This window comes from Sander lucioperca, chromosome 4 (assembly GCF_008315115.2).
Source record: "Sander lucioperca isolate FBNREF2018 chromosome 4, SLUC_FBN_1.2, whole genome shotgun sequence".
In the NCBI taxonomy this organism is placed as follows: Eukaryota; Metazoa; Chordata; class Actinopteri; order Perciformes; family Percidae; genus Sander; species Sander lucioperca.
The window spans coordinates 28,879,261-28,950,699 of NC_050176.1; the positions used below are offsets into that span (position 1 = coordinate 28,879,261).

At 41.8% G+C, this 71,439-nt stretch overlaps 3 protein-coding genes and 2 long non-coding RNA genes across 8 annotated transcripts; 1 reads left to right on the forward strand and 4 right to left on the reverse strand.

Annotated features, from left to right (window-relative positions):
• Positions 1-5,890: 5,890 nt before the first annotated feature.
• zgc:66455 (uncharacterized protein LOC393502 homolog) lies at positions 5,891-17,598 on the reverse strand. Of its 2 annotated transcripts, none has more exons than XM_031302686.2 (10): positions 17,390-17,598; positions 17,270-17,300; positions 15,669-16,258; positions 13,971-14,412; positions 12,319-12,360; positions 12,030-12,130; positions 11,880-11,941; positions 10,021-10,181; positions 8,923-9,078; positions 5,891-6,397 (listed from the first exon to the last, which is right to left on the reverse strand). In XM_031302686.2, exons 1-10 carry the CDS (start codon positions 17,465-17,467, stop codon positions 5,991-5,993), a joined length of 2,070 nt encoding a protein of 689 aa, XP_031158546.1. In that variant the 5' UTR covers positions 17,468-17,598; the 3' UTR covers positions 5,891-5,990. The 2 variants fall into 2 exon arrangements, with proteins under 2 accessions (XP_031158546.1, XP_031158545.1); XM_031302685.2 differs by having other exon boundaries at positions 17,252-17,300.
• Positions 17,599-20,825: 3,227 nt separating this feature from the next.
• On the reverse strand, positions 20,826-33,093 carry LOC116052164 (N-acetyllactosaminide beta-1,3-N-acetylglucosaminyltransferase 2-like). Of its 2 annotated transcripts, XM_036000010.1 has the most exons (5): positions 32,677-33,093; positions 29,616-29,749; positions 26,884-27,004; positions 24,304-24,557; positions 20,826-22,623 (listed from the first exon to the last, which is right to left on the reverse strand). In XM_036000010.1, the coding sequence occupies exons 4-5, from the start codon at positions 24,555-24,557 to the stop codon at positions 21,657-21,659; spliced, it is 1,221 nt and encodes a 406-aa protein (XP_035855903.1). In that variant the 5' UTR covers positions 26,884-27,004; positions 29,616-29,749; positions 32,677-33,093; the 3' UTR covers positions 20,826-21,656. The 2 variants fall into 2 exon arrangements, with proteins under 2 accessions (XP_035855903.1, XP_035855904.1); XM_036000011.1 differs by lacking the exon at positions 29,616-29,749.
• commd1 (copper metabolism (Murr1) domain containing 1) lies at positions 26,356-49,697 on the reverse strand. Of its 2 annotated transcripts, XM_036000012.1 has the most exons (4): positions 49,488-49,697; positions 42,569-42,859; positions 37,587-37,699; positions 26,356-26,420 (listed from the first exon to the last, which is right to left on the reverse strand). In XM_036000012.1, the coding sequence occupies exons 1-3, from the start codon at positions 49,659-49,661 to the stop codon at positions 37,592-37,594; spliced, it is 573 nt and encodes a 190-aa protein (XP_035855905.1). In that variant the 5' UTR covers positions 49,662-49,697; the 3' UTR covers positions 26,356-26,420; positions 37,587-37,591. The 2 variants fall into 2 exon arrangements, with proteins under 2 accessions (XP_035855905.1, XP_031158557.1); XM_031302697.1 differs by lacking the exon at positions 26,356-26,420 and having other exon boundaries at positions 36,965-37,699.
• A 3,222-nt stretch (positions 49,698-52,919) lies between these two features.
• Positions 52,920-53,576, reverse strand: LOC116052173. The gene is made up of 3 exons (XR_004897000.1): positions 53,508-53,576; positions 53,129-53,359; positions 52,920-53,020 (listed from the first exon to the last, which is right to left on the reverse strand). It is a non-coding gene; the product is annotated as an uncharacterized LOC116052173 (long non-coding RNA).
• Positions 53,577-63,170: 9,594 nt separating this feature from the next.
• Positions 63,171-67,331, forward strand: LOC118494807. Its single transcript, XR_004897002.1, has 3 exons — positions 63,171-63,183; positions 64,015-64,019; positions 67,196-67,331. It is a non-coding gene; the product is annotated as an uncharacterized LOC118494807 (long non-coding RNA).
• The last annotated feature ends 4,108 nt before the right edge of the window (positions 67,332-71,439 follow it).

Consider the following 71,439-nt stretch of genomic DNA (forward strand, 5'->3'; position numbering starts at 1 on the left):
GGCTAATGGACAAGAGTCTGGTAGGACCAGGCTAATGGACCAGAGTCTGGTAGGACCAGGCTATATCAATGTAGGTTTACATTACGAAATAAGTTTTTGTCGCTTTTTCGGACGTTTTTGTCACTTTTTCCGACCTTTTGGGCTCTTTTTTTCTAGGGTGGCTGAGGAACTTTTTTGCTGACTTTTTTACGACTTTATTTCGACCAAACTGTAAGTGAGAAGACTATATGAGACAAGCAATAATACAGTCAAAGATATTTGTCTTAAAAGCATGTAGCCAATAGTGAAATTGAGTTTGCCACCCATGCTTTAAATCCTCTGCCTCAATGTTTTTGTTTGAATTCCAGTTTTTATTGGTATTGTAGAGAATTAAATGGTTAAATACTTTTCTTTTAAAAGCTGAGTTGACATTTTCCTGCTGGTCTCAGGGTGTCTGAGGGAACTGTAAGCGGCTGTAGGGTCGGTGCACCGGTCAGTCCTCAGCTTCATATCTTCCCCCCCAATCACTGCAGAGTGTCGCAGTGCTGAGCACGATCTCTGGCCATCCTCTTATCAGGCCGAGCAGCTCCTCCACCAACCTGCACCTCGCCGCCCAATCATACTTCACACGGCTCCGCTAATAGAAAAATAAATTACCGGGGAGCCAATTCCAGAAACCCAGAGCCTGATTCCTCTAAAATAATGAAGCCATAACACTCGGATCAGGTTATTAAACACTGATGGGATTACTGACCAGCTCAGCCTGATGGGAGATGCAAGCTCAGCGATCCTCAGCTGTTCCGACAGAACAGGCCAAACAGACACACACACACACACACACACACAAACACACACACGCATTTTAACCATTTATTTATGTCCATGCAGCAAGTCTTCCCAATATCACTTAATAAGCACAATACTCAGTTCTTAAGGGTATAAGTAGCAACGTCTCCGCCATATGTGGCGGCTGCCAATAATAGCAGATATGGCACAGTACTTTGCAAGGTGTTTAGCCCTCTTTTTGGCCATCCCAAGTTGTTGCTGCCTTCTTACCAACCTGTGTGTGTGTCCTAGGCTACCAAATATGAAAACGAGTAATCTGCACCTATAGCCTAGTTCTGAGATGGTGTTTAGGAGGGGTTGGTATTTAACTACCTTGGTGTAGAAAGCCTCCTACATGCTGGAATCAAAGGTGCAGCCTATCTCCAAAATGTACACCTCACTGGACTCACAGACACACACACATACACACACGTTATATTTTGTGGACTAAATGTAACCGTAATGTCCGCCAGAACGACTGGCAGCTCGCGGTGCTCCGTACCCAGCTCAAAGTCACCTGTTTTCGGATAACTGAACCACCAACTACCGCTGATACAACGGAGGTCTGTAGCCGGCGTCACGAAGCTCTGTAGCGGCTTAAACAACTATCCACTGCCGCTCGGCGTCATGGAGCTCGTAGCCAGCCTGCATCACGGACCACCCGGCGTCACGTGACCGGCCGACGGTCTCCTAATTTCGTAGGATATCATACGTTTTGTTGTGCATACATTTTCGTACAAAATCATACAGACCCGTTCATGAGAGTCTTGCCTTGAATTCTTGAAGAAAAATTGCATGCCTCCACGGTGTAGGAAAAACGGAGAAAATTCTTGATAATTGGACGTGTCCCTCCGAATACTTCACTTCAAAACAGTACTGTAGCCTTCCCCTTGTGGGGTAAATGCACATTTGTAGTTCTATAAGTCCAAGTTCAGTAGCAGAATACACTTAGTTTTGCACTCCTGCTTTCCAGACAGCACGTGTTTTAAAAACCCTGGCATGGTGACTTATTGGTGACAAATTTTCTCCTTAGCCTACTTACTTTACTACTTACCTGTGTGTCTTTGTCCGTAATTGCCATACACATTCTAATCTGAGGTCACTTTCAGCTGCTATAGTTGCAGTTATTTGTGGCCACCCAGGTGTGCCAGATATAACTGCCTATGATGTTGGATTATTGGTTCATAAATAGGCTACATATTAAGCCTTTGAGTAAAAGTAACATGTAAAGCTGAACAGAGGCCTGTTGGCCACCCACACTGCTGCTGCTGCTGCAGGTTCAGCAGGTCCTCATTAGGCTCCGACGCTTTGGCGACCGGTCCTTCTGTCTGTGTGGCGTTCATGTGGCTCTAACGGAGCAGATCGCTGCTCTTCAGCCTCTGTGGTCCACAACACACACTGCTGATGGAGACAACAGGACAAAGAGAGACCTGAAAGACCTACAACAACCGTCAGATCTCTGGGTTGTTAGTTTAGAAACCCTAACCCTAACCCGTGAACCCCGCTCTCCTGGGTGAAAGTCCTGTGTTTGACCCATCCACCCCCCCAACCAACCTCCTTACATACTACTCTCTAAATCCTCTCTAACTGCTGCTCTCCCCGGTGCGTTACACAAACACGCTGAAAGACGCCTTTTTCTGGGGACAGAAAGCAGACCTGTCCCAGACGACCTGAGAGGTCTGGGTGGGTCATACTGTAGCAGCAGATCAGAAATGTATTTTGGCCCTAAACCGTTTAGTGATTTATAAACCAGCAAAAGTATTTTGAAATCAATTCTTTGAGGCACAGGAAGCCAGTGTAGAGACTTCAGTACTGGAGTGATGTGATCCACTTTCTTGGTCTTAGTGAGGACTCAAGCAGCAGCGTTCTGAATCAGCTGCAGCTGTCTGATTGATTTTTTAGGGAGACCTGTGAAGACTCCGTTACAGTAGTCTAGTCTACTGAAGATAAAAGCACGGACAAGTTACTACGACTACTAGAGGGCGCCGCCACTATAGACCTAAATATAAGTTGTAATTTTAGTTGTAATAATTGCTTGAGTTGTCTTCCCGTCCACCATGAATTTGTTGTCCTTCCGGGTCAAAACTGATAACAAACTTTTTTTACAATGTTTTTGACACTTCACGCACTTCACGTTTTTGACAATTTTCTCAACGCTTTTTTTTTTTTTTTTAATTCATGGCTATTAAACCTAATTTAAATGACATTATACTTAATTTTTAAGTTAAAAAAAGCTGAAATTATGAATTGTTTTGACTAATAGTTAAGATCAGAGTATATTGAATGAATCACAGACTGTTTTATATCAAACTTTAGTCAGGATATACTGTTTTGAAAAATAAAATGCTATAAAATGTAATAAAACACCCCAAATTCAATGAAAGTAATCATTCATTGTACCTGCGAAGATTGTTATATGGGTTCCATACAACATACATCATGCATCCATGTTATTTTTAGGCAATTTGGTTGTAAGAAACCTACATTTCTGATGTAAAGAACTTTGAAAATGGGTCAAATGTGACAACACAAGGGTTAACATGAGAGATGCATTGTACCAGGTTTTAGCACAATTGCTACAGTATATCCTTCTCAAAGTCCCTGGGCAGGTAGGCATCCTTCATGGATAAGTGACAGGAACAAGAGCTGGGGGGGAGCAGGGGATTATGGGAGGAGGATGCTGCCTGGCAGGTGACGCTCAGCGTGGGAGCATCGAAGGAGGAGCGCCCTCCTTGACCTCCGACTGCCAGCAGAGGAAGGAGGCTGAGCGTGGACCACCCCCTCCTCACGCCGTGGACAGCAAGAAGTCTTCTAACACTGTTTTATGTGTTTTTTTTATTATTATTGCTATCTTATATCATTGTTGGGTTTTGTTAATCACTTTTATTTTTATATTAATTTAATTGTCTGAGTTTATTTGTCCCATGACTGTACACTCTGTCCCTCATCGAGCTGAATGCCCCGTTGCACTGCCAAATCCACACATCTGTTTTCACTTCACTAATCATCTCTTTTAGGCATTTATGATGCCTATGTATTTATATATTTTATCTCACACAGCATTTTTAGTTTATTACGGTCTTTGGTGTACCACTGTACTGTCCTGTTGTCTACGATTCGTTTTAAGTTGATTGCATTGTGTAGAACTATTGCCCAAGCAAAATTTCTTGGTGACAATAAAGTTTTTTCATCTTAAACATATCTGTGTGTATATCTTATCTGTATTGTTGATTGTCTGAGCTGTAACACTCCTGTGAGGGTGGAGGCATGAAGGAAATGTAGATGGTGAAAGAAAAGCCTTGTTTGTTTGTTTTTCAGCAGAGAAAAGGCTGAAGGAACAAGTACGGCGTAATAAAGCAGAGTAAGATCAGCAGACTGGCCATGTGATGGCACACCGGCCTGGATTAGCTGCTGTAAGCCTATTAAAGTGGTTTGGACTAGGTGGGCCAGCGCAGACTACACTTCATTCCTTGCACACACACACACACGCACACACTGACGCAGGGTGGCCACAACAGGCCAGGGTGGCCTGCTGGCAGTGGCGGAATGTAACTAAGTACATTTACTCAAGTACTTAAGTAAAAAATATTGAGCTTCTTGTACTTGTCTTTTCAGGCCACTTTCTACTTCTACTGCGCTACATTTCAGAGAGAAATATTGTACTTTTTACTCCACTACATTCATCTGACAGCTTTAGTTACTAGTTACTTTACACATTCAGATTCCTGCACACAGAACACATGTAGTTTATAAAATCTGATGTTTTATAATAAATTTAACTAACCAAAAATACAATGGCCTACAAGTTCAGCTGAAATGATTAGACCATTAAATACAAAATGCTTTAAAAGCTCCAATGTGTGGGAATTTCTCCCATCTAGCGTTGAGATCATATATCGCAATCAACTCTGTCGCGTCACGCAGTTCAAAGTACGTATTACAGCTACGGTAGCCTTCACACTTCAAAAAGCCGGTCTCTTGCTCTTTTCCTGAAATTTGGATTTTGAATATGTGTGGTCCTCCATGTTTCCTTGCCGGGGCCGGGAAGCTACGATACCCATTAGCAGCATTAGCAGCAGCTGTGAGTTTATCATATGACAGCGAAAACGCGAAAGGCGGAGCAGTATGTCCTGTATGTCCCTTACCGGCTAACGTATTTTAAGATGGAGCATGAATATGGAGCGTCTACCCCAGTTCATGCAAACGCAAATGTAAAATTTCAAGCCAATAGGAATACTTGGAATTGATGGTGGAGGTAAATATTCATGCTTCAAAGCTTTTTTTGACGCTGTTGCCACCGTTTTTATTCTTTGTAAATCATTACAATTATTCCGGCAAAGAACCAAGCAGGCATGTTGTTGTCATTGTTGCACGATTCAAATTTTCTTCAATAATTTCTACAGCGTGTAGCTTGTCGTTTCCCCAAACGGAACAGAGTTTGAGAACAGCAACACACAGAGAGAGGAAGGCGTGGCTTTATCCTGGAAATGTACTTCAATTGATTCAGACTAGAGCAGCTTAAATTTGTATTTTAACATTACAGTACTGTAGCCTTCCCCTTGTGGGGGTTAATGCACATTTGTAGTTCTAAAAGTCCAAGTTCAGCAGCAGAACACACAGTTTTGCACTCCTGCTTTCCAGACAGTTTTAAAAACCCTGGCATGGTGACTTATTTAGCAGTTTTATGATATATTATTATGATACATATAATATTTAATACTATTGATAATACTGTGCAATTCCATTACTGTGCAATATCTGTATATTGTGCAATATCATTACTCTCATTGTCTCACAGTATCTAATACTCACTGAATTTGATCACCAATACTGGGCAATATACAAATAATGTGCAATAACCCACACTGCATATCACACTGTATATAAAACACTTAACTTAGTCTCAACTGTGCACCTTACACCCCCCCCCCCTCCTTTCCTGCACTTATTTTTTTACGTACATGTTGGCACTGGGAAAGGAGTTGCTTTTAATCTCATTGTACGTGTGTATAGTGACAATAAAAGACATTCTATTCTATTTTCTGTTGTCGTTTGGGGCAAGAAAAATGTCAAGACAGCAAGCAAATGCTGTTGTGTTGCAATTTTATTTCAAACTGAATATCTGACAAATGAAACTAACTGAAAAGAGGTTTTCAACGAGTTCAGATTCTCTGTTATCACTGCGTTCACTTCTTCCCGCCCTCCTGCGGCTCTGTGTAGGCGTCGGGCCGCAGCAGCTGGCTGAAGCGTAGCAGTTGCAGGTCCAGGGCCGGGCTGCGCTCCTTCGCCGGGGGCCAGCCCTCCCTGAAGCTCCGGGCTGGTGGAGGGGGCGGGGGCAGGTCAGAGTCCGGGGGGCTGGAGTAGGTGTCGTCATGGTGATGGCGGTGATGGCAGCGGTGGTGGTGGTTGTTGTTGTTGGGGTCCGGAGGAGCGATGCTGCTGCCGCTGCTGTGGCACCGGACCAGGAAGGCCCCGCGGCGGTGCCGGTGGTACAGCAGGCCGGCCGCCGCCAACAGCAGCAGAATGAGCGAGCTGAGCAGGAAGAAAAGCCCGTAGACGCCCTTCGTCTCAGGCGACAGGTCCGAGCTGCAACCTGCAGGCGGACAACATAAGTTTATATATAAAAATAAAAAAATGAAAGAGCACAAAACGACAGGCTTTAAGCGATTGTCACACGTTTTTTAGGCTACAACTTTTTTTGTCACATACAGCAAACATCTTACTATCCGCGAGCTGCCTGTCCCCTGAACACACTGTAAAAAACATCTCACTATCCGCTAGCTGCCTGTCCCCTGAACACACTGTAAAAAACATCTCACTATCCGCTAGCTGCCTGTCCCCTGAACACACTGTAAAAAAACATCTCACTATCCGCTAGCTGCCTGTCCCCTGAACACAGTGTAAAAAAACATCTCACTAGCCGCTAGCTGCCTGTCCCCTGAACACACTGTAAAAAAACATCTCACTATCCGCTAGCTGCCTGTCCCCTGAACACACTGTAAAAAAACATCTCACTATCCGCTAGCTGCCTGTCCCCTGAACACACTGTAAAAAAACATCTCACTATCCACTAGCTGCCTGTCCCCTGAACACACTGTAAAAAAAACGCGGTCTCTGTAGACAGCCCAGGCTCCACAAACGGCAACAAAAACAAACTGGCCAACCTACACCACTAAACAAAACAAACTTCTTCCAGCGTTCCAGCCAATAACCGACAAGAAGGATTTGGGGAGTGGGGGTTGGGGGGTTAGTGCACAGAAGGCAAGGCAGCTTTATTTGTATAGCACATTTCAGCAACAGGGCAAGTCAAAGTGCTTTACATGAAAACAGATTAAAAAATTTAAAACGAATAAAATACAAGAATAAAAGTTACAGTGCAGTATAAGAAATGAAACATTGAAGAGCAGTTAAATATAAGTTAAACTGCTAGAAAATAAAGTGAAATATATAAAAGCAGATAAAATAGGAATTTCTCTTTATATGCTTATATAGATTGTCATACAGTGTCAACAATGCAACTTCAGTATAAGAAATGAACAGTTATTTAAAGAAAGGCAACATCAAAAAGAAAGGTCTTCAGCCTTGATTTAAAAGAACAGAGTTGCGGCAGAACTGCAGTTTTCTGGGAGTCTTTTCCAGATATGTGGAGCATGAAAACTAAAGGGAGGGGACGGGATGAGGAGGAGGGAGGGGCGAGCTAGCCTCCGTTTAGTTTGACAATACTTTGAACGTCAACAAGAAGTGCCGTCACCCAACATCGGAATCCTCTACAGTCAAACAGTCACACTTTAAACCCATTTAGCTGGCAGCATTTTAACCGTGTTTACTCCAGCTGCTAGCTAACGGTAGACTAACGTTACCTGCTGCCAAGTGTAGTGGTAACTAGCGTCACATGCAGTCCGTTTCGGAGCGTCAGAGAGAAGTGCAGGCATTTAAGTGGCACTGAAATGAGGCACTGAAATCCGCGTTGCTATTTGGTCTGGTAGATACTGGTTGTTAAACCTACATTGTGACATTTCTTTTGTTGATTCTTAGCAAAAACCCCTTTGTTCTTCCACAAATATGTGCTCATTCATGTGTAATTACTTCCACCAACTAATCAAAGTATTCTCGTAAGCGTAGAATCTGCCATTTAGAATCATTCACAATGCATACAGGCGAATCGCTCGAATGACGGCCGGCATGTTGTGCCTCCATCTTTAAAATACATTAGCCAAAGAGGGAAATACCTCTGCCTTTCGCCCTTTTACACTCAGTGGCACCGTGACGAATGCCAGGGGGAGATTATTCGCCAGAGAAGTGAAAAAGAGAATTATAACGACAACGCGACAGGCAAAGCAACAAGACCAAAGTTAATACTGAAGTGGCTAGAACAGCTGCGTGTAAACGATGGAGATACTAAGAGCTAATTTCGGGTTTGGCCACCATAGCAATTAAAACGCGATTGGAATGGGAGGGGCTAGAAAGTAATATTCAGTTGGTTGTCATATACAATTTCACCTCTAGATGGGAGAAATTCTTACACAATGTAGCTTTAAGGCACCGGTGCCGTATTAGCACCAACCCTAGTCACCTCTGGGGGTTGTTCCGTTTGGTTTATCTTAAATAAAAGCAGCGTGGCCGAGAGTTTAGTTAACCTGCAGGCTGCTTGCGAGATTGAGCTAGGGTGAGACAGAATCTTTAGGAATACTAAAACTATGTCACGTGATGTGAGGGTGCACCTCATCCAGTTCAAAATTATGTACCGCTGCTATTGGACTCCCTCCAGATTGTTTAGAGTTGGTCTGAAAGACACACCAAATTGTTGGAAATGTAAGACAGAGGACGGCCAACTACTTCATGTCCTATGGTCCTGTGATAAGGTCCAGGAATTTTGGACCGTGATACATGATAACCTATGTGGGACTGCAGGGACCAGGGTTCTATTAGCCAAGATTATTTGCACTGGGAGATGGGTCAGTCCTAAGCGGGATGGATAAGCACATAAGAAGCTGGGTCCAGACTAGTTTAATGAGGATGGAAGAATGAAGGGGTGCCGTCAATCCGGGAGTGGGCTTGTGAGATGGCTCATGTTGCAAATTGTATGTTGGTAAAATAGTTAAATCACAAAAAATTAACCTGCAGGCTTCTCATCAACACAAGCAGTCCCTCCCGACCCCAGGCGGGACTCGTCCCGGAAGCCCGGCCTGCAGTGGCACGAGTACGAACCAAACCGGTTCACACAGTATGCGTTAACGTCACACAGCACCATCTGGGTCCCGCACTCGTTTACATCTGAAACACACACACAGAAAGTAAGACAGAGAGGACTCCTGACTCGCATTGCCAGTTCTATACCCACAGATCTGTGTAGGAAGTTATGGCTACAGCACAGATGCATTCTGGGATAGGAGGGAAAAAAAAAAAAAAACGCTCTGGGTTTTTGGGGCATTTTGGGCCTTTATTTTTATAGGACAGATAAAGACATGAAAGGGGAGAGCGAGGGGGAATGACATGCAGCTTGTGTACTTTAGGATGCGTATTGTCAGCTGGCCATAATTAGCTGTAGAGGCTAAAGCTGCATCTTTTACTACACAGTGAATTAAGGGGGAACTGTCCACAGTACTATAAACTAAATTTAATTGGAGAAAAGTTTGCTGTGTGTTGAGGAATTGATGCATTCATACCATCACCACCGATCATAACATAGGTGCGAGGTCATTGCTAAGTATCTCCAAATTAGTCTATAGCCACGACGTTCCACTTTCGGGATTGCTCTGTTGCTGCTGGAAATTCCACCGGATGTCCTTTTTTCGGCCGGATGTCCGTCACCTTCCTCTTTCTTTGTGTTGGCGTTCTAACCTCCGGTGGATTTCTGAGGACTATGGTTAACTGCTCCTCAGATCTCTGCAGGGTAAATCCAGACAGCTAGCTAAACTATCTGTCCAATCTGAAAAGTAGTTTTAGTCGTGCAACAGAAAACTCAATGTACACATGTTCCACCAAAACAAGTTCCTTCCCGAGGCTGTTTTGCAGCGGCACCGTGACTCCGTACGGCACTTAGCGCCGCCCAAGACGATTGTGATTGGTTTAAAGAAATGTCAATAACCAGAGCATGTTTTTCTCCCACCCCAGAATGCTGTGTGGACTAGCCAGACCTTCCTCCGCAGCGCTGTGGAGGAAGAGACAACTCCACATTTTCTGTGTCACACTGAAGGCTCGGCCCCCGTGCTGTACCTGCAATCGACACCGAGGAGATCACAGCTTCCCATTGGCTGCCGCCGACGGCCATGGCAGCGAGGCCGTGCAGGTTGGAGTGGACGGTCTGGTGGACCTGCAGATACTCCGGCCCCTGTCCAATCTGCAGCCAGATGATGTACAGCCCTCCTGCACTCAGTCTATACACACACACACACACACACACACACAGTAAGTGCCCCTTGAGTTAATATCGTTTTCTTTTTTGAGCCATTTTATACAATCGTTTTCCAAAACATTTACGCTAAAAATTGATGTTGCTTCACTTAACGAGAAAAAAAAGCCTCGTTTCTCATTTAACAAAAACAGGTTTCCTTTTTTCTTGTATCTCTTCACATCTTTGAGAGGAACTAAGATGCGAGTGTAGAGCTGCAACCAACCACTCTTTTCATTGTCGATTAACGCACAGATTATTTTCTTGAATAATCGATTAGTTGTTTTGTTCTCTAACATGTGGATCAGTGTTTCCCAAAAAGCCCAAGATGACGTCCTCAAATGTCTCGTTTTGTCCACAACTCAAAGATATTCAGATTACTGTCTCAGAGGAGAGAAGAAACTAGAACGATATTCACATTTAACAAGCTGACATCAGAGAATTTGTAAAAAGAAAAAACTGACTATCAAAAAGCTGGCAATTTTTTAATAGTCGACAACTAATCTGTGCAGCTCTATGAAAGTGAAGGAAACAAGGATGCAATCAAGAGACTTGAGACTTTAGTGGACTTTGATTTCTTTCTGCCTGCACAGGTTAAACTTTGAGTGCTCTCTTTAAAAAAGGAACACGCCGACTTATTGGGACTGTCTTATTCCCCGTATCCCCCAGAGTTAGATAAGTCCATACATACCCTTCTCATCTCCGTGCGTGTCGTAACTCTGTCTGACGCCCCCACCACTAGCCTAGCTTAGCACAGATCCTGGAGGTAACCGGCTCCATCTAGCCTAGCTTAGCACAGATCCTGGAGGTAACTGGCTCCATCTAGCCTAGCTTAGCACAGATCCTGGAGGTAACCGGCTCCATCTAGCCTACTGCTCCCAATAAGTGACAAAATAACGCCAACATGTTCCTGTTTACAGGTTGTGATTTGTATAGTCACAGCGTGTACAAATAAGGTCATATGAGACACAGCCATCTAACTGTATACATACTGGGAACTATATTCTCAGAAAGGCGAAGCACTGCTACTTGGGCGGAGTGATTAGCGCAATACCTGAAAAGCACCGTTGTTAGTCTCTGTTCCTCACCACGGAGCTTCTCAGGTGCTGCGAGCAAATCACTCCGCCCAAGTAGCAGAAGTAGCAGTGCTTCACCTTCTGAGAATATAGTTCCCAGTATGTATACGGTTAGAAGATGGCTGTGTCTCATGTGACCTTGTTACTTGTACATGCTGTGACTATACAAATCACAACCTGTAAACAGGAACATGTTAGCGTTATTTTGTCACTTATTGGGAGCAGTAGGCTAGATGGAGCTGGTTACCTCAGGGTCTGTGCTAAGCTAGGCTAGATGGAGCCGGTTACCTCCAGGATCTGTGCTAAGCTAGGCTAGATGGAGCCGGTTACCTCCAGGATCTGTGCTAAGCTAGGCTAGATGGAGCCGGTTACCTCCAGGATCTGTGCTAAGCTAGGCTAGATGGAGCCGGTTACCTCCAGGATCTGTGCTAAGCTAGGCTAGCGGTGGGTGCGTCAGACAGAGTTACGACACGCACGGAGATGAGAAGGGTACGTATGGACTTATCTAACTCTGGGTGATACGGTAAATACGTTAAAGTCTCAATAAGTTGGCGTGTTCCTTTAAAGTTAAATGTTTCAGCAGTTTTAGGAGTCTGTTGTGTACCAACCTTTTTTTTCTTTTAGTCTTTATGGACAGCGGCATATGCAGAGGCTTCAGCTGCTTGCTGATCTACAGAAACACAAATCATTTTGTGATGCTTCACAAACGCTCTACACGGAGCACCTTCAACGTATTTGCTTTGTTGTCGTCAACATACCAACTCTTTTACCGACGGCAGCAGTGATAGGAACATGTTGTCCCAGGACTCCTTTACATCCAGAATGAATTTCACTTCAACCGTCACTTCAAACAGGTGATCTGTGGAAGGACCCAAACGTAGCGCCAACAGCGCGATAATGCTAAAGCAAGCTGCACAGTGTTCACTACAGTCGGACACTTTGACACCGTGCAGATAAATATATCTTACGTTTGATCCGAGTCAAAACAGGAAATACAATCAAATTAAATTTGATCCCAACGACACAGTTCATCAGTCCGATACTCACCGCCAGGAAGATGTGGAACTTCAGAGTGATTTCTGATGTGGACTACAAGAGAAACACAAAGTCAAACAGATTTAGTTACATTGCAGATGCAGATTAATACAAAATATAAATCGACTAATAAATGATCTATTGTTATGAATAGTGTTGGATTGATTGATCATTCCATCTTTTAGCTTTATATCCTTCTCAGACAATTTGCCTCGTGTTTAACCATCGGGCAGTAAAGTTTTTTTATCAATTCAATTTGATTTAGCATGTCAAATCACAACAGTTATCTCAGGACACTTTACTGGTAGAGTAGGTCTAGACTAGACTGGGTAAACCCAGCCCCATCTGCCGGTGATTTGATTTCTCCCTGCAGCTCAGGCTGGAAACCTTTACATTTAGCTCTCCTGCTTCTGTTACAAATCTGTGGGGACCAATAACAAACTGGCTTATCCACCTGGCGCGCTATTGGCTGGTTTAACACGATGACAATAGAGAATCAACGGCAAGCAGCTTTTTGTTTACATTCAACATGGCGGCCACCGAAGTGCAGCAACCCGTTGATGCCGCTGTCGCTGCTGTTTTAAAAGATTTCAAAAGCAAGTTTTCTCTGAAAAGGGAACAGAAACTTGCACTGGAACAATTCCTACAAAAGAAGGATGTGTTTGCCTTACTACCGACCAGCTTTTGGTAAAAGCCTAATTTACCAGCTAGCCCCGCTGGTGGCCAAAAGAATGGAGCTCAGATCAAACCCCATTGTTGCGCTCATGTCACCGCTCTGCAAAGTACGTCACTCGGATCGTTGGTCTGATTGGTTGAAGGACTATCCAATAGCGTACAGAGTCATGTGAACTATGCCCGTTGATCACGCCTCTTGTGCAGTAGAAAATACAGAGCAGACTCTCCAGACTAATGTTCAATCTTAAAATATTGAGCTTGGTCTGGTGATAGCCAGACTATGTCTAGACCACTCTGTAATTTACAGAGGTTCAACAATTTTCCACGAGCAAGCATTTGGTGCAACAGTGGCGAGGAAAAACTTGCTTTTTACAGGCCAAAACCTCTGACAGACCCTGACTCTTGGTTGGCGGCCATCTGCCAGTTGGGACACAGAGACACCGATACCGATATACAGAAATATGATTCATAATAATGATAGCAGTTGACATGATGCGCCGTGGTACTTATAGTCACAATAAAAATAATTGAACTATGACTAGATCCATTTCATCCATTTTATCGATATATTATCTTTATTGTGACTGTTATTGCCATTGTTCATCACACCCCCAACCGGCACCGTCAGACACCGCCTACCAAGAGCCTGGGTCTGTCTGAGGTTTCGTCCTAAAAGGGAGTTTTTCCTCGCCGCTGTCACACTAAATGCTTGCTCTTGGGGAAATTACTAGAATTGTTGGGTCTTTGTAAATTATAGAGTGTGGTCTAGACCTACTCTATCTGTAAAGTGTCCTGAGATAACTGTTATGATTTGATACTATAAATAAAATTGAATCCATTTTAAAAATCTGGCAGATGTAAAAAAAAAAAAAAAACCAGAAGGACATTTTAAGTTACACGCACAACAGTTATCCGACAGTACTTTTGAGCATACATTAAAAGCTCATGTAAAACATCTCGGTGACTGAATGTAAAACAAATGGACTCACGGTTTCCTCGGTGGTCCGACAGCGGCTCCACCATGTTGGGCTGAGGAAGAGCCGGCTCAGTCTCCTCTGGTTCTGCTGCTTCAGAGAGAGAAGGAAGCCGGTTTGGCATTTCCTCCACCAAAAGCCTTTCTTCCTCCGACAGCCTCTCTTCCTCTGCACGTACAGCTTCTTTTGGATCTGACGAGGCTTTCTCTAGATGCGTCGAAGCTCTCTCTGGATGTGTCGAAGCTCTCTCTGGATGTGTCGAAGCTTCTTCCACATTAGCAGCCGGGCTGTTCGTGGCGGGTTTGAGCGGCTCCTGGCTCTGACCGCTGCGTTGCTGCTGTGAAGATGCAGGAGGGACGGCTGAGTCAGACTGGCGTGAAGGGGTTTTAGAGGCACCTCTTCCCGATCGAGAGGTCCCCTGTGTGGATGCCGAGACTGGATGGTGGTTTTCATCCACCTGAGTGTAAATACAGAGTGGAAGAATTTCTCAGAGAATAACAAAATGCAAATAAATACTTTTAGAAAAAAGGTGAACATGGATGTGATTTATTAGATTAAACAAAGTCAATAATGCAAAAGTCCAGGCAAAGATTGGCTCATATATATATATATATATATATATATATATATATATATATATATATATATATATATATATATATATATACCATTTATAGTTTTACAATTTGTTTGCATTGAGTTGGAGGAACTCTCCGTATTTCTATTAGTGTAGCCTGGGCTGTGGTGCAGGGTCGGGGTGGCAGCAGTCACAGGTGGAAGAAGAACTTAAATCTTTTACTTAAGTAAAAGTAGCAATAGCACAGTGTAGAAATACTTTTACATTCTTAAAGGTCCTATGACATGCTGCTTTTTGGATGTTTTGATATAGGCCTTAGTGGTCCCCTAATACTGTATCTGAAGTCTCTTTTATATAGGCCTTAGTGGTCCCCTAATACTGTATCTGAAGTCTCTTTTATATAGACCTTAGTGGTCCCCTAATACTGTATCTGAAGTCTCTTTCCCTAAATTCAGCCTTGGTGCAGAATTACAGCCACTAGAGCCAGTCCCACAATGAGCTTTCCTTAGGATGTGCCATTTCTGTGTCTGTAGCTTTAAATGCTATTGAGGAGGAGAGAGGGGGGGCAAGGTGGAGGGTGGGGGTGTGGCCTTGACCAACTGACACTTTGCTTGTTTTCAAGCCATGATGTCTCTCTCTCTCTCATGGGGGGGCCAAATTCTCTGGCCGGACAAAGCAGAGAAAGGGGAGGTAACCTTTCCCCTTATGACGTCATAAAGGGAAGATTCCAGATCGGACCATCTGAGCTTTCATTTTCTCAAAGGCAGAGCAGGATACCCAGGGCTCGGTTTACACCTGTCACCATTTCTAGCCACTAGGGGGACCATAGGCAGGCTAGGGGAACTCACATTAATGTTAAAAAAAACTCAAAGTGAAATTTCAATGCCTTGGGACCTTAAAAAGTACACACGGCAATAAACTGGTATGAGCAAACAAGATTTAACCACGTATAAACTAATTTAAATAGCTCACGTTACTGTATTGTGTCAACAGTTAATTTAATATTGTATGTGGCGTTCCTGAGACTATTTTGCAGAGCCACCATCGCTGCGTTTTTTCCTCATATCCCTGAATGTATGTGTGGTGAAGCCAGACCTTATGCTTATATGACCAATGCAAGACTATGATCCACCCACCTCAGTGTCTACGGCCTCCTCGGGCTCCGTCCCGTCTGAAGATGGACTAAAATAATCATACGTAAGATCAGAACTAGCCGGCGACGGGTGCTCTGACTCCAGCTGTTCACCGTTCTTAACACGTTCATTGAAGTCCGGGATTCCAGGAGATGGTTCTGACTCCCTGTTTGGGAATCCCTCCTGCGGGTTGTAAACCACCGGGGGTCCAAAGGCCTTGTAGCGGCCGTAGAAGCCCCTGTAGGGCGAGCTGGGCCAGCCGCCAATCAGCTGCACCACATACAGAGTGTTGGACGAGGACGTGTACTTGGCCTCCCGCCAGCACTTCTGTAGGACTTTGTGAGCCTTTAAATGTCCAATGGGCTCGTCCAAGTGGACTTGGTCCTCTTTGAGGTGGCAGGTGTCGACGGGGGTCAGGTCCTCCAGGTCGAGATGGATCCTCTTTGCCGGGTCCACCTGGATGGTCCAGTTGCACCACAGCGGCGGGTTGGAGCACAGGTAATCCGGGGAGAAGAACTCGCCGGCATCGCTCTGCAGCAGCTGCTGGCAGCTCCGCAGGGCGTAGAAGGCATTGCCGTCACCTCTGGGTCCATCTGAGATTAGATAGACTTTGTTAAATTTCAGGGCTACAGCAGCAAAATATATAAGACACACAGCACACATATAGAATATACAAGAAATAATAAATAGGATTGAACACAAGAACAAATATTCAAGACTTAAGGTAAAAAAATAACGAAAGTATGTACAGACGTATACTACCGGTCAAAAGTTTGGGGTCACATAGAAATTTCCATTCCACTCCATTATAGACAGAATACCAACTGAGATCAATTGCATTGTTTTTTTAATCAGGGCAGCAGTTTTCAGATTACTTTATGTGCTTACATAATGTAATGTAATAATTGCAAAAGGGTTCTCCAATGTTTTCTCAGTTAGCCTTTTTAAATGATATCAGATTAGTAAACACAATGCGCCTTTGGAACATTGGATGAACGGTTGCTGATAATGGGCAATGTAGATATTGCATTAAAGATCAGCCACTTCTTTCTACAACAGTCGAGAACCCTTTTGCAATTATGTAAGCACATAATGTAATCTGAAAACTGCTGCCCTGTAGTAATATTCAGTTGGTTGTCATATACAATTTCACCACTAGATGGGAGAAATTGTTACACAATGTAGTTTTAAGGTTTTGGAGTTTCAACATTCAGGAACTGGTTTTAAATCTCTCTGAATGTTCAAGGAAACTGCAATCCAATATAACAGCTCTGCCATGAATACTACTTTTAGGCAGCTTAGAGTTTTTCAGATGTTTTTTACTGAAACTATCAGAAAGGTAATATTTCCTATTTTACTGCAACAGACCGGCAGCTACAGTAGCCTATGCCTTTAAAGAATACGGTGAAGTCTTCTTCCTCTGGGCCATAAAAACACAGAGAGAGAGACACACTGTTGCACTGGCTGACATGTTCCTTCATCACCATGAACACACACACACACTGTAGTTTATTCTGACTCAATCCCACACACACAGTCCTTAAACTCACAGAGAAAAGAAGAGTAAAGCCACACATTTAAAATACCTTCAGGTTGAGTCTCACCTGGAGGCTGGTTGGCTTCTTCTCTGTTCACCTACAAACACAATAAAACAACACACACAATTATGTTGCACCATGTTTTAAAGTATTAAAATAAAAACAAGCTTATTGCACAGCCTTTACCTGTGTGTCACTGAATTTCCACAATATACCAAATACGAGCAGCACGCTTTTAAAGCTAAATATATTCTTTGGTGGCATTTTTTCACCAAAACTTGGTCTGTTAAACTACTTTAAATGTGTGAAACAATGAAGTCAAGTTGAGTCTCACAGCTTCAGTTAAACTGCTGTTTTCCTTCCCTGTGTGAACAGCTGAAATTCATCAACTAGCTGATTGAGTTTCTTTTTTTTCTGGATGTCACGTCAGCATCATACTTGTCCACCAGAGGTCCCTGTTGTACTTCACATTTAATCTCTTCATTCTGTTTTTCAGGTAAATTCTCCTTTACAATACATGTATGTGCAGCAGTGGAAAAAGCACCTTTTTTTTTTTACAATTTCTTTTACAAATTAGCTGTTTGTGTCTGTTTGTGCAATATAAATGCAGTTCATTTACCATCTGTAAAACTTGGAGTTTCTCCACAAAGAATCATGAAACTCCAATACTTAAAATCTTGTGTTTACAAGATATAAGCTCTTAGATTTCTTGGAAATAAGTAATTTAGCATAAATAAGCCTGAATAATAGACTTAAAGACACATTTTATAAGAGGGGGCAGCCCTAGTGTCTAAGTCGCTGGTTCCCAACCTTTTCAGTCTGAGTTTCCCCAATCATTAATTCCCAATGTATGTTCCAAACTATAACTATTCAGTCTATAAAAGTGGATATTGTTAATTTGTTACACTTGTTAAACGGTCAAGGTTGGCTTGGTCAGCAATCATACTGAGTTACTAGCCTACTACTAACATTACTTTAAGCTAACTATTTCAACCATTTTTCCATTACTTTAAGCTAACTATTACAGCCGTTTAGCCATTACTTTAAGCTAACTATTTCAACCGTTTCGACTAAGGTGACCAGATTTCTGAGACAAAATCCGGGGACATTTTCAGCTCAGAAGCGTAAATACCTCCAAAACAGGTAATGTTTTTATCTTTGTAAAACTTAAAAACGGGAACACTGTCCCAGAGGCGTCACTAGACCTAGAGCTGCACTGGGGCACAAGCCCCCCTATCAATCTGGTGCACTTTGAAAAGAAATTCAGAGGTTAGACTTGATTATTCTTATCTATGAATGGAAATATTTATGCTGTAGCCTGAACTAATTTGCACTTCAGAATTTTAACCATGCACACACAGGTGGAATAGTTTTTTCTTCATATTTTTGCATTAATGGAAGCATACCAGTAGAAATATATATTCATATTTGTAAGTGGGATATATATAAGTAAGTGGGATTGTCTGGAATCTGGCAATATAATAACCATTATGGTGGTATACACTGGCTAAGCAATTTACAAAAATGGCTGTGCTGACATAAATAGTTTACATGAGAATACATTTTAATTTTGGCCCAAAGTTGGAGACCATGTAGAACTTTTGTTGCAATTTCAAAACCGGATTACCCGGGAACCGCCTGTTGTACCGATGCATGTGTTGAGTGAAGAGTTTGTGAGATATTTCACAGAGAGCGATGGGTGTGCAGAGATTTATGCAGAATGCAAATATGATAACATTTCATATTTCTCGCAAACCATTTGTCACAGAAACTGGCGCTAATATCATTGAAAAGCTTAGATTCTGGTTGAGGTGGTTGTGCAGATTAACACTTTTGCATGGGGCTGAGCCCCCCTAAAGGTCTGATCCTAGAATCGCCCCTGCTGCTACTTCATACTTGTACTCCAGTACCTCAGAGGGAAATGTTGTAATGTTTACTGCACTACATTTATCTGACAGCTTTTGCTTTATTGCTTCACGCTGGGCTTGTTTCTGCAACAGCTCATTAGTATCGGATACAATTAAAACTATAGAGGAAATATTTTTGACATTGGTCCAGTATTAAACGAGATCGCTGCAGTCGGCAACAGTGAAATATCATTGGAAAGCTATTAACTTACAATGTAAGTCAGTACATTCTCTTACAGTCTCTTACATAACTGCAACGTTCTAATGTGTTCAGGTGTTACAGCTGATATATTTTTTATCAAATCATTATTTTAATTTCTTTAAATTAGTTGAGCTGCTCCACAATGTGTCATACAAAAAAAAAATGCAACTAAAAGTGCTTTAAATGAAAAGAAAAAGAATGTAAAGCAAATGCTTACCTGTCATTTGTATTGGTAACATCAGAATCAAATCTATTTAATCTTTATCTATAAAAAACAAAAAAACAAGATATTTTTGTCTACTGAAAAAAATGACCAAATTGTTAACAAACAACAGAAGGAGTAAACAAGTTTACCAGGAAAAATCTGCTTCATGTAAACCAAACTCAATTTATTACTTATAATAATAAATTACACAAACACTGTACACAGATGTGCTGCATTTAAGATTTCTAGCCATGGCTAATTTTCTGCTTAAAACGGTCACACCATATCATCATAACCAAGAACACTTTTAGTTAAATTAAGCACATGATAAATAGTGACATTGTCATGAGAAATATCATGTACAAATTACAATATTTACATCACATTACAATCATTTAATAATTGTTGCATATGTGTGTGTGTGTGTAAGACTGAAGACTAAACTTGATTTTTTTTTTAAAAGCTTTGAAGAAATCAGACTTAAAAATACAAAAGTGCCTAAAAAAAAGAAATGCCTCACGTCAGCCCCATTCTGTAAGGAAATAAAACCTGTATGGACATAGACATATGTAATCAATACACAGTAGTTTTTAAGGCTGCAATTTAAGATTATTTTCATTGCAGATTAATCTGTTGATTATTTTCTCGATTTGGATGAGTTGTTTGGTCTCTAAAATTTCAGAGAATGGTGAAAAATGTGGATCAGTGTTTCCCCAAGCCCAAGATGACGTCTTTATATGTCTTGTTTTGTCCACAACTCAAAGATATTCAGTTTACTGTCACAGAGGAGAGAAGAAACTAGAAAAACAGACATTTAACAAGCTGACATCAGAGAATTTGACAAACATTGACACGTAGACATTGCAGCTCTGGTGTCTCTATCTGCAGAGACCTTGCCCTCTACCTGTATTCTCTCCTCATTTTTACATTTTTTTTTTTTAGTTTTGAGAGTCGGTACTATAGTTGGGATGCTTCTGGGTGTCAACAAAGAGCCTTTGGATCCCACGTGGGTGTAAGCCCTTAGCCAATGACAGCGTTCTCATTCCCAACCGTCCCTCAGGCTGCATTTACATCGCTACGTTTTGGTTTTTAAGCGGAGTTTTGAGCCAAAAGCGATCTCCGTGCACACAAGTGTTTTTATCTCCAGTAGAAGAACTAATCTCCGTTTAAACTAACACGCCCAAACATCATATCTCATCAACATTCTCGTGTACTGGGCATATACAGGAGGCAGCGTGGAGACTCCGCCCATGGCTGTTTCCAAATGTCCCCGGTTTAGGGGCTCGGAAACGCCAGAGCAGGGAGAATGAGAGGGGGAAATGTCAGAGCAGGGGGAATAGGAGGAAACGTAGCAAAAGATATTAGTTTTAAACCAAAATGTAGCAATGTAAATGTGGCCTCATACTGACGCACAAGTCTAACTGACATCAACACACAGAAACAGACACGATGAAGCTCTGCTTTCAGTCATAATGCAACAATGCTGCACCTTCCTGCAGAGAGGTGTGGGTGTGTTTATTTGTGCTTTAGAACATAACTGCTGCAAAACAATGTGAGAAAAGATTTTTTTATTCCTCCGATTCACTGCTCCCTCTGTTTATTCACTCTCTAGATCGCTCGACAACCGCTGTGCTCCCTCTTTCTCTCTTACCATTGAGCCGGGGAGGAGGAGCCAACATTCAACGGTGTGCAAACAGTAAGGCAATACTTATTACATATTTTACCTTTAAAGAGAGACACTACAGACAAAAACATTTTGTTCAATTTTGAGGTTTTGGGCTATTTTCTGTAACATTTTTTCTTTCAGACTGGTAGAAAGAAAACATTTTTACTACACTTTGCCTGTTTGTGTCTGTAGATTTCTTCAAAATGTACCAAAAGTTAGCATTAGATAATGCGTCATTTGCATATTTAAACATAAGTAATCAAATGGGGAAGTTTCACGCTGATATCTGTTATTTTTATTTACATTTTATTTTTTTACAATCCATATCTTGAAAGGTTTTGTTCTCAGACTCTGAGCCAGAAATCTCCACTTCAGTAGCACTTACACACACCTAATTTTCCATTTTCATTCCTGTCTATATTCTGAATCACCCTCACAATCAAACTCAACAGTGCAAACAAAGACGAATGTGTTCACTGGCAGTCCAGCTCCGGATGGGTAATCCACGGCCAGATCTTCAACACGTCCTGTGGTGTGCGGCTGTGAACCAGCATCAGCTTCCTGTAGACGCACGGGTTGTTCCTGTACTTCTCCTCGATGTCAAACGTCTTAAAGCCCCTGTGATTCTCAGGAACCAGGCCCAGCTTTTTCAAACACATCCCCGTGTAGACATCGTCAATGGGATACAATGCTACCTGCCGAGAAACGTTGCGAAGGCGTAGCGCCAACTCCCCAGAGTACAGATACCCTCCGCCTCCTGCATACGCCGGGTACTGCCCCGTGAATACACTCTCTGGGACAAAGTACTTGAGTTTCCGGTCTCGTTGCGGACCGGCGTCGCTGATAACGTCACCTATGAACAGATCCTTGGCCTTGATGTCAGACAGGCCTCCCAGGAGTTCAATAATTCGAAAGGTGTTGACAAAGACATCGTCGTCTCCCTTGAGGACGTACTGAGCGTGGGGACAGTTTTGGCTGAACCACTCCAGGAAGAGGACGTCCTTCAGGGTGAGGTTGAAGAAGGTGTCCCTGTAGTCCCACAGGAGGACGTCTTTGTGCAGCTTTGCCTCGTGGCCCAGCATCCCCAGCAGGTCGGGGAAGTGGTCCACCGGCAACGCGTTGCCCAGCAGGAACACCGTCACCACGGTGCGATTGGCTAAGGCACCCGCGCGGCCCCACGTTTCACGGATTGCCTGCCGCCGGTCGAAGTGCGGGATCAGTGACTTGACCGCCAACAGCAGGAAGGGTTTCTGGTCACAAACATGCGGCTGGTTTATCAGCATGGGGTACGTCCTGCAGCGCATGTGCAGGAGGAAATCCTGGAAGCGGTGTGGCAGGGTGTTGTAGTCTGAGATCTGCGTGGGGACTCTGTAGTCCGGTTCGCAGGGGTTGACTGGCCCGGTGTCGTTCAGCCAATCAGGCAGCTCGATGAGAGAGTCACTGGAGAGCACAGGGCAGGGTTATTATAGTCAACTAAAACCCAAATAATCAGTGGAAAATATTTTTAGTAGGGCTGCAACTAACAATTCTTTTCTGGATGAATGGATGAGTTGTTTGGTTTATAAAATGTCAGAAAATGGTGAAAAATGTGAATCAGTGTTTCCCAAAAAGCCCAAAATGACGTCCTCAAATGTCTTGTTTTGTCCAGTGAAGAAACTAGAAAATATTCACATTAAACAAGCTGGAATGAGAAAATCTATACCGATTAATCTTTTTAAAAGTTAATTTAATAGTTGACAACTAATCGATTAATCTTTGCAGCTCTGATTTTTAGTAAACTGAAACTAAAGAAAAATTAAAACCTTTGAGAAAAACTAAAACTAAACTGAAACTATAGTGCCAGTTTAAAAAAACTAATAAAATAAACACAAATTATTTCAGTTTTAGTTTTTTACAGAAAGTGAACAAACTTGACATTGACATTCCAGGAGATGTGCGGCAATTGGTTCACTAACATGGAGTAAAGATTAAACATTAAACATGCTGGCCATTCGCTAACTATGCATTCTGTTTGTATATTTAGTTACATATGTCTGGGACATTATACCTGGCCCTGACAGAAACAATCTTAAATGTGCTGTAGGTAGGATTGTGAAGATCCAGGATTTAGCCAAAAACTCTGAACCTTCTCAGTCCCTCCCCCCTTTCCGCTAAAGCCCAAAATGGTCTCCTAAGCCCCTCCCCCCCACAACACAAGGGAGAATGAATGCATGTGCATGAGCAGTGATTGACACGCAGTTAGACACCCCTCCTGGCCCTGATTGGTCCATCTGAACAGGGAGCGGTAGATTTTTTTCAAATCCCACTCCAGGCTGTAGGTGGTGCCAGAGGAGCCAGATGTTTTTTTTTTTTAAATTACCTGCTTCATGTAGTTCTACTGGAACATAGGGTCAGTTTCAGCAAATATGACAGAAAGTTAGTTTTATAAGTCTTAACCTTTTTCACCTAGACCCTTTCCTATGTTTTTGTCTCCAAGTGACTGATGCGAACAACAATCTTTGGGTCGTCTTTCCACTTTTCCAACCATCACAACTCTAGTTTTGGTTGAAATAAACACATAGTTTACTGATTTACATGTGAAAATATGTTGGCTCTATACACGCTAAAAGTATTGTTTTTTTTAAATGGAGTCTGGTGGGTTTAGCGCTAGCGACCTCAGAGCTGTTTCTGGTTAAACAGAAAGGTCTTAAAGAGGTTTTAAAGGTCTATCTCTGTAGGGATCCTTTCCATAATGTTGTCAGACACTTGGAATAATAATCTGAGTCTGTCAGCGGCAACAACAGAACTTTTAGTGGACCAAATTGACGATGCACATTTGCCACATTGGGTTACATTGCGCCGGTTACAGCGATCACGCTGAATACTGGACCACTTTTAAAGATCGTTGTTCTTATCAGTCACTTACGCACAAAAACAGGAAAAGAGCGAGAGAGAGTAAAAAAAACAAAAAACGGTAGTTACACTTTAAACTAAATATATAAACTCTAAAACTAAACCTTTCTGAAAAACAGAAACTAAACAAAAACTAGCAAACACACTCTGAAAACTAACTTAAACAAAAATCAAAAAATCTAAATTAAAATAAAATAAAAACTGATTGAAATCCAAAGCTATAACAACCTTGGCAGAGAGTTGAAGATGGGGTTGTAGATCAAGTCCAGGCGCTGCTGCTCCTTGTTCCAGAAATATTTGCTCGGCACCTGTTGGCGCCAAAACCTCTTGGACGGGATTCGAACCTTAGGGCGGTCACTTTTGTCCCGCCCAAGGTTCCAGGACACGCCCACTAGGAAAAAGATGATGACGTTGAGCATCATCGTCGCGCAGAGCACCCTCACTTTCCTGCGGGCCACAGGCATGTTGCCTCCCCTCTGCATCTACACAACGGACAACGGATACAGAAAATTAGAGCTGCAAAGATGAATGGATCAGTTTGTTGTCCTTCACTGTTGTGATAGCATTTTTATACTCCAGTGTTAGGTTTCCCTTCTGACAGAGATGTTATTCTGAAAATTAGCTTATAGCTAACTCTGGTATTGCTAAGGAGCTGTGCATTGTCCCTGTCAAATAAATAAATAAATAAATAAATAAAAAGTTATAAATTAACCGCAAACTTTTTTGAAAATCGTTAATTGATTTGAGTCATTTTTTTCTTCTTTTTTAAAAGATTTCTCTGATTCCAGCTTCTTCAATGTAAATATTGTTCTAGTTTCTTCTAGGGATGCACCAAATCCAGGATTTGTGTTTGGATCCGGGTGAATATTGGGCTTTTTGACAGGGTTCAGTTTCTGCCGAACCTTAGAATTTTTTTTCCACCAAACCGAACCCTACGCTTGCACTACGCTGGTCGACGTAATGACGGCGCTGTTGATTACGGGAAGGTGTTTACGTAGGTGGAGCGTTCAATGCAGTAGGCTGTGAGAAAGTGAAAATGGAACTCATGATCAGAAAAAGTGATGTTTGGCAGTACTTTCAGTCAAAAGAAGGCCATTCAAGTCCAGCTACATGTTCAATTTACAATGCCGATTAGTCTGGTGGTGGCGAGGACCCTAAACTATACACAACATCACCGCTGTTAAAACATTTGGTATGAAACATCCGAAAGAATACTAGTTGTGCATAAAGGAACCTACAGACAGCAGCCAAAATGCAGCAACTTCAGGTACGGAATAGGATTCGGTATTCGGTGTCGGATTTGGCAGAATCTTAACCAGTGGATTCGGTATTCGGCCGAACCCCACAAATCTGGATTCGGTGCATCCCTAGTTTCTTCTCTCCTCTGTGACAGTAAACTGAATATCTTTGAGTTGAGTTGTGGTCAGACATTTGAGGACGTCATCTTAGGCTTTAGGAAACACTGATCCACATTTTTCACCATTTTCTGATATTTTAGAGACCAAACAACTCATCCATTCATCCAGAAAATAATCAACAGATCAACAATATATATAACCTTTGTTTTTTCAGGGAGGGCCATTGACAGCATGCTCTCTTTTCCAATGAGGCCCTGATTTTATATATATATATATATATATATATATATATAATCTGATCATAAAACAATACCCAAATTACAATATGTGAAAAATTAATGAACAATCACAAAATTACAGTACATGTAAACAATAAAAACAAATGAGAATCAATGATGTAGGCGAATAAGAGGACTATTAAAAACAAGAGCAGTCCCTACGTAACACATTTTCAAGCATCATCTTGAACGTCCCAATGGAAACGAGTTGTTCTGATTGGAGAGAATCCTGAAGCCAGTTCCATCTGTGAGGAGCGTAAAAGTAAAAATAATAGTTGCAGAAAATCACTAAAAATCATCAAGATCTGCAGAATCAGGACTTACAACAAAGCTGGGATATAACGGGACATTTGGAAACATCGACCCTGAAGCTTTGAGCCAGAATAACAACGGAAGAATCTGGTACAGCAGCAGTTTAACGGGAACTTGATTTCCCCCCCACCGTTTGGTTTCAGAGCTCAGACCGGCTGCACACAAGGCCACATTTCTATCTCTAATCCTGCAAGAACGGGCTCATGACTGAACTTGTTTCCTCAGCATCCCCTCCTTACTCCGTCCTCCTCCGTCAGACAGGAATCACACGTTTCCAATTTAGCCGTGCACATGACGCCAGTTTCCTGGCAGCAGTCTTTGTGACCGTGTGCTGACTGTCCGCACACACACACACACACACACACACACACACACACACACACACACACACACACAGAAAAACAACCTTGGTTTTTCTTCAACAGGAGGTTGATGATACAGCAAAACAAATGAAGTTTTTCAGTCGACTGCTGGGATTTGTTTGGTGGAGATAAATTAAATTAAATAGTGTTTCCATTTCCCCCCCATGCTATTAAAATTATTTCAAATACAGCTTGGCTTCTTTTTACCATGGCACAGGAACGGGAGTCAGTTATAGGCCACAAAAACTTGAGTTGCCCGCTCCTCATTTGCATAAAGTCAAATCCAGGATACCTTATGCAAGTCAGGAGCGTCCAGCTCTACTCGCCGCCTCTGGAAAACTCCTGAAAATCTTTTAAACTGACAGTTGTCGATCTAAACTGAAGAATCAATGAAATAATCAATAGATCTCCAGAAAGAATCGTGCAAAAGCACCACTTTAAATCTTGCGTTTGCCAGAGATGCCCTTTGCAACCCTAATCAAGACGCCTTGTTGTTACCTGTGCCAGGTGTGGAGATGATGGGTCCGTCGGGTCAGAGGGCTCCGGGCCGGATGTGTTGCAGCTGCAGGCTGGAGAAGGACGTCTCCATCAAAAACCAGGGTGCTGTTTCTGGAGCCATCTGACAGTTTAACACAAAGACACGTTAAAGCTGCCGTAGGTAGGATTGTGAAGATCCAGAACTTAGCCAAATACGTTGATACTTTTGTTGCAGTTTCTCTCCCGAGTTCATGCGAGCACAGCGTCTCTCAAAGTCTGAGTGCAGTGTGCAAACAGCGTGCGTGCGTGCGTGCGTGCGTCACGATGCGTCAAATACATTTTTCTATTAAAGCCATATAGGATATTTAATTCATAGCTTTTTAAGCTTCAAAAACAAAACATTCTGCAGTGCTCTAATACTAAATCAATTGGATACATAAAACTACAGCACTGAGCACATGGCACTTCCTGAATGTGCAAAACATAACAGGATATGTAAACAGAAATGTTGTTAGGCCTACATTAAATTGTAAACATAAATAACATAAAGCGGAATTGTGTCCATTATGTCTCATTCGAACTACAGATCCGCTACCAAATCTGGCAAATTTGCAAAGTGCAGTTATAGCCGGGAGAGGGCTGCAAAGCGAATGCAGAAGAGTTGATGAACCACTGAAACGATTTTGGAAACATTATTTTAAAGGTACAAAAGAATCTTTGGTGTTGCTTTTAACTATATAAGAAAAATATGTCTTACTTTCTTTATTGTTTAATATAGAGCGCCGAGCGCCAAGACTTGAGAGAATCATTTTTTTTCATTTTATTTACAAATGTCCCCCCTCTCCCCAGTGGAAATTACGTCCTAGCTTATTTGTTGCGTTAATACCAGTAATTTTATTAGAGCTGCTTATTAGAACTATTAAATGAAATAGAAAAATTAAATGAATGATTTTATAAAAAAAAAAAAGGTTACAACTTCTCTGATTGCAGCTTGTTAAATGTGAATAGAAAAGATCAATTAGATATTTCCCTCATACTGTGCAGCCCTAATATAAAATATAGTAGGGGGGGGGGGGGGTCTCTGCTCCATCTCTCTTTCAGTTAAGGGGTCCTTGGCCTAAAAAACATTGAAGACCCCTGCTTTAGACAGACGCACTAATCACACAGAGGCGGAACACCACAACAACACCTGCAACATATCACAGGAACAATAAAAGTTCATTTAAGGGCACATCTAATTTACTGTCTGAGCCAGAGATAGTGATTTTATAGTCCTGTCAGGTCATGATCTGCATTTATACAACTGTACCTTTTAATATGAGAATAGGGAACTTATTTGGGGGGAATGAAGCAATAAATATAGTTTTATGGCATGTTTTTGTTAAAAGAATACCCATTTAAAAGCATGCAGCATACCTTTTTGAAAATGAGCTGCTTATTTTTATCTGTACACACTGAAACTGTCTCTGTGTCTTAATAATAACTTAAAATAGCAGGTCTAATGTGGAGCTACAGCACTTACAGACACATAAAACAACTCTGCAACAACAGCAGGCGGCGCTAATCTGTATCGTCGCCCAAAAAGTGAAAACCGGCAGCTGATTGGACGAACGCATCATGTGGGTCTGGCTTCTCCGGAATTTCAAGCCAGACCATAATGGCAGGTCGTTCAGAATACGATCTCATATTGTACTAAAATAGTTCACCGAAACGTGTTTCTGAAAACATTTTAAGAGAGAAATAGGCCGTGCAGTTGCTGAATCTGTCTTCATTTCACATCAACAAAGGTCAGTTTAAAAGATTTTTGTCAGATTTTGAGAGACTCTAGTCACGCTCATCCCGCTCGTCCTTTACAGGTTGGCGCTCCACCAATCAGATTGGTCACTGAGTCCGACTGCCCGCCCTCCGATTCAACATGTCAAATTGGCCCAAATTAAAGCCGACTGCTCCTCAGACGGACGACGGCACTGAACACACCGAACATACTCGAGTCACTGACCTCGCCAGACGGTCCGACGGCCGATAATCCGGTTGGTGCGTAAGGGCCTTTAGAAAACAAAAAGTCACTTGAAAGCTAAACATTGAAAAACCCGAATTTCCAAGTCTTATTTTTTTATGCAAACAGTTAGGTAAAGAGTGATGAAATGTGGTACCTCAACCGGCTTTCTGCAATTGCCTTTTATCATCCCCATCATCATTATCATCATCATCATCATCATCATCATCAGACTTTTTTATCTTCAAGTCAGAGTTAATTTCCCCTAACTCTAAAAATGTTTTACATTGACTTAGGGCTGCAACTAACGATTATTGTCATTGTCGATTATTTTCTCACTATTACTCGATTTGCTGTTTGGTTTATAAAATGTCAGAAAATGGTGACAAATGTGGATCAGTGTTTCCCAAAAGCCCAACATGACGTCCTCAAATGTCTGGTTTTGTCCACAACTCAAATATTTTCAGTTTACTGTCACAGAGGCAAGGGCGTAGCGGACACGGGGTACGCGGGGGACATCCCCCCTCACTTTCCATGTCGGTGCCCTCCGTCCCCCACACTCACAACACTTCTGAGTTGATTTGAACGCACCATAAGTAGGCAAGTGTGCACGTTACTCAGGTTGCGTCAGTTGATGGATAGACTCATATAGATATAGGCAATAATAAAATAATATATAATAAAACTGTATAGAAAAATTATAGGGAGGAAAACTCATTTTAAATTTGCAATAATTGGGGCGGCCTGGGTAGCTCACCTGGTAGAGCGTGTACAGATGCTCGGTCCTCTCCGTAGTGGCCACGGGTTCAATTCCGACCTGCGACCCTTTGCTGCATGTCATTCCTGCTCTCTCTCCACTTTCAGGTCTAAGCTGTCCTGTCAAATAAAGGCCTAAAAATGGCACAAAAAAATGCAATAATTAAGACTGGAGTACATGATGGAATAGTGGCAGTGGAATGTGCCAGAGGCCACCAAATTTGGGCATTACGTTTCTATGTAGTGACATAGTCACTGATATGGTCATAACTACAGTGCTCAATTGCCTATTTTTTAGGGGGAAATAAACTTCAAGTTTTTGTCGCGAAGGCATGACCTCCGTGATCGACTCTTCTGGGCTTTCGGTGAAGCGACAGATGGAAAAAGAGCTAGATGACAGTACAAACTTTGAATTTAAACGGTTTCTTCACAATGTCCGAGTTGAAAACACATCTTGTTGTCACGTAAGGGCCCTGTTCATGTTGCACAGAAATTTTAACTGCATTTTGTGTCTGCTAAGAGGCACAAAGGCACTCTTTAGAACATGCAACTGGCATTTTAGCTAAGTGGGAGCTCTGGCCATTAGCTGCAGCAGCTCCAGTTTGCTAGCACCGATTTTGGTCGTTTTTTTTTTTTCCTATCGACAGTCCTCTGCGACAACTAGCGATCAAGATTCAGGTAAAAATCGGCCAGAGTTCTCCTTTAAGCTAGCGGTGAGTGAAACCGAAGCAGAGGGACAGACACAGAGCTGTAGCCGAGCCAAAGTAGAACATTTTTTAATTCATTAACTTCAGTGTTTCCTCTATGTTGATTTTGTAGTGGCGGCCCACCATGGCAAAATTTCTGCCACCACGGTATCAGAAATAGGGCTGTACCAAAATATGTAGTCGCGGCGGTTGCCTTTTAAATTATCCTGCTGACATAATGCAATTTAACAACAAGTAGAACTATTCAGAGGTTATTGGGCCCGTCCAGTTTAACAACAAGTAGAACTATTCAGAGGTTATTGGGCCCGTCCAGTTTAACAACAAGTAGAACTATTCAGAGGTTATTGGACCCGTCCAGTTTAACAAGTAGAACTATTCAGAGGTTATTGGGCCCGTCCAGTTTAACAACAAGTAGAACTATTCAGAGATTGGACCCGTCCAGTTTAACAAGTAGAACTATTCAGAGGTTATTGGGCCCGTCCAGTTTAACAACAAGTAGAACTATTCAGAGGTGATTGGGCCCGTCCAGTTTAACTCCACATACTGTTGTGTTGATGTAGTTTATTGTCAAAACGTTCGCTTTCTTCCGAGTCGACTGTTAAGCGAACAGCTCCACCAAAAACGGGGGATGGTTGGGTTTGTTGTCCGGACAGACCTGCCCCCACTGCTAAAAAAAATCCTCAAGGAAACACTGTAACTTTATCGGTTATCAGGCAAATAAGACGCAGTTACAGGTAATCTGCAAACTGCCAAACCTGCTGTTTTAGTCAGTTTTTCCCTCATTAGCACCGTAAAAACGTAGCGTTTAACCCTTGTGTTGTCCTTCCATTGGACCATGCACTTGTCGTCCTCCCGGGGGCCAAAACACAAAAAAATCCACCCTCTTTCTGACTTTTTTGTCCCTTTTTTCGACCCTTTTGGTGGTTTTTTTTCATGTTTTTTGGCGCATTTTTGTTGTTGCCGTTTTACACTTCCTTTCACTATCATGTATAAACACCACTAACACCGACTTATTACTAGTTTTACACTTAATTTTGGAATCCATGGTCAGTAAACCTCATTTATAGGAAATTATACTTAATCCTTGAGTTATAGAGGGTTTTCACGACCCGAAGTCGCCATGTTGGAGGTACTCCGCATCACAACAAAGCACAGGCACTGAAGTAGATCCCGAACAGCGTCAAGGAAAATGGTTAATTATTGCCGTGTTTTAGGTTGTACCAATAGGTCAGACCGAGAAAAACATTTGGAATATTATCGACTTCCAAAAATTATTAACAACCAGGGAGAGGAATGAGAAGTTATCAGAGGAAAGGAGGCGCTTGTGGTTGGCAAAGATCAACCAGGATCTACTGAGGGGAAAATCTGTCTTGTTCGGTCTTTGAAATGAAAAAAAAAACTATTGAGAGTCACTAGCTACACCTTGAGTATCGCAATGATATCATACAGTTAAGGTTAGGTTGATTAAAGACGTTATTGCATTACTTACTTTGGCTTCACACCACATTGGGCGTTAATGACTTGGTACTGCGTCTCCCTCACCCATCCAACAATACAATACAACATCTGGTTATAGGCCTCCAAACTTTTGTAGGATTTAAGGTCTTCCGCTGCGTATGGGCTCGGCAAGAAAACCAGGTAGTTGACTATATCTATATATATATATATATATATATATATATATATATATATATATATATATATATTACTATATCGGTATATGCAACTGAAGGAAGAATCACCGGGTCGCCATGGATCCAAGAAGAGGGAGCCAACTCGTAGGGATCTGCACCGCCAGTAAACTGTAATTTCTCAAAATATTGGTCCAAGTCCTTCCATGCCTTTGCATCTTGGACGTGTTTTGATGCGCTTTTCTGTTGTTTAGATATAAAGTATTAAAGCATCCAAAGTGCACAATACTCCATTACTCCATTCAGTTGTTTACACTGAGTGCCTCCAACATGGCCGCATATCCAGGTTACCGCCCAGAACGTGACGTCGGTGAAAACCCTCTGTAAAAGCAGAAACTATTTAGACTAATATTAAAAGGAAGGATAATCACAGACTGGTATATGTCAACGTTCAGTTGGGATACGGTTTAATTTTTTTTTTCAAATGCTAAAAAATGTAACAAAACACCCCAAATTCAATGAAATTAGAGAGCCGATCTTTTGTCGTACTTGCAAAGCGCGTGGTATGGAATCATCCATGTTGTTTTTGGTTAATTAAAATTAGGAAGTTAAAAAGAAACCCATATTTCTGATACAGACATTTAGAAAATGGGTCAAATTTGACCCGAAGACAACACAAGGGTTAAACTTTAAAGTCAGTTGACTCTGAAACAGACAGACAGACCTTTCACTCTGGCTCCTCACGTCCTCGCTGTGAAATATAACAGGGAAGTCCAGAGCAGAGCAGAGCAGATCAACAGGCTGCAGCCTGTGTGCACCTGAACGTAACACCGCCCTCCTCATCCGGCCGGTCCCGGCGCGCGTTATTTTATATTGTATTCATTAAAATCCGAACTGTGTGCAACCAGAAATCCTCGAATCTCCGACATGAACATACAAGTCATTCCCTCTGTTCACCGAGTGTAGAAAGGCGGACAGGTAAGAGGTGTGCGTGCGTGTCTCTTAGCAACCTTCAAGTGCGTGTGTCCTAGCTGTGCCTCGGCGCGCAGAGACTCCTCCCTCAGGTTCAATAGGAGGAGACCAACCTCCCTTTTCCCCTCCATCCTCAACATTTAACATCTACAAGTCTGGGCTGAAGTGTTCAGATCCTTTACTTATGTAAAAGTACTCATACCACACAGTGAAACTACTCCACCACAACTCAAAGTCCTGCATTCAAAAGCTTACTGAAGTAAAAGTATGTATACTGCAGTAAAATGTTCCCTGTCCCTACCTGATGTTTCTGGATTAATATCCCTGCTGCATTAATGTGTGTGCTGCATTTTACTGCTGTAGATGTTTAAGGGTGTGCTCATTCTAACTCCTTTATACACTGTTGGGTAGTTTAATCTACAGCAATGCATCATGGTCTATAAGATCATCATGTTTGTAGCGTCGCTGTCCTGTGAGAACCACGTATCTCTACAAAGTTTTAAAACTTTTCATAGTGTCAGAAAAACAGCCCTGTTTCCAGCTTTGTGACGATGCATCTTCCAGCTGATCCGAGAGGTTTTTTAAAGGTCCCGTGACATGGTGCTCTTTGGATGCTTTTATATAGACCTTAGTGGTCCCCTAATACTGTATATGAAGTCTCTTTTATATAGGCCTTAGTGGTCCCCTAATACTGTATCTGAAGTCTCTTTTATATAGGCCTTAGTGGTCCCCTAATACTGTATATGAAGTCTCTTTTATATAGGCCTTAGTGGTCCCCTAATACTGTATCTGAAGTCTCTTTATATAGACCTTAGTGGTCCCCTAATACTGTATCTGAAGTCTCTTTATATAGACCTTAGTGGTCCCCTAATACTGTATCTGAAGTCTCTTTCCCTAAATTCAGCCTTGGTGCAGAATTACAGCCACTAGAGCCAGTCCCACAATGAGCTTTCCTTAGGATGTGCCATTTCTGTGTCTGTAGCTTTAAATGCTATTGAGGAGGAGAGAGGGGGGGGGGGCAAGGTGGAGGGTGGGGGTGTGGCCTTGACCAACTGCCACTTTGCTCGTTTGAAAGCCATGATGTCTCTCTCTCTTTCTCATGGGTGGGCCAAATTCTCTGGGCCGACAAACCAGAGAAAGGGGAGGTAACCTTTCCCCTTATGACGTCATAAAGGGAAGATTCCAGATCGGCCCATCTGAGCTTTCATTTTCTCAAAGTCAGAGCAGGATACCCAGGGCTCGGTTTACACCTGTCGCCATTTCTAGCCACTGGGGGACCATAGGCAGGCTGGGGGAACTCATATTAATGTTAAAAAACCTCATAAAGGGACATTTTCATGCCATGGGACCTTTATTTAGCTTAAGGAGGAGAGTTTTCCCAACACATAAAGAAACTTCTTCAGTTCCAACCTGTGGAAAAATCATCGGTAAGCAACAGGTAGATCTGTACCAACTATATCTGACCAGATTGGCACAGAAGGCATGGATACAACCCATCCACTTTCAGAGGAGTTCAAGCCGCTCCCTTCTGGTCGTAGATATAGATACCCTAACGTCAGAACCAACCGAGCAAAAAACTCATTCATTCCCATGGCAATAACCCAATAAAATAAGACGTGGGGAGGGGTATGACTGGAGGAGGAATATATGTGAAGTACTGTGCAGTAGATTCATTTATTTATGACATTAGGCCTTTTAGGGAAGTGCAACATACTCCTTTTTATTGTATTCTATTTATTGATGTGTGTGTGTTATGTGTTAGATAACTAGTACTGTACATTAGATGTCCGGTTCAATGTTTGTGTTGTGGATTGTGTGTCAATATGCCTGTACTGTATAACAAATTGCCTCTCAGGGACACTAAAGTTTAAGTCTAAGTTTATCACAAACATTCAACATCAACACATCTGGAGATACGTGGTTTTCACTGGACAGGAAGGGGATGGATACATCTGGAAAGTAACTTAAAAGCTGTCAGACAAAAGTAGTGGAGTAAAAAGTACAATATCTACATCTGAGATGTAGCGGAGTAGTTGCTTATTACATTCCACCGCTACAGATTTGAGCGTTAAGGCTTGCAGTGTGAATGTATCCTAAGATGTATGCTTTATGCTTTCCTTATAACAGTAAAAAATCACAGTTTGGCAGCAAAACAAAGTGAGAACTTCAGAAAAACAAGGGAAAAATCAAAGGAGCTTTGGTGCAGACTTGGATATCCTATCAATGCACAAACACACTTTACACAAGATGACTCAGAGGGAAAGTGATGACATGTTCCATCATGATAACGGAGGGTTTATTACAAAGACATATTTACATTTGAGCTGGGTTTTCCCACACCATTCCCCCCCCCCCACTTCTTAAGTTCTAAAACTCAAACTGAAATATCTCTGCACATTCGCGCTTTAACCTTTAAGTATTGACAAATCCTGTTTTATAGAGGCTTAAGAAAGATATTGTTGTATTTATGGCCGTCAAACAATAAAACCGACCTTTGTTTCAGTATTTGAGACACTGTAGAGAACACTGTGTGTGTGTGTGTGTGTGTGTGTGTGTGTGTGTGTGTGTGTGTGTGTGTGTGTGTGTGTGTGTGTCTGAAGGTGAAGGGGACCACTAAGGCCTATATAAAAGAGACTTCAGATACAGTATTAGGGGACCACTAAGGCCTATATAAACGAGACTTCAGATACAGTATTAGGGGACCACTAAGGCCTATATAAACGAGACTTCAGATACAGTATTAGGGGACCACTAAGGCCTATATAAAGAGACTTCAGATACAGTATTAGGGGACCACTAAGGTCTATATAAAAGAGACTTCAGATACAGTATTAGGGGACCACTAAGGTCTATATAAAAGAGACTTCAGATACAGTATTAGGAGACCACTAAGGTCTATATAAAAGAGACTTCAGATACAGTATTAGGAGACCACTAAGGTCTATATAAAAGAGACTTCAGATACAGTATTAGGGGACCACTAAGGCCTATATAAAAGCATCCGAAGAGCACCATGTCATGGGACCTTTAAAGCTGGGGTGTCAAACTGTGAGAGTGCTGGTGTATTGCAGGGTTTTTTTTTGCTTTTGTTCCTCTGAAGAATTAATGGGCCCCGTGTGACCTGTACCTGTATCTACCTGACACCAGGATCGGATGATCACGCCATCGTTTAAAGGAACAGGACGGCTCTGAACTGACTTCAGCTGCCAGACACTGTTAGAGGCAACAACAGGCCAACCTTTATCAGTCTAACCTTTTGACGTTTAAAGCAGGGGTGTCAAACTCAACTTCACTAATGGCCACGCTGGAAAAAAATAGAATCACGTTGAGGGTCAGACGTGTACAGTTTATTGACATGCTTTTATTTAAGAGAAAAGTCAAATATCTTTGTATTATTGCATGTCTCAAATAGTCTTCTCACTTACAGCGACGGTCGACATTCAGCCCTAAAAAAAATTCAGCAAATAAAGTTCATTAGCAGGCGCCCGGATAGTCAGTTGGTAGAGCGGGCGCCCACATATAGAGGTTTACTCCTCGACGCAGCGGCCGTGGGTTCGACTCCGACCTGCGGCCCTTTGCTGCATGTCATTCCCCCCTCTCTCTCCTCTTTCATGTCTTCAGCTTTCTTGTCAAAACTTAAGGTCGAAAATGCCCCCAAAAATAATCTTAAAAAATTCCTTAGCCATCATAGAAAAAAAAATCACCAAAAAAAGGTTGCAAAAGCAACAAAAGCATAGAAAAAAAAAACGGAAGAAGTACCCCAAAAAACGTTGTAAAATGCGCCCAAAAAACGTTGAAATAACCGCCGAAAAAAAAGTCTGAAAAAGTGTCAAAGGTTGAAAAAAAACTTCAGAAAAAGGCGGCAAAACGTTGAAAAAGGGGACCAAAACTAGGCGGGCCAAAATGTATCGAGAACCTAAAGTGATATGCGGGGCGGATCAAAATTAGCGAGGGGCCCGATTCGGCCCGCGGGCCTCGAGTTTGACACGTGTGGTTTAAAGGAACGGGACAGCTCTGAACTGTCTTCAGCTGCCTGACACAACAACAGGCCAAGCTTTATCAGTTTAACCTTTGACCAAGACTTTGTCAGCTGAGCTTTGAGCTGAATGCTTAACTTACAGGAGTTGTGCAAAGTATTAAAGGGTAATTTCCTTTTTTATCTCCAACTTGACCCTATTTTCCCATGCACTGATGCCTAAGTAGTCTATATATCGACGAGGATTTATTTTAGGGAATGGCTCCGGTGCTGCCGGAAGATCCGCTGGATGTGCTGCATTTTGTTTTTTGCCGCTATGGTCAGAGAGGAACCTTCATCCTGTCAGAGGAAGGCCGTACAAAAAGGATCGCAACAGTAAAGCAGTCCAGCCCTTTGAGTTAATGGGAGGTTAAAAAAAAGTAAACAGAACTTTTGGTCCATGAACAAGTGAGACCCTACATAATCACATGTGAATCATATGTGTGATGATCATATATATCTGAGTCTGTATGCAGGTGCCAAAGCCACAATGGATCCACTCTGGCAAACACAGGTCTGCAAAGAGAAAACGGGAGCTCGCGGGAGGAGACAGCTGGAGTCGGTCAGACGTTGTCCTTCTTCTGTCAGAATCACGCCAAATGTTCCTCTGCTGTCTGAGGAAAAAACTCTCACACACACACACATGCGGTCTCTAAGTGCGGTGAACGATTCTGTCAATGCTCTCCTGGATATCAGCCATCTTCTTCAGCACCTGGTTCACTCTGGTTTCATCGAACTCCAGACACACAAACTCAGAGTCCTGAAAGAGAGAGACAGGAAAGGAGGAAGACATTACTGCAAGTAGCAGAGACACAGGGTGGATCCCAAGTCTCCTCGCTCCTTTAAAAAAAATTTTTTAATATGGGGCGGCCTGTAGCTCACCCAGTAAGAGTGTGCGCCCCATTTAGGCTTAGTCCTTTGCAGCGGACAGGGTTAGAATCCAACCTGCGGACCTTTGCTGCGTGTCTTCCCCCTCTTTCACTCCACCCTTTTCTGTCTATCCACTGTCACTATCAAATAAAGGAAAAAGCCCCCCCAAAAAATCTTTAAATGTTTTTTTCTTTAGTCACTATTCCTGATGTTTGTCACTTTTTCCGATTTTTTTTTCACTTTTCCCGACATTTTTGTTGATTATTTTCTGCGTTTTTTTTGACGTTTTTTCTTCTTCTTTTCAATGTTCTTTTATCCATTTTTTTTTTTCAAATGCTATGAAATTGAATAAAACACCCAAATTCAATGACAGTAGTGAACTGATCATTTATTTTACTTGTGAAGAGCGTCGTATATGGGACCATCCTCGTTATTTATTTTAAACAATTTGGTTGAAAGAATATGATATATGATATAGAAGGGGCTAAAGTCGTGAATCGTATCGAATCACGAGTGGAGTTACATCCTTATTAATCAACTAATCATTTCAACAGAACATATAATTAATTCAGAGGTAAATGGAAACATGTTGGCCTAGTTTCCAGTCTGAAGTTTCCACCACACTGATGAAGGACCAGCTCCCCCGGGATCTACAGAGTTTAAGGACACCTTGATGTTTGATGTTACATCCTCCACCTACTTCTGCAGCCTTCAGGCGTCTGTTGGCTATTACTAGACTGAATTGAACGGGCCGATAATAGAACGTGTGTATCCTACGGTACTGCAGCGTGTTGTATGCTGCTCCAGTCTGTTGACCTGCTTTCTCGGAGCCGTGGGACCTGCAGATTGGGTCAGATTCGTAGCGAACAGGCACAAGACCTACTCCTGAAACATAAACTGTGTCATCATCACGGAGCATGTCGACTGCGCTCGAGGATAGCGCCTTAACTTACAGGGCCCTACTTAAACGATCTAAGCGCAAGGCGTGAAGTGCTTGGCGCAGGTGTGTTTAGGGCGTGTCCAAATCCACTTTTGCTAGTTTTGACGGTGGAAAAAAGGATCCGTATGCCGGGCGCATGGTTCAAAAGGGTTGTACTTAGTGTCTTCATTAATCAGAGGGGTGTTTTGGGCGTAACATGTAATCAACCAATCAGAGATCACCTCCCATTCCCTTTAAAAGCCAGGCGCGTTTGGACCTTGGAGCATTGCTATTATGATGGAGGATTTGCACCGTAATATTTTTATTTGTAATCTTCTGCATGTGTGTGTGCTGCTGTGCGTCCCTGTGTGTGTAACAAGCATAGTGTGCACGTGCTGTGCACACAACTAGGAACATTTTACTGCCTGCCTCAAGATAGCAATACGCCCAGAATGCACCTGAAGACACCTCCCTGTAAGACCAGCACGCCCATGGCCGCACAGATGGGCGCAGGTGCATTTGCTATTTAAACGACGTGGGCGCTGGACGGGAAATTGACAACTGCGTCGGTCTTAAACTAGCAAAGACACCTGCGTCGGGCTTTGCGCTGCGCTGCGCTGCGCCGGGTGTAAGATAGGGCCCTCAGAATGAAAAGTCCTTAAACAACCAAACCAAAAACATGTAGTTCCCGACTACAATATTTACGAGCAGCAGCCCAAAATTCATAAAAAATACCCTAACCAGTGCCCTAATTGTATAAAACTGCTGCAGTGTCCTTTAAAAGTGAGTAACGGGCTTCTTACAGCTTTTTGTTGGTTAGTGTGTAAGTTTTTGATATTAATGAACGTCCGTTACATTCAAGCCGTTGCCAAATGAGTTGCTACAAAGCTAATTAAGACTATCAGCTCCAGTAAACTCTCTCTGGATTTCTCAGTATGACTATGTTCAGAAGATTGTGGCGTCCGGCGACTTTCCCGCGCAGAAACTCGAGTGAAGATAATGACCTCTTCTGAAGAGTCCGTCATGCTTTTTTAAGCAGCTGTGTGGAGGAGGAGGGGGGCTGTGTGCGATCACGGAAGGCTTGTATAATGTGGACACGCCGACAGTTTTGTTGTCATGACTTAGAATTCCTCATGGGGGAGACAAACTACGCACTATAGCTTTAACACTAGAACGGCCATGACGGTCATTTTGACCGTTTTGAAATTTATATGTGTAATAACTTTGCTGAATAAAAAAATACAATCCTGCTGCTGCCTGACTTTTACTAAAAGAGTCTGTATTTTAATTTAAAATTGTTTTTATATACATTACACAAAAGGCAAAGAAAATACAGTCACTTTTACCTATTTCGGCCATACACGGTCATATTGACGGCTCGGATTTTCGTGGTATTGTTTTTAATTTTCGCGCGGTTGAAGATGCATCTTGGTTGCTTAGTAACTACCATAGTCTCTGTCAGAGCAACGTAACTAGCGGTCTCGAGTAACAAGTGTGGGCATCACCGATGGGCCGAAGGCAAAGCCAGAGTCGGTAACGTAGGATACTACGGCGTGGAGGCACTCTGTTCTGAATCAGAAGGCAAACACCGGGCGCCCGCTCTGTGAAAGGCGCCGTACACGTAGATGGCCGGTAGCTGTCTACGTGTTCATATAACTTTATACATCCTCGAACTGACTGGAATCGTTGCACACATCCTCTCCAAGGAGTGCACCAGCTGTAAAATTGTCCGGAGGAAGTTCATGCAGCAACTGGCAGAGGAGCTGAGAGCGGAGTTTATGGAGGAAAAAAGGGCAGCGGCTCACGGTCCGAGCAGCGCTGTGTACCGCAGCAGACGCCAAAACAGAGGCAGTGCCAGGTTAGGTTATAGCTAAATGTTCAAATAAGATACTTATAATTGTTATTTGGCTGTTATGAGTTAAGTTGAATGAATTTCCACACCATATTTTTCGGGATATGAATGTATGAAATAATTAATGTATGAACTAATTACGGTTTACTATGCCATGATATGAATAATTGAAACACGTATTACTACTCAAATGTATAATTAAACTCGTAAAAATGTACATTTCTGTGTTATTACGTTTTTCTAAAGATATCATAACACAATACATAATACAATATTGCAATTAGGTATTTATCATGAGAGATTATAGAGTTTGGAAACTGGCGGTCAAAATGACCGCTCACGGCAGTTCTAGTAGTTATGAAATTCCGGCACTTCTAGTGTTAAGGAACGTAACGTTCTGTTCTTATGGTAAAAGGCATATTTAGCATATTTTATTTCCTGGAATCATTTTTAGCACACTTTATAAAAGGGTTTTCAGTTTCACACTTCACTTAGCCCAAGGCTAAGAAAGTTCTTACTGCTTTCTCTTAACCCTGTGTTAGCCTTAGTGCAGGGCTATACGCTTCACACTGCACCTCTACTAGCCCTGGGTTAGCCCTCTGGCAACTTTTCGTTCCAATTTTAGTAGTTTTTTCAGGTGATAACGCCACAAACTCTGGGCTAACCCTGCTCCAGAGCATGGCCAGCAAGTCCAAAGCTGTCGGGGTTAGCCCACTTGGAATGTGCCAGTGTGAACGCTTTCTTAGCCTGGGTATAACAGCTACGTTAGCCTAGGGCTTGCTGACCCTGCTCTGAATGAAATAATGAAATATAATGAAATTATCGATTGTTAACACGAGTTACATGTCCCAACTGACATTTAGGGTTAGTAGAAGTGCAACGTGAATCAAACAGCCCTGGGTTTAGGTCAACCCTGGGTCAACAATGTATGTTTGAAAAAGGGCTAAATTGTCTCAGGGAGATTTAGGAGAATGCATTATGAAAAGCTCCACTCAGAACAGGCCCTTCTAGTATTTTTAACTGTAATCAAACTAAAAGGGCGTAGCGGAACGGCTCAGCATGGCTGGGCTTGTTTGTGGTTAGCAAGTTTTTCCACTTTGTTTTCCACTCTGCCCGCTCTTTTTTAGATTAGATTAGATTCAACTTTATTGTCATTGTGCAGAGTACAAGTACAGAGACAACGAAATGCAGTTTGCGTCCAACCAGAAGTGCAAAAAAAGCAGAAAAGTGCAATGCGATATATACAAAGTACAGACAGGTGGTGCATAGACAGGACAAGAAATATAGTGCAGTTATATATAGTGTACAGTTGGTTTACAGAAGGTGGTTTAGAGTAATAAAAATTAAATATAAATATGTGCAGTTACCTAGTTTTCAACATGTCACTTCAAAATGACTTTCACAGGTAAGTGACACACACTCAAACTAATTTCTCACCAGAGTCAATTTTGTTTTGAAGTGCAGGTCACCATATTAAAAGTGCCTCGGCACTATTATCCTCTGGGAGGGTCTCTCTGAAACAGTTTTCAGCCCAGGACCCAGATTAGGTGAATTTAGCCTTCTCATGGGACTGGGGCTTATTAAAACAGACCAATTATCCGGCCACATCCAGAGCCAGGCCTCTATCCCCAAAACCAACTCATGCCTGTGCTATCGGCAGTGTTTACTGGTATTTAAACAGCATTAAGATACACGTTTGTGAAACTTAGGCTAAGTTCACACTGTAAATCTTATTGCTTAATTTGGATTTTTTTTTTTTTGCTCAGATCTGATTTTTTTTTTGTTTGGTTGTTCACATGACCTTTTAAAATGTGGCCTATATCAGATTCCAGTGTGAACTGTTTGCGGTTTCGAACTGACCCGCATGCGCAAAAGACCAATACCAATGACATCAGACGCAGCACGCCGTTGCGCTAAAGTAAACTTTTTTCTGCAGTCTGAACACAGCCTAAATGAGCATGAGAGGAAACGCTGGATGTCAGTCTCACCTGTCCGGCTCTCCCCAGCTCCAGCTCCATCAGGGCGACCGGGCCGCTGTGGGCTGCGTCCCCCCGGCTGGCTGCGGTCTGGAGGTCCACCCTCCAGGAGAGACCCCTGAGGCCGGGCTCCCAGCGGCTCTGAGCCAGCAAGCTCTCCCTCACTCGGACTCGCTGGCTCTTCCAGAAGCGAGAGAGGGCGGCGGCCTGCTCGGCAGTCACCCCGCCGCTGCCCTGCCTCTTAGTCTGGGCTGTGAGGAAGGCCTCCAGCTGGGCGTGGTCCATGTCTGCTGTGGCGATGGACTAAGAGATGGAGGAAAACGAGGGATGAGGAGGATCAGCTAAGCTGGAATTCTGAAGTTCTACTGTCATACCACCAACAATAAGATACCACTCTGAACTCTGTGTGCATTATAACTGGATAATAATAAGACTTTATTACGGACTTATGGTCCAATTAAATGACAACAAAAAATATACAACACTTAATACATAAATACTCCCAGGGGGGGAAGTGATCGCGCCACTGACCAACAAAAACCTGGTCTAAAGTCAATAACGCAGCATTTCATTGTTATTTTAACAGCAAATTAGTAAAATGCTCCTAGGCTCGTGCACAGCGCATGCACACTATGCTTGGTACACACACAGGGACGCACAGCAGCACACACACATGCAGAAGATTACAAATAAAAATATTACGGTGCAAATCCTCCATCATAACAGCAATGCTCCAAGGTCCAAACACGCCTGGCTTTTAAAGGGAATGGGAGATGATCTCTGATTGGTTGATTGCATGTTACGCCCAAAACACACCTCTGATTAATGAAGACACTAAGTACAACCCTTTAGAACCATGCACCCGGCACACGGACCGTTTTTCCGCCGTCAAACTAGCAAAAGTGGATTTGGACACGCCCTAAACACACCTGCGCCAGGCGCTTCACATCGTGCGCTCAAATCGTTAAAATAGGGCCCCCAGAGTCATAATACCATTTCATTACATAAAATATAAAAAAAAAATATTTACATACATCCTCTATATTCTTAAAAAGAGGCAAATGTGCCAGTGTCTCCATATCTGTGACGGACAACGACCAGTACTGAGTCTGATGTTGGATATGACCAAGATAATCTCATTCATAGACGCATCAAGTCGGCGGATACATTTATACTCTTTATACTGTATACTCTTTTGAACAGTCTGTGCTGTGTAGACTTGCACTGCCACCTCTATCTCCACAGCGCTGTGGATATAGAGGTCTGGCTCTGGGTTGTTTTGCATTTCTTTAAACCGATCACGATCGTCTTGGGCGGCGCTAAGCTCCGGACGCAGCAACGGTGGCTCTGCTAAATAGTCTCGGGAAGGAACTTGTTTTGGTGGAACATTTGCACCCCGCAAAAGAAAACGCCACATACAATATTACCAGTCCAGCGTAGAATTCAATTTAAAATCCTGGTCCTTACTTGTAGAGCTCTGCACGGTCACGTTCCTCCCTACATCTCTGACTTGACACAGCTTCATACTCCCACTCGTAGTCTGAGGTCATTAGATCAGAGGCTATTAGTGGTTCCCCCGCACTCATTTTAATACTAGAGGGGACCGATCATTCCCAGCCGTGGCTCCTAGGCTGTGGGATGTCTTGCCTCCCTTTCTACGTTGTGTGAATTGAAGACTCTGCTGTTCAAGCAGGCTTTTAGTTAGTCGAGGGGTTTTTATTAGAGATGCACCGACAGACCGGCCGGTGACCGGAATTGGCCAGTTTTCACGTGCTCGGCCATGACCGGCGACCGGCAGGTCAGTCTGACATATGGTGATTTCATGTTGGTCAACGCTACAATTAACTGACAACATAAGTTATACCAGTTACAGTTCTCAAGGACGCACGCACACACAGACGCGACAGCACAGTCTCTTTTTCCTTTCTCTCAACTTTTCCGCCGTGTGTGGTGCGTACCCGCTCGCGGTGTGAAGCGTGAGTCGGCGCTGTTCTCCCACATGTAGGAATCTGGTGAATTAACCTGCAACATGTCAGCTGTTTGGGAATTCTTCAGCGTGTGTGCAGAAGATAACAAGTTTGCAATATGCAACACCTGCAAGGAGAAAGTAGGGCGTGGAGGGACGACACCAAAAACCTAAATCACATTTCTTTAGTTGGATATTGGACGTGAAAAGAAGGAAATGGTTCTAACATTGCTCTTTAGATGTGTGTGAATTTCCCACACCAGGAGTAATTTATATAGTTCTATTTTATAGTGATCCATTATCTGTTCACAAAATGTTCTATTAAAGAAAAGATAGAAAATAAATATTTGTGTGTGCTGTAAAGTGGTTAGAAAAAATGAAATCGGAATCGGCTAAAATCGGTATCAGCTGGCCTAACTCAAAGAAAATCGGAATCGGCCTAGAAAGTTGTAATCGGTGCATCTCTTTTTATGGTTGTTTGTCATGTTTTTTATTTGTATTTAAATGTTCTTGTATTTTAATTTGTTGTATAGTATTACATTTTTATTGTGAAGTACTTTGTGATTTTTATCTGTGAAAGGTGCTATACAAATCAACTTTACTTACTTACTTACTAACAATCTTAAATGAAGTGGTAAAGTAAATGCCGTAAACATATTCTTTGTAAATCTTTACACCCCAAATCCAAAATCTTCTTCAAAACTTGCCATTTTCAGCGGGTGACTTGCTACCTCTAAGCCACGTGTCAAACTCAAGGCCCAGGGGCCAAATCCGGCCCCTTGCAAATTTTGATCCGGTCCGCATTTCAATTTAGGTTCACAGCAAATTTTGGCCTGACTAGTTGTGCACCACACCAAAATAAAAAAAAATATATAAAAAAATCAGGAAACTGTCTTTCATACTGTAATTATGCGACACTGCCGTGCAAAATTTGACAGATTTGCCGACTTTGAGAAGCAGAGAGTTTTTTTTAATATTCAGGCTGTGAAACAGGTTGTTGTGAGTAATTTACCTTTTTTTGTTAAATAAAAGGATGTCAATAAACTCAACATGTCTGGCCCTTATTGTGTTTGTCATTGCCAGTGTGGCCCTTAGTGAAATTGAGTTTGACACCCCTGCTCTAAGCAAACAGAGTTTGAGAACAGTGCACATATTCTGCGTGAGCGACGCGCCGAATGTCAGGCTTTATCCTGGGAATGTACTTCCGCTGATCCTGACTACAACTGTTTAACCATTTTCTCTGCTTATTAATTGTTGTGACAATATTTTCAAGTCAGATCTCTCTCTCTCTCTCTCTCTAATCTAAATGGCACTTTTACTTGGTTACATAAAAGGAAAAGACAATCCTGTAGTTGACTGTAGTACCGGTCCCAGTGCCCCTGCAACGTGAGCAGCATAGCTGTGTAAACAGAGACAATAACAGGTATGTGTTATCACTGTTGTAACAGTGTAACAGAGCGAGAGAGAGCGAGATACCCTTGCCCTCCTATGTCCTAATTGGTGGAACCTTGAGTAGTTGTATTTGTATTAGATTATGAGTACTTTTGTTTGTTTTTGGTATGTTTTCGTAGGCGTGTGTCACGATGGATGTCATACTCTTGCTGCAGAACAAATCTACCTACAGGTACAAAATAAAGTAACCTGAACCTGAACCTGTGGGTTAGTGCTGCCCCCTGCTGACCAGCGGTGAGACACACAGGGGCTAGACTGATGAATGAAAACACATCAGTTTGAATTATGGCTGCTCGATTATGGAACAAAAAAAAAAATCATAATCACGATTATTTAGGTCAATATTGACATCCCGATTAACAGGATAACTAGCTCACTGATTTTTTTTTTTTTAGAAAAGTTGTTGCAATTATTGAACTTAAAAAACAGTGTCACAGTGAAAACACCTCCAACTGTGAAATGTCTCTTAATACTTTGGCCGTTTAAGCTTTTTTTCTCCATTCAGAACACAAGACGTAAGAGTTTACTTGCAAAACGTAGGAGCCAAAATCGTAATCGCGCTTAAAATTTCGATTAATTGCACAGCCCTAGGTTTGGATAAGTTGTACCCGTAACAATTTACATTGAGGACAGTCTAATTAGCATTCATGAGTTATTCACTGATATTTACCTTAAAACCTTTACACTTTTAAAAAGCTCAACACATAAAAGGAACACTTCATCCTTCAGTTTATTCACTTAAAGTACTTAGGAGTAAAAGTATTTATTGAGCTAGGGCTGCACAATTAATCACAGGGGGGGTGCAATATTTGTTTAAGGCAAAATATGTTGTCAAAGCATTCTGAATGAAGTATTGTGGAGCTGCAGAGACGTCCCGGCCTACAAGTCGTATCCTACAGACTACAGAAAAAGATCTTTGTTTGGTACAGATCCTCGCAAAACTTCAATCATTTTTTTTCTTTTTCTTTTATATTTTTCAATGAAAATTAGAATGATACAAAAATGATCATTCCCTCCAATATCGTTAATCATAACGCAATCGCAATATCAGTCAAAATAATCGCAATTACATATTTTCCTCATCTCGTGCAGCCCTAGATTGAGCAATAAAATGTTCCCGTCACCGTCTTTCCTTCTTCTATCTGATGTTTCTGGATTAATATTCCTGCTGCATTAATGTGTGTGTTGCACTTTACTGCTGTTTAACTCCTTTATACGGTTGGGTAGTTTAATCTACAGCAATGCATCATGGTCTATAACAGTGTTTCTCAAATTAGCGCCCTTTATATAGATAAATGAAATAATAAGGGCGCTATCTCAAATGGGGGTACGTGTCCCCCTAGGGGTACGTTGAAGGACTGCAGGGGGTACGTGTCCCCCTAGGGGTACGTTGAAGGACTGCAGGGGGTACGTGTCCCCCTAGGGGTACTCTGGAGGACTGCAGGGGGTACGTGTCCCCCTAGGGGTACTCTGGAGGACTGCAGGGGGTACGTGTCCCCCTAGGGGTACTCTGGAGGACTGCAGGGGGTCCGTGTCCCCCTAGGGGTACTTCTGTAGGACTGCAGGGTGTACGTGTCCCCCTAGGGGTACTTTTGAGGACTGCAGGGTGTACGTGTACCCCTAGGGGTACTCTGGAGGACTGCAGGGTGTACGTGTCCCCCTAGGGGTACTCTGGAGGACTGCAAGGGGTACGTGTCCCCCTAGGGGTACTCTGGAGGACTGCAGGGGGTACATGTCCCCCTAGGGGTACTTCTGTAGGACTGCAGGGGGTATGTGTCCCCCTAGGGGTACTTTTGAGGACTGCAGGGGGTACGTGTCCCCCTAGGGGTACTTTGGAGGACTGAAGGGGGTACGTGTCCCCCTAGGGGTACTTTGGAGGACTGAAGGGGGTACGTGTCCCCCTAGGGGTACTTTGGAGGACTGCAGGGGGTACGTGTCCCCCTAGGGGTACTCTGGAGGATTGCAGGGGGTATGTGACAGTTTTTGCAAAATGTTTTTCAGTGCCAAGGCTGTAGTTGCTTCTACTGTCTTTTTTTGTCACCTTTTTTCAAAGGTTTTGTCGTTTGTTTTGACCTATTCTTCCCTTTCTTCCTTACTTTTTTCTACTGTCTCTTTTTCTTAGAAGTTTTTGTCTCTTTTTTCAGTCTTTTTTCTGCTTTTTTCAAAGTTTTTGTCTTCTTTTTTTTTAAGTTTGTCGCTTATTTGAATTTTTTGTCACTTTTGTCGCCCTAGTGTTGCCTTCATTCTTTATACTGTTTTTTTTTTTTCTAAGTTTTTACTATTTTCGACCTATTCTTGCCTTTCTTCCTTCTTTGTACCGTCGTTTTCACCTTTTGTCATCATCTAAATGTTCTCCAGGTCCAAGGCTGTAGTTTAGTAAATCGCTGACATCGCTGTATTCTTCCTCTTTATAGAGACTTTGTTTTTCTACCAAAAATTATTAGCGCTGGTTAGGGGGTACATGGTTTAAAAAAAACTGTTCAAAGTGGGAACATTATTGAAAAAAGCTGGAGAACCAGTGGTCTATAAGATCATCACGTTTGTAGGATCGCTGTCCTGTGAGAACAACGAATCTCTAAAAAGTTTTCATGGTGTCAGAAAAACCGCCCTATTTTCAGCCTTGTGACGATGCATTTTACAGCTGATCCGAGAGGCTTTTTAAAAGACTTTATTTAGCTTAAGAAGGAGAATTTTCCCAACACATAAAGGAAGACTTCATCCTTTAGTTTATCACAAACATTCAACATCAACACATCTGGAGATACGTGATTTTCACTGGACAGGAAAGGGGAACTAAAGCTGTCAGACAAAAGTAGTGGAGTAAAAAGTACAATGTTTACCTCTGAGATGCAGTAACGTAGAAGTATAGAGCAGAATAAAACGGAAATTCTCAAGTAAAGTAGTCTACAGGTACATGATTTTGTACATAAGTAGGCTACAGTAACGTTAATTGAGTAAATATACATAGATATACATAGTTACAATCAGTGGTGTATATGTATGGGCCTATACTGTATATATGGGCCTATACTGTATATATGGGCCAGAATGGGTCTTTTGGGGGGGCATATCATAGTAGGGGTCTGGGTGTCTTCCCCCAGGGAAGTTTTGAGCGTCAAAGACTTAATTTCCTGTATTCTGATACACTTTTATGCACTAATTTACGGTGGAAATCCCTTTATTTAGCCTAGATGTGAAGAAAAAAAACAGATGACAATTCAAAATATATCAAAACTACAATGCAAAGTATGTTGTTGCGTGTCATTGGGCATTTTTAAGTGGGTTTATGGAAATCCTGGAGCTTTCTTAGTGAGTATACTGCATGTACCTGCGTATCACATAGACTACACCACTGGTTACATTCCACCACTGATGCCAGTTACAACAAAACACTTTGTCGACAGTTTTCTGCAAAATGCATAAACTGCAAAGTAAATATATGATAAAGTATGAGTTAAATCATCATTATAATACTGTGGCTAATATCTCTGCAGGGTGACGGTGTCTTATTACCTTTAGGAGGCCTTTCATTTTCTCATGCAGAGCCTTGAACTGCTCCTGCGACAGCTCGGGGTATAATTCATTTTTCAGCAGCTCCTCCGTGATTTCGCTGTTGTTGTAATACACTTTCTGAGCTATTCCACTTAACAGTCCGCTTAAAGACTTCGTTGCTTCTACGTCCGCCATGTTTTCACGTCAATGTGTGGTCACATGAAGCGGATGGATCACATGACGGGAACGTCCTCACACGGCATTGTGGGAGTTGTAGTTCCACAGTGCGAGGAACATTTATTCATTTATTTTTTCATGGTTTTCTGTCCTCTAAAATTGCTCTATTATCACCGAAGATGAGTTATTAGCTACGTTTTAGTTTATACCTGGTTTTAATAAGGCAAGGCTGTGTTTTATTTCAAACTTTAAAACGTTAATAAGTAGTATAACAAGACATATTCATATATTCAATATACTGATAACTTTACCAAAGAGGTTGTTATAACCACTTAGACTTTACTTTATCTATTACTTTTTAACGCAATCAGCAATTTTATTTAATAACTTAATTAGCCTATTGGTTTTGTATTGCAATATCTGTCTTTACTAAAGTCTGAATCGAAGCCAAACATTGAAAAAAGCGTAATTTGACAATGCTTACTTCTGTTTGTTAAGACATTTTACGATTTAATTAGCTTTTTTTAATCAGATTGAATTTTCTTTTCCTATTTTACAGGTTTTCCTAAATTTCTACTAAGAATATCAATGCCAATGTAAATTGTATTTGTATAGGACCTTTCATTACATGTAATCCCAACGTGTTTTACATTAAAATGTATAGGATGTATAGCCTGTGCTCTCGCGAGAACTCTGGATTTCCAGGGTATCCATAAAAGAAAATCATGCATGGGAAAAAAAAAATAAGGTAGAAAGTTTCAATTGTGTGAGTATGAATAAAGAAGTAATTTAACCAGTTAATTCAGAATTATAATGGATTGATGAAACAAAAAAACAGATTTAATGTAGTCCCTAACATTTTTAGTTTTAAAGGCCCTACGGATACCCCAGCCTGTATAATCAATGGCAGTGTTTTCCCTAAGTTTGTGGAAGATTTAAGTGCAGTTCAGACCAATGATTCACAACCATTTTAGGACGTTGCAGGAAAAATTGCAGCGGTCTGAAGCGGCCCGTCTCAGCTCGGCTCAAACCAGCTGATGGTTTCGCTGCGACTCAGCTGGTCGAGTCTCCAGAGGCTGGTGTCAGGACGTAAGAGAAATCTGATATATTATCTTCCAAAGCACAAATAAGCACACCCACTCCTCAGTGGGAAGGTGAAGCACAGTCGGATTATGACTGAATGCAAAGCTTCATCCTGTCTGTTTCTGTGTCCGTAAAATCTGTCGATAATGGCGCTTAGGGGAAAAGAGGCGGTTTGGGAATAAGAACCGCACGCTGTCATTGGCCGGGGGTTACACACCCACGTGGGGCCCAAAGGCTCTTTGACCCCGCCCAGAAACGTCCGGCACACAGCTAAATTAAAAGAAAAGAAAAGAGAGAATCCAGGCAGATACAGACACCACCACACGCTTCTGGTGGGTCATAAATGAGGATTGAGATGATTACGGTTGCAGTTTTTTGAGTAAACACTGCATATTGTACCCAAAGAGTCACAGATAGCTAGGACTGCAACTAACGACTATTTTCAAGGGCGGGCTAGACAATCACAATGGCGGGAAATTCACACGAAAGGGAGGAAGTCAGGGTCTAGACATGAGTGACTTAACTTAACATACTTGACGAGACATAACAGAGGGACTGGACGACAAACCAGTCAGACGGCAAAGGACAATGAACTGTAAATACGCTAAAGCGGACAAATAATGAAATAAGAGGCTAATAAAATTAATTTGTTTTTACCTTAAATAGTGTGGTGTGGTCAGTGTTTTAGGCTAGGCTATAGGCATACAAGCTTTCAAATGTTCCATCACTTTTTAACATCCTGGCTGTAGATAAAGCAGGATATTTATTATAGGCTATTTAATTTAATGCATTACATTTTCGTATGCCTAGCAATCATTTTCTATGGCTTAATAACTTGACTAACTAATAAATTCCATTGAAATCACGTTGATCCTTAGTTCAGTTGAAATTTCAAGATTGTTTCAATATTCCTGATAACTGAAGTACCATTGAAATTCATAGTTGATTAATCTGTAGATTATTTTCTGTGTGAAGGTTTTCTTCTCAGTGTTTGAAGGGAAGGTGCTGCTGCAGTGATCGGTCAGAGGAAAGGCACATTGTATTTATAGGGGAAATGGCCAAACCCCTTATCCCTCTTCATACCCTTATTTGAACATGTCTTTCAAAAGGTAGAAAGAGGAAGAATAAAAAAGTGCAACAGTGTTGTCTCAGCATGATTTGACAAATTATAAAGAGGATAAAGTAATGCATCATACTCTAAATGAGAACCAGCTTAAAAATTAAAGTTAAAGTAAGAATGCATGGGAAAAAAGTACTTTATGAATCCCTCATTGGGGAAATTTAATGTTACACTATGTTGTTATTATTCAATCATTACACACACATAGACCTGAAATACGCACACAAAAACAAAATGGAGGAAGTAACACCTTTCTAGTAAAGTTTCTCCGCAGCGCTGGGGAAGTAGGTCTGGCAATGTGAGACTAACACCCAGGTATCTGTAGTCCTCAACCATTTACACATCCCTGCCCAGAATACACAGGGGCTGCGGAGCTGTTGCCCTCCTCCTAAAGTCAATCACCATCTCTCTGGTCTTATCCACGTTCAGCAGCAGGTGATTCTTACCAGCCCACTCCACAAAAGTTGTCCACCAGCACTCTGAACTCCCTGTCCCGTCCATCACCTATACACCCAGCAACTGCAGAGTCAGAGAACTTCTGAAGGTGATATTCAGATCCAGCCCTTTTTAAGGGCAATGCATAGTAATGTGATGCAGGACGTCCCAAATGATTGACACAGACAGACCAGAATAGATGCTGAGCGAAGCTTTAATCAGAAAGAACAGAACATTATAAAATTCGGTTTTACAGAAGCACAGAGTATAATTACATAAAGTTAGGTTAATTCACATTAATCTTTAGCCATTTTAATTATTATAAAAAAAAAAATGAAAATCAATGTGTTATTCATTTTATTCATGCTTTGATTTAATGTGTATGCTGTTTTTAATGTAAAGCACTTTGGGTTTATGTGTAATGAAAGGTGATATACAAATAAAATTGACATTGAGACATATTTCAAATTATGACATAGTACCAGCAAATGGGGTTTATTTGGACTAAACCTGAGAATTCGCTCAGACTCTTGGACAGTTTGAACTGTATTTTCACCACAAGTTATTTATATTTTAAAACTTAAAAGTAGGGTTGGGTACCAAAACCCGGTGCTAATACGGCACTGGTGCCTAAACGACCGCTATCTGTATCATTGTAGTCCCAATACCTGTTTCTCTTACCCGTCGCTCTCGCTATTTCCTTCTGCACTACGTTTGCCTCGTCTTTTACCCATGCCACCTCTTCTACGCCCAAACATGCCACCTCTTCTACGTTTGCCACCTCTTCTACGCCCAAACATGCCACCTCTTCTACGTTTGCCACCTCTTCTACGCCCAAACATGCCACCTCTTCTACGTTTGCCACCTCTTCTACGCCCAAACATGCCACCTCTTCTACGTTTGCTGCCTCTTCTACGCCCAACCATGCCACCTCTTCTACGTTTGCCGCCTCTTCTACGCCCAACCATGCCACCTTTTCTACGTTTGCCGCCTCCTCTACATTTAACCTTGCCACCTTTCCTACATTTGCCGCCTCCCCTACGCCCAACCATGCCACCTTTTCTACGTTTGCCGCCTCCTCTACATTTAACCTTGCCACCTTTCCCACAATTGCCGCCTCGCCTACGCCCAACCATGCCACCTTTTCTACGTTTGCCACCTCCTCTACATTTAACCTTGCCACCTTTCCCCACATATGACGCCTCCCCTATGCTTTCCTTTGCCACCTCTTGTTCCTCCACCTTCGCCTGTGGCTATTTCTTCGCCTGTGCCTTCACCCATTTCTTCTCCTGTGTTTGTTTCTTCCCCTATGCCTTCACCCATTTCTTCTCCTGTGTTTGTTTCTTCCCCTATGCCTTCACCCATTTCTTCTCCTGTGTTTGTTTCTTCCCCTATGCCTTCACCCATTTCTTCCCCTGTGCCCTCACCCATTTCTTCGCCTGTGTTTGTTTCTTCTCCTGTGCCCTCACCCATTTCTTCGCCTGTGTCTGTGCCCGTTGAAGGGACTGTACCCTCTTCCCCGCTTACCCCCTGCTCTTGATTAGACTGAGCATCATTAGTAACACATGCAGGCGTAACATCTCCAGCTGATAAGCAGCTGGTGCACTTAAAAGGATCATCTTCAGGTCCATAACAACAGAATATTTTGTCAAGCCCAAGTTTAGAAACCACAAGTTTTTTAAAGGATTCAGCCAGCTGAGACATGTCTGTGCCAGGGACATTGTCTACTTTAGAAAACACAAGTGCATAACTTTTCCAGTTCTGAATTATGTCATTAATCTTGCCAGTAATACTGTCCTTTTTTTCCATTTGTTGTACACGTCGGACCACATGGGGATTCTTGAGAGTAGATGAGGAGGAAATTACCTTTACTGCTTTGAAATAAAGGTTGTAGGTTTCCTAGAACACGTGACAATGCCTCTGATTGTGCTGCTGCCACCACCCGGGTGCCCTGGTACACTTCACCCTCTGAAACAGTTTGTCTCACTTTGTCTGCTGGGTCATCCTTAAAGACTTGCTGGAGATGATTTGTGTCTTGGTCCTTTGGGATGTTCTCAGCCAGAGTGAAGTTGTCACCGAGGTCATACCTGCCAAAGGAAATCAAGTGTGTTATCTGAAGGCCATACCATAACATTTAGTATGAAGACTGTAGACTTTTCATCCTCACTACCGTCGGTGGTATTCATAGAGACCCCCTGACGTCACAGTACTTTGTACTTTATGTCTGGTCACAGCATAGCAACCCATAAGACTGATACGCAATATACACAGTCACAGATACCAACTGATCCATTGGTAGTGGTAGTGATTAGAGTTGCACGATTAATCTAATCAAAATCGCGATGTCACTGTGCGATTACGTAACAGCAAAAATTGTGCGATTTGAGTAAACGAAAAAGTGTGCTGTGTGCGTGACACTCAGTGAACATCTCCACGTTGTAACACTCTTCACTTTACCGACATTATTAACAACAGATGAAGCTACCGTGTCTTAAGAAGCTTTATGTTCTTTGTTAAAGCTACATTGTGTAAGAATTTCTCCCATCTAGCGGTGAAATTGTATTTGACAACCAACTTTCTATCCCCTCCCATTCCGAGCGCGTTGTAACTCCTACGGTGGCCGTATTATTCCAAGAAGTACGACTTTGTCTGTGAGAGTTCCTTCCAGTGTAATAATAGTTTTACATTATTTTGGTACCATTTCATTGCTAACATCAGCTATCAGGTTCCCAAACATATGCAAGCTAATGTTAGTAAAGTATCAGTGCTATCGTTATTCTGTATATTGTACGAGATTAATAGTGTAAGGCAATGTTTACAGTGTAGTAGAGAAGCAACGGAGGTTTGTGTTTTTAATATATTTCTATTTATATAAATTAGCTCTTAGTATCTCCAGCTAGTCTGTGTTACAACTGCACATGACATGAGTTGTCTGCAAGGGAAATCACGATACATATGATTACATTTATGTTACAAGGTAGACAATCCTTTTTCATCATTGACGCGAGGAAAAGTATCCTTAGACGACGTTCTAGCGTTATGCACAACTATGCAACCAAGCAACTATAAAACTTTGAATTTACACATATAGGCTGAATTACTTTGAGAAGAAAGCAGGCAACTTCGGCATCCCTTTTTAAAATCATTGCTCCTTATGAGCTCTTTCCATCTTGGAAAAGCCACTCCAATATTAACTTTGGTCTTGTTGCTTTGCCTGTCATTGTCGTTTTAATTCTCTTTTTAACTTCCTTGGCACCTCCGTTACATGTTCTAGATAGGCGTTCCATCTTCAACTGGCTTTCAAATCTGCCGGCAGTCGCTGAGTAATCTTCTCCCCCTCCCTGGCATTCGTCACAGTGCCAGTGAGTGTAAAAGCACGAAACGCGAAGGTATGTCCCTCTTTGGCTAACGTATTTTAAAGATGGAGGAGCAACATGGTAGAATTCTGAATGATTCTGAATGGCAGATTCTACGCTTACGAGAATACTTTGATTAGTTGGTGGAAGTAATTACACATGAATGAGCACACATTTGTGAAAGAACAAAGGGGTTTTTGCTAAGAATCAACTCAAAAAATTACACAATGGAGCTTTAACACACTATACATCATCTCTGCTATTGCTTTTCCCTCACACAGCCACTGCGACACCGCTCACGGTTGCTCTTCTCTTGCTTTACCACTCAGGCACTGATGTCACTCACTCGCCTGTAATTCTCACTCACTAATGCCTGATTTATGGTTGTGTTGAATTTACGTTGAATCTGCCCCAGCTTGCCAAGGGCAACCGGGCAACTGTTACTGTCGAGCCCTGTATTTCTTCTAATGCTCGTTCAACTGTACATTAAAGTTCAAAAATACACATTTAAAATTTTTTGTAGCTTATTTTCTGCATTTTCCTTGATAATCAAGTAAAGTCATGATACGATTATTTGCAATCGCAGTATGAATTTTTCACCAAATCGCGCAGCCCTAGTAGTGATAGTACTAGTAGTAGAGTCATCAGAAAGCCATAGAGCAACAGGTTTTGTGGACTTACTCATTCTTGATGAATTGTATAATACTTGCAAGCCTGTCCTGTTCCATAACAGCCAAACTGTCAGACATGAAGAAGGCCAGAACCACAGCCATCCAGCACAGACCAGCCATCTGCACACAGATCAGGTTTAATAACAGTGTTTTTAACACAGAGAATTGTCACAAAACAGATAATAAACAATGACAATACAAAATGTAGATTCTAAACTTCAATGTAGATTCTAAAGAAAGCTTGAGTTGGGAAGATGAGTCAGCTGCAGCGGTCAACCCAAAGATTACTACAAAGATAGAATCTGCTGAGATAATCTAACTATAAATTGAGGACCCCCTTGTGTGTATGTGTCTTTCAAACAATCACACATGCGCAAAAGACGTCACACACCAGTCATATCAGCGACGGTTGGTAGTTGAGTTACCCGAGAATAAGGGGCTTTGAGCCGAGTACAGAGCTGCCGGTCGTGTTGCCGAACATTACAGTTAACTTTGGGTGACAAAAGTGAGTGTTATCTGGCAATGACAGTTAAGTTTAGGCACCAAAATAAATAATAAATAAATTTAAGAAAAATATCGTGGTTCGGATTGAAACACTCCCATGACCATGCATTTCCGAGGTGAAAGTCTTTTGTTTTCCCGGGAAAGCGAACTCCGCTCCCCAGCTTCAACATGCTGTTTTTTATGACAATTATTTAAGTAATATATGGAAAGCATTTGAAAAAATAAATTGTCCCCTATTTTTTTTTGTGCTGATCCAGAAATGTATCCGATCTGTGACTCAAAACCGTGAGTTTTGTGATCCGTTACACCCCTAATTGGATGAGTGGTTCTCCAGAACACTTTGAATGCCACCCGACAACGCTGCAAGCTGCAACACAGAAACCAAGCAATCGCAAGGCATTCGCTCCAAACAACAACAGACATTTCCATGTGGGTCCTCATTATATGGTTGGTAAGTCGGGAAAAAAGTCTCTTTGCTGTGGTTCGCTCTGTTTTCAGCTCTTCGAGTGACTTGGACTCGGCCATGTTGCTTTTCTGGCTGTTGGACGAACAGGTGGACGCAGATAGTTAGTTTTCCTCCAGGCCCCCAGATGGAGTCTTCCCCTCTTTGTGGCGGGCTTTTTTGTGGAGTCTTCACTGGTCAAGGCGGTTTTTCACTGTCAAGTGTATTTTAACTGTGAGGTGCCCACACTTGAAAAGGACCAGACTTGGGATTTCACTCAGAAGAATATTTATTTTGATCAGTTGAAGTAGCAATGTAATAGGATCAGGATTCAAAGTAATAGTGAAAAACCTTTAAAGAGAAAAAAAAAAGAAATCACAAAAAGCATTTTAAATAAACAGGTATATTCCCAACACAGGAAAGGTCAAATGCATTTTTTCCTACAGGCAACAGCTTAGTTTTTTACCCTGCATTTTACTAGATTTTCCATATAAACTATACCAATCTAAACATTTGAACTTATCAGTTTAACACCTCTTTAAACCATGCAGTAATAATTTCTTTCAAACTAACATTGTAACATTTAACACATTTAACACATTAAATACAAAACAGACAAAGGATCCAAATGAAAATATATATATGAAACAAAAGTCCACATGAGCTTACCGATAGCCTGTTATAATCAGAATGTCCCAATTCCTCACAGTGAATGCGTTTGTGCCTCTGCTGACCTCTTTGTCCGTCGCACTCCAGTCAAAAGAATGATACGCGTATTTGAAACACTGTTTTAACTGGGCGCGAGCTACTAATCACCCCAATTCAATTCACCTGGTTGAGCCGGCACCAGAGCGCGCACACAGTCACGTGCGGGCTGGCATGCAGAGCGCGCGCAGGGGAGGCGGCACGCAGGAGGAAAAGAAAATGACAGATACACGGTAGAAGACAGCCACACCTCCACCGCGCGACAAGCACTGCACCAATAATTAAATAACTCACCTTTGCGTCTGTTGCCAGCAGGATCTTGTGGCTCTAACGCCCTACAGAAAGGGACACAAGTATGCATTAATATTTGTATTTCTAGGAATGTTTGCATATCTGTTAACAGGCTTTTTAGTAATCCTGCTATATAACTACAGCTATACTACTAAGAGGTCATTTCCACAGTAGTTAGACAAAACAAAATCACATGTACTCATGTCCATTTTAGAGTTTTAATGGTTAGGTGCTGAGTTTATTAGTCAATTGAAATATTGATTGATATTTTTCATTATTTTCTGACGCTTTACAGAGTAAAAATTATTAATCATGAAAATCAGCTGATTAATCATTACTGAAAATAATTATTAGTTGCAGTTAATCCTGCCCTGAAGATTGAAAATGCACACCTTCTTATTTCATGTAGCTGCTTTGGTGAAGAAAGATGTCTGACAGATGCTCTGAATACTTTCTTCTTCTCAGTGTTTGAAGGGAAGGTGCTGCTGCTTTGAACAGTCAGAGGAAAGGCACATCTTCTTATATAGGGAAAATGGCCATGTATTTCAAAAGGTAGGAAGAGGAAGAATAAAAAAAGGGCTAAGGTGTTCTCTCAGTATGATTTGGAGAAGTTAAAAAGAGGATGAAATAATGCATGATCCCATGATTAAGAAACACAGAGAGACTGGAGTGAGTAGAAACTTAAAATTAAAACTTAAACTAAATTATTAGTTGCCTGGAAAAGGCAGCCGGTGGTATACAATGTCCTTATATTTAGTTTTATAAAAACAAAGAACAAATTCACAAATATGTGGGATAAAACTACAGACATCCTTGCTCTTATGTCGCAACTTCTCCTTTTGCTATTTAGTAGTAGTGTTTAAAGCTGTGGGAAGCGTGCTCGTCAACAGGATAAAACTGGGTGGGTAAAGTGAGCAGGGGCGTAGAACTAAATTATGGGATCTGTAGACAGGCATTTTCTATGGGCCCCTCCGCACAGCCACAGCTATTCGTTGTAGCATCTTTTTGTGCCCTCCTCACATGGTACTTAGTTCCCTTTCCGCCCCCGGTCCGACACACTTGTTTCTCATTCATGACTACCGCTGAGGTGCCATTGGCCCTTAACCCCAACCACAGTTGCCAGCAGATTGGACGGAAATGAATGTGTGTTAGTGTGTGAATGCGATCAGGGTGTTCCTGCAAAAGAGAGGCTTCAGTGAAACGTCCCTGAATTAAAAAAAAGGGTAAGAAAAAGAAGCTTTGGACTGGTTTCTTTTCTTATAAATTCTTCACAATTAATGCTATTTTTATTTTACACACACACACACACACACACACTAGCCTGTATGCAGACGAAAATGACGTACGTGTTTATTTACATATAGGGCGGAAAAGTGAGATCCGAATACAAGTGGTCACCTAGGACGCATTTGGAGACACATTCTCCTGTCAGCTGTAAACACACATACAGTACTTAAAGCTGTCCACTTGTGATCGGATCACTCAGATCGGAGTTTAATACCAGGTGAACACAGCCTAATAGTTGGTGCTTCAAGCAGGAAGGGGTTCGGTGCCTTGCTCATGGTTACCTTTGCAGTGTCGCCTTGCGGGTCCCAAGCCAAGTCCCACAGACTGAACTACTGTCGCCTGCATTAAGGAATAAGCTCTTTTTAGCACATCCAAACTCTATAGTAGATGTCATATAGCAAGGATGTATAGTCCGATTTGAGAAATACAGTAGACCCTTTATACAATAATAAAAACGATCAATTGAAAAAAGAAAAAATGTACCTTCAGTTTGACTTACCAGCTTTTTTTTTTAGACCTTTTAACCTTTTTGCGGTTATAAACAGTTTGAGTTAAAGGACAATTTTGGCACAAAATCAACCTAGGGGTTAATAACACATGTGTACCGAGTCGACCGTTCTCTACGATATGTTGTCATGCTAATCAAATGTGACCAGTTTTAGCGCGAACTGCTAATTAGCTTGTAACGCTAGTAGTCGGGGCATTGGTAACGTCAAAAGAAATCGCTATTTTATACCACTAACAAGGCTCAAAATAGCACCACCCTTCCGCGGTTTCCTTCACATAAATAAAGACCAGTCCACCATAAATGTGGGCATAAAAATGTATCAGAATGCAGGAAATGATGTTTAAAGCTCAAAATTTCCTGGGGGAGGACTCCCATACTTGACTGTTGGTCCACACAAAACATCCAATATCAGGGCTCTTGGAAATTGTAATTGACGTTTTTCACCATTCAATACATTCTATAAACACTTTACAGAACAAAAAATTAAGTGATTAATTGAAAGAAATAATCTTTATTTGAAGCTCTGCATCAAACTAAACTTTTTCCCTGTGATTTGGTACAAAGGCAAAACTGTCAACACATTCATGCTTTAGTTCAGCCTCCAGAGAGGATCATATGTACAAGACAATGCCTTATTCTTTGACTTGTATCGCTGAAGACGTTCAATAAGATGGCTATGAAACCAGACGTGGCCTTTATGTCAAAGAGGATATGTCTTTGTGCAACAACCAACAAACACAAACTCTTATCAGTGGGAACCAACAGTAGCAGCGCTGAGTTGCGGTAGCTCGCTAATAGACAGACATGATGAAGACTTCTGCTTTGTGGATGACTGTTCACCTTAAAACCATAGTCTTCCTCTTTTCATCTTGCCTCTCGATCTGTTAGGAGAGGCCTGATGCAAACGCCCTTTTTCACTGACCCTTGAGACTTTGTCATGCATCTCTTGAGAAGCTACATGATCATTTCATACATGCTTGCATGCTTACACACCACATACCATATGAGAACCTGTCTATGGCTGCAACTAGCGATTATTTTTATTGTAGATTAATCCGTCCATTATTTTCTCGATTAATGGATAGTTTGTTCAGTCTATAAAATGTCAGAAAATGGTGAAAAATGTGGATCAGTGTTTTCCAAAAGAGAAACATATTATATATATATATAAACATATATAGAACACATTTACATTTAACAAGCTGGAATCAGAGAATCATTTCTTAATTTTTTTTTTTTTTTTATAAAAAATGAATGAATGAATCTAGTGTCAGATCATTGTTCTGTATTGGATGGTGTGTGTGTGTGTGTGTGTGTGTGTGTGTGTGTGTGTGTGTGTGTGTGTGTGTGTATATATGTGTGTTCTTGTTTAACTATATTTGTGGGGTCCAAAAACCGGGAATACAGTATACTTGTGGGGTCCGGACAGTTTTGTGGGGCCAAAATGCTGGACCCCACAACTTTAAAGGGCTGTTTGAGGTTTAAGACTTGGTTTTAGGATTAGGGTTAGAATTAGGTTATGGTTAGGGTGAGGGTAAGGGTTAAGGTTAGGCATTTAGTTGTGATAGTTAAGGTTAGGGTAAGGGGCTAGGGAATGCATTATGTCAATGACGGGTCCCACAAAGATAGTGAGACGCACTATGTGTGTGTGTGTGTGTGTGTGTGTGTGTGTGTATGTGTGTGTGTGTGTGTGTGTGTGTGTGTGTGTGTGTGTGTGTTCTTGTTTAACTATATTCGTGGGGGTCCAAAAACTGTCCAGTATACTTGTGGGGTCCCGACAGCTTTGTGCAGCCTGGTCGCACAGAATTCCGTGAAATGATCACGAATCATTAACACTGCATTACGTGGTGGTGGCACAGAATGTGTGAAAAATGTGTGTGGCCAATGTAAATGGCAAAACAATGCCAATGTAAAGTCAATGAGAAGATGACGTAGCATTAAGAACGACTACAGTAGCGAGTAGTAATAAAGTCGAAATTCCGCATAAGGAGGTTGGTTGGGGTGGTGGATGGGTCAAACACAAGACTTTCACCCAGGAGACCGGGGTTCGTGTCCCACATGTCAAGTTTCCTAAAGTCGCTTTCTTCTTTTCCGTCTCGTGCTTCCAGCGTGTCACAGAACCGTAAGCCCACCCACGACCTTTTCCTGAACCCAATCGTCCCACTCTTCCCGCGTGTCACAGAACCGTAAGCCCACCCACAACCTTTTCCTTAACTTAAGGAGCCGTGTCGGAATTTTCGGCGATCCGTGTTCATTTCACAGAATTCTTCCGTGGGCCCATCACGGAATGTTTTGCGATTCCGTGAAACTGCCACAGATTTTGAATTAAGGGGCCATGTTCATTTGACGGAATTCTGTGAGATCAGGTTGGCTTTGCGGGGCCAAAATGCTGGACCCCACAACTTTAAAGGGCTGTTTGAGGGTTAAGACTTGGTTTTAGGATTAGGGTTAGAATTAGGTTATGGTTATGGTGAAGGTAAGGGTTAAGGTTAAGCATTTAGTTGTGATGATTAAGGTTAGGGTAAGGGGCTAGGGAATGCATTATGTCAATGACGGGTCCCCACAAAGATAGTGCCAAAAACCTGCATGTGTGTGTGTGTGTGTGTGTGTGTGTGTGTGTGTACTCTACACCTTTATCTCCGTGATCCTGTTTCTTGTGATTCCTGTTTTTTGACTTCCACTACGTTTTGGACTACTTTTGCCTGCTGTGTTCAGGACTCCTTTTGTTTGTATGGATTTTAGAATAGAATAGAATATACTTTATTGTCCCCTAGGGGAAATTTGTCATGGACTCAAGAGTGCGTAGTGCATAGTAGTAGATTGTATGGTATAAATCCTCAAGCTCATCACTGCCTGCTGTCTCTGCATTTGGGTCCGACATTCTGTGAATCCCCTAACAGCCTGGACAGCTCAGTTGGTCCCCCCTCTCTCTCCCCTTTCATGTCTTCAGCTGTCCTGTCGAATAAAGGCCTAAAAATGCTCAAAAAATAATCTTTAAAAAAATAGGATAACACGGAGACGGAGGCCGCTGCCAGAGAAGGAGAGGCCTTGCTCCTTCCTCCGACATAAACTTATCTATAATTCTTCATTCTGACTTGCATAATGAAGATTTCAGCATAAAGGGCAACAGGAACAATAGTCAACCTTACAGCACAAATTTTGAATGGGAGAGCGTTTTTATTAGAGTGACTTAGACTTGATAATGTTAGAGATAAACATTGAAAAACAATTAAAGGGGAACTTTGAGAATGACTCATTCGTATTCTTGTCACGTCTCAAATTTCAGATGAACAGTAATGAGATGACAGAGAAACAGAGAAAAGTACGTGTTCAACTCTTGCCATAGCATTGGGTGGTGTTCAGGCAGTCATTTGGATTCATGTGATCATGATCATCACCAAACCAAAGCCATTTATCCCATTCAGAAAGATTTTATTTTTAAAATTTGAATTCTGTGCATGAATATGGGACAGTGGTTCTCAAACGTTTTTCAGTAATGTCCTGAACATTTTTGGTAGAAAAACAGGTACAATACAGCGCTGCGCCATGAGTTTCTGATTTACTAAACAGCCTTGGAACTGCCCTGGCCGATTTTGGCAGTTTGCAGATGATATGTATCAGCGTTTTATTTGCCTGATAACCGATAAAGTTAATAATTAAAAAGTGTTCTACTTTGGCTCGGCTACATCTCTGTGTCTGTCCCTCTGCTTCAGTTTCACTCACCACTGAGTCTGACTTAATGTCCCGCCCACAACACTATATGACTGTTACTGGGTATTATGTTCAAAGTTTCTAATTTATTCAATAATTGCTTAAAGCGTTTAAACAAAGTTTTATGTTGGAGTGTGTAACATTCCAAAGTCTTAATTTTCACTTAGAGATTTTCATTTTCACTGTAGAATATCGGTTCCAAATATTGGTTATCGTTTCATTAACTTCTAATAATCGGTATCAGCCTTTAAAAACCAGTTTCGGTCGATCCCTAATTTATATGTTTAAATGAAGCCAACACTAAATTTATTCATTATTATAGTAAAATTATTTTAGCAATCATGCATTAAAAATATCTCGCGTACCCCCTAAAGTACTCCAAAGTACCCCTAAGGCATAGGTCTCCGGATCTGGACTCTGTTCTATACGGACTCAGACCTATTGTTAGATTTTTACGGTAATCCTACTTTTTGTTTTGCCTGCGCAACTTTTCTCGTCATTACGGTAGTTGGTGTATGTCACAGGAGATGCACAGACAAATCATGTGCATTGGAAGTCATCCCTTTGACGCTTATCAGCCAATCAAATCATCAATTTAGAGCAGTGCCACGTATGGGCTTGTGTATGAAAATAGACAGAAAAACACACGTAGCCAGTCGAGAAGAGGCAGAGACAGAGGAGTCAAGTGAGTGAGAGAATTGAGACATGGCATGCTCAAAACCAAGGTACATTGACTGGGAATTCCACAATGCACAGATTCTTATATGGTCGTACTTCCCACAGGGAGTTCAAAAAAACCGGTTTGGTTCATATGTTCTGAGCCTGTGGCTAGAGCCCAATATGATCGTTTCACCAGAGTCCTGACACAATCATTCACTGCCTAACAACATGCCAATGAATGTTCCCTTAAAGTTGCATGGATTTTGGGACAACATAAAAAACCTTTTACAGACTCAGGAACTGTCAATGAGTGCAGTGACTGAGACCTTACTGGATGGAAAACAAAAACAATAGTTATCTGAAATGCAGGTGAGTTTTGGGAGATAAGATATGTATCCTGATAGTCCGGATGATATGTGAAAATTATGTTCACTTTTCTTATGAAAGCATGAAATTTGGTACACTTGTACAGTTTGAGGTGGTTAACATTTTCAGAAAGGGAGCCATCGCTAAAACACCTCGTGGCAGTCATGGGCAGCCAATTTACTTTCCACCATAACCAAAATGATGTGTTTTTGCATGGTCCAGAATTACAATGAAACCAAATAAAACATCATAAACTGTTCAGGTAAATAGTTAATGGTGCATTCAGTGACACTTAAAATGGAAATCACAGTATCTGAGAACCTAGGCTAGACTTTATATACACTCACCTTGAAGATTATTAGGAACACCTGTTCAATTTTTTGCATCTCTTTGTAGTCGTGTTGTGTCTCTTTTTGGTCATTTAGCACTCAAAAAATGTTAAGACAAAACTACAGTCATTAGATGTGAGAACAGTCTTTTAGTTAAATTCATTAGGTGCTGCCCGAAGCGGCTCGGGTGCTGCACCTAAACCTTATAATCGCAGGGAAAACCCTGCAGAAGGGCAAATTATTTGTCACAAACCGTACGTTATGGACACAGAGTGCTTACAGAAAAACAAAAGTACAAACATAGCAGAATGACATGCAAAGTACTCATAAAGAAAACAAAGTCATTCAGATGTGGTTTTCTCTAAATAACAGGTTTTTAAAGTGCTGTTTTCTCTTTTCTCTTAAAGTCAGTCAATTAGTAACTCAGCCACTAATGGTTAATATTAGTTTGACATTATGAATCCAGGTTTGGGAAACTTGAGAAGATATACTGAGGTTCTATAAATGTTATTATTTTAATGTTTCTGCCCAATATTGAAAGTGGACTAATTAGATTAGATGATTAGATTCAACTTTATTGTAATTGTTCAGAGTACAAGTACAAAGACAGTGAAATGCAGTTTGCGACCAACCAGAAGTGCAAAAAAATAGCAGAAAAGTGCAATGTGATATACAAAGTATAGACAGGTGTTGCATAGACAGGACAAGAAATATATTGCAGTATAAGAGCAGAATAAATATGGCAATGTAATATGAACACTATATGAACAACATGTACAGATATGTGCAAAGTAGTAGCAGTGACATTATACTAGTAGTAAGAATAATATAGATATATGCAGTGTTTTAACAGAATATATAATAATTAAAAAAACAGAATAAATATGGATATTCTGAATGAACCATATAGACAGATATGTACAGTATGTACAGCTATGTTCAGTGTGGTAACATAAGAGTAGTAAGAATAAGGCTGCGTCTCATTTCTCTGTCTTAACCCTTCCCCTACCCCTACCCCTTAGTTTTTGGCGCTCACGTGAGAGTAAAGGCTGTTATATACTAGACGTAGCTCAGCTGGCGCGTACAAATGTGACGTCATGGGATCACCGTGACTATTTATACCCGTGCTGGTGCTCGCAACACTAGTTGCAGTCTTCTCCTGAACAGCGGTGGAGCTAATGAGCAAAGGCTACAGACGTTGCTCTTTCTACGGACTAGAAGAAAAAGAAAAAAGTAAACAACGGCAGAACTGGCAGCAGCATTGACGTCAATGCTTCGATTTGATTGGATGACCTACTTCGTCGGATCAAGCCTTTCATTCACCATAAAAGAACTCATCTTAACCCAATAAGTTTACAAGAGAGACTTGCAGTCACTCTGAGAGTCCTGGCATCCGGTTGTCGGCGAACTCGTTCAGGCCTCCCGTTTCCGCTTTGTCGCGCGCCGCTGAAAAAAAAAGAGCCGTGCGCGACCTCTGCTTGCGCGCCATAAATCGGGCGCGCCGGCAGGATATTACGTCATTTTGACGTCATGATGGCGCATGCCACCTAGGATGCATCTAGTATAATTCACGTTTAAGTGCTGTCCCAATACTCATTTTGGTCGAGGGGTAGGGCTAAGGGGAAGGGCTATATACCCCTTAACGCCAAGCAAGGACGCGAGCTTACTTGAAAAGCAAGGGGTATCCAGATTCATTGCGCAACAAGGAAAATGGCTGCCAGGTCGACCAGAGAGACTCATAAACGTAAGTATTTTTCGGCTTAAAGAACTGATTTAAAAATTACGACAGTCTTGTTTTGTGCTCTACACAGTCCTGTACGTATATATTTGCAACCATATTTGTAATTGAAACGTTTTTAAAAATTGCTAGCTTGCTATGCTAACGCTAAAGTTAACGTTAACGTTAGCTACATTGCTTATTTGCACAACAGTCCCGCATTTCTCTGCCTTGAATGGACTCCATGCATGTCTACAGTGTTAACTAAACTCCATTAGCAGTGAATTTCGTTTGATATCAGTGTCTAACACTACTTGCTTTGGAGACCTCGATACATGCTTTACATATACCGTCCTGTATCACACAGGGACGCCGGAGGAAACCCGGCAGCTGATCCACTTTCTGGGCTGAAAACGAGCAGAAGTTTCTGCGTTCATGTTGTAGCCATTCATTATTGTATTGGTACTGTATTATTGTAAACGTGTAATTCATTCCTGTTCATGCACCTGTACATTGTTGTTGGTCATGATACAGGACACTAATGAAAGAAATGGGGTTGGAGGGGAAAGGTTACTGGCCAACAGGCATCAGACTGGTCTGGAGGGAAAGGTTACTGGCCAACAGGCATCAGACTGGTCTGGAGGGAAAGGTTACTGGCCAACAGGCATCAGACTGGTCTGGAGGGAAAGGTTACTGGTCAACAGGCATCAGACTGGGGTCTGGAATTTCAGAATAGCTGTAGTTTTTTGTTTGTTTGTGGTCTTGTGTGTCTTTTTAACTTTTATACATTTGAGTGCCTTTATTATATATGTGTGACATGTAAGTTATGGTTCTAATAGTTGTTGTAATAATGTTTACTTTATTGGGCAATAAAGACAGCTTTTTGTTAACAAAGAAAGTGTTTCTGAACATCAATGACATTCAAAACAGTGATAACTGAAATAGATATACAACACACCATGCAGTGTGTATACAAATATTTATTGCAAACAGACCTAAGTATGTATGATGATGTAACCAAGTGGCGTCTCATTTCATAGGGGTATGTTTTCACCTCTACCCCTTACCACTCGTTTTCGAGGGCCAAGGGCTAGGGGTAAACTAAGGGGTATGGGTAAGGGGTAGGGGTAAGACAGAGAAATGGGATTCAGCCTAAGTGTGTGTGCAGGATGAATAGTATGAAGAGCAGTAGAATATGGCTATGTATAGGTATAATTACAGTATGTACATCTGTAAATACATAAATAGAACAGTATGGGTGGGGTAGGGTAGTGCAAATTGTTATTATAAATAAATACATTAATTATCATTATTATCATTATTATTATTATTATTATTATTATTATTACCATGATATTATGGAGGTTAAATAAGCGTGCATGAGCATTGGGTCCCTCAGACACCCAGAACTAAATTTAAATTTTGGGTCTCAGGGTTTAAGAAACCCGGCCTTATTGCAAGCAAGGCGAGGCGGCCCGCTGGGGACGCGCCGGACGAGGCGGCCGAAAAGGACGCTCCATAAGCCGGGAGGCGCTTGCGAGACGGCCCGCAGGGGACGCGCCACAATAACGGGATGGCGGAGGTTGGGTTTAGGAAAAACCTTACGGGGAAAGGGCGCCTCACACGCCAGGAGACGGCCGCGGGGGACGGGGGACGCACCACAATAACGGGGTGGTAGAGGTTGGGTTTAGGAAAAACCTTACGGGGAAAGGGCGCCATACACGCCAGGAGATGCGCCACAGTAACACGCGGGACAAAACGCCACCCGCAGGGACGCCATCCCCGGGAAACAAAGCGCCACTATCCCCGGGAAACAAAGCGACGCGATCCCCGCTTGCCTGGGTGAAAGTCCTGTGTTGTTTGACCCATCCACCACCCCGACCAACCTCCCTACGTGGATTTTCGGCTTTTTATATTACTCCCTACCATTTTCGTGGTCTGGCCACGAAATATGCTTCCCATTGAAATACATTACTTCACATTTTCGTGCTGTCCACCACGTAAAAACCGACAAAAACGTCTCCGTGAACACGTATCAGTAGATTAAAATAACGTCACATTTACACAAACTGCCATGAGACTGGGCTGTTTTTTTTCCTAATGTAGTCTTTAACAATTATTATTCAGAGCAGAACATTTAGTATTTGAATTTTAATGAATGTCTATTTGAAAGATATTCTTAGGTTAGTAGCTGCCACACTTCTTTCGACCACAGCTCCCCTTCAAAGGAAATAGTTTTATCATGGCCCCCCAAACCAAACAACCCCCCAATATAACATGTACAAAGATGCTTAGTTTCTTTAATCATTATTATATTGTTCACCATGATTTATGCTACAATATGCACATTTAAAAATATATGTTAAAACGATGCAATACGGTACAAGACAACTTTACTGTCATTTTACACTAAAATATCTCATATACAAATTCCATATATTTAACACAAATCTGTGGTGTTCCTTCGTGGTGTAACTTACCTTTTTTGGTGGAGAAAGATGTTCGATGAATCCTCTGAAGCTGTCGTCCTCTGTGTCTGGAGGCAAGGTGTTGCTGCAGTGAAGACAGTCAGAAGGAAGGCACACTTTTATAGAGGAGCCTGAGACCATTTTCAGACCCTCAAAGTGGCACTGTGCCCTTATTTGTTCATTAAGATTTCCTCTTTTGCATTTTCTCAGAAATGAGGAAGTTACAGTGACTCTGCAGCATACATTTAGAAGAAATCGAAATAAATGACAAGTTAAACTGTTCAGTAAAACAAAATCAACCAAAATAAACAGGAATGTTCTAAATGTTGGCGTTAGTGAATTCTTGTGATGCATTTATTCATCGATTCTTTAATTTTATTCAAACAGGTGAAAACCTGCAATGGTTTAAAAAAAAAAAAAAAAAAACACACCCAGAGGACATACCAAAGGTAAAATGTAGACAAACAAAATCATCAGTACATTTTAAGTATAAGTGTTCAAAAGTTTCATATAAAATAAGTGAATAAAAAGTGTAAAATGATGTCAAAGAGGATGTGTCTTTGTGTAACAGCCAACAAACTCTGAGCTGATAGCTTAGTCATCAAGAGATGAAGACAAGATGAAGACTTCTGCTTTTGGATGTGTGTGTTTGTGTGTGTGTGTTTGTTTGTGTGTGTGTGTGTGTGTGTGTGTGTGTGTGTGTGTGTGGTGTGTGCGTCTGTACTCCTGTCATCAGCTTGTGTGAATTTAACTTTGAAAATGATTAGCAAAATGTTGTCCAATGCAGTTTTGTCACCCAGAACTGCGTGGGCCTGTTCATAAAAGTGGCTACAAATCCAACACTGATCATTTTTTAGGAGTTCCAATGTATTTCAACGGTGACAAGTTGTCCTGGTGGATGTTTTGACCATTTTCATGTTTACATTTAGACTTTTAACTGTAGTTTGTATTTAGTCTGATGAAGAGCAATGTGCTCTAAACCTCACTCAGCCTGTGCTTGTTTGTTTGTCTGTTTGATATTTAAACACATAAATCACTGCCCAGCTGTAATTACATAAGCTGACATTAAACATCACATATACATATATATATATATATATATATATATATGTATATATATATATATATATATATTTTTTTTTTTTTATCCTGATATTTTCTTTTCTTTTTTTTCATTTCATCTTTTTTATACTCCACTTACTATGTCTGAGATGTTGTCTGTATGTTTATCTGTCTTGTATGTCTGGTGACCCAAAGAAATATTTCCACCTTGGTGGACAATAAAGATTTATTCTATTCTATTCTTTTCTAAATCTATTAAATTAAAAAATACCATTTAAGTAGGATCCAGTTGTGTTTGGGTTCCCATCAGTTGGACCTAAATCACTGTGGTCCCCAGAACTCCTCTACTCCATGGCAACTCTACCACAGCATCTGTTGTGGTTTAGACACATTTATGTCTAGTTATTAGCATAATCATCTGAAAGTGCTCCATTGTTGTAGCACTCGATGCATCTGGCTTGACCTGTTCTCCAGCATCTCTTCAACCTGAGCCTGCAGAGGGTGCCGCTGCTGTGGAAGATGTCCTGCCTTGTCCCGGTCCCCAAGAAGTTGACTCCATCTACTGCCCAGTGGCTCTCACATCCCATGTGATGAAGGTGATGAAGGTGCTGGAGAGGCTGGTCTTGGCCTACCTGAGGCCACAGGTGAGATCTTCTCTGGACCCTCTACAGTTTGCCTACCAGCCTCATCTGGGAGTGGACGACGCTGTCATCTATCTTATGTAGCGAGCTCGTTTGCACCGGGATGGCGGTGAGAATTACATTTTTTGATTTCTCCAGTGCATTCAACACCATCCAGCCACTGCTATAGGTGAGAAGCTGCAGCTGATGGGTGTCGGTGTATACACAGTCTCTGACCGACCAGACCTGACAGACAGACCACAGTTCGTCCATCTGGACCGTGTTCTGTCTGATGTGGTGGTGAGGGCTCCACAGGGGACTGTGCTGTCTCCTTTTCTGTTCACCTTATACACCACAGACTTCCAGTACAACTCAGAGTCATGTCACCTACAGAAGTTCTCTGATGACTCTGCAGTTGTTGGGTGTATAAGGGACGGACAGGAGGGGGAGTGCAGAGCGCT

Bases quoted from the DNA above. Each gene is read 5' to 3' on its own strand.
- commd1 (XM_036000012.1), bottom strand. From the start codon at position 49,661: ATGGCGGACGTAGAAGCAACGAAGTCTTTAAGCGGACTGTTAAGTGGA. The intron at 42,860-49,487 runs GTAATAAGACAC...TCCATCTCTTAG, and splicing joins AAATGAAAGGCCTCCTAAAG to TCCATCGCCACAGCAGACAT. The intron at 37,700-42,568 runs GTGAGACTGACA...TCTCTCTTTCAG, and splicing joins AGCTGGGGAGAGCCGGACAG to GACTCTGAGTTTGTGTGTCT.
- LOC116052164 (XM_036000011.1), bottom strand. From the start codon at position 24,557: ATGCAGAGGGGAGGCAACATGCCTGTGGCCCGCAGGAAAGTGAGGGTG. The intron at 22,624-24,303 runs GTTGTTATAGCT...TGTGCTCTCCAG, and splicing joins ATCTTCAACTCTCTGCCAAG to TGACTCTCTCATCGAGCTGC.
- zgc:66455 (XM_031302685.2), bottom strand. From the start codon at position 17,467: ATGCCACCAAAGAATATATTTAGCTTTAAAAGCGTGCTGCTCGTATTT. The intron at 12,131-12,318 runs GTGAGTATCGGA...GTCCTTCCACAG, and splicing joins AGTTCCACATCTTCCTGGCG to ATCACCTGTTTGAAGTGACG. The intron at 9,079-10,020 runs GTACAGCACGGG...TGTGTGTTTCAG, and splicing joins CTCCTCGGTGTCGATTGCAG to ATGTAAACGAGTGCGGGACC.